Here is a 72,089-nt window from a genome sequence, read left to right on the forward strand (position 1 = left end):
CTTCTTCATTTGGTTTAATCAGGGTTTAATGGCGGGTTGCGAACATGGTTGCGAACCATGTTATCATTTCTGATAGATGCATGCCGCCACCTACTGTTATGAAGTGTGAAGAGAACTGGTTTTCTCACGTAATCCCTATATCCTATTTTTTAATCCACTTTTCCTAATAAACTCACTATTGCATTTATTTGATTCCTGCATTTTAGCCATTTAGTAAATACAATTACATGTGTTCGTTTTAAAATTTGCATTTTTCGATGTATTTATTAAGATGAATTTATTTATTTAATTATTAGTTATGGATTTATAGTATATTTATAGTTATCTTACATGATTAATATAATTAAACCATCATATTTGTAATAAATTATATTGACCAGCTGAATCTAACACTTAATTTCAACAAATGTAAAAGTCAAATGAAAAAAGATATGTGCAATTACTTGTATATACTGAAATATACTTTTCATTTTGCAGCAGCAGGACCAGAGAACAGGTGTGCAGCAGCATGATGATGATGATGATGATGATGATGATGAAACACTCCTACTTTTTGACGACGAATAATACTTTTTTATTCAGTAGAAATTTGTTTTCATTTTTTTAAGATCAAATTAATTAAAATGAATGCCAAATTGTCACTTCTCAATAACTTTGTTAACTTTTAAAATATATATATATGGTAAAAAAGTATATGTTAATTGTTTATTATCTGGAAAATCTCATTAACTAACTGCTGATTAATAAATTATATAAATGTTTTCTAGTTGATTGATTCTTGAGGCACACATGTGTGTGACACATTGATCCATGCGGTCCACACACACAATAGTACAGGTAACACACTGAATAAATGCTGATTAAATGTAGGCCTATGCAGTGTATTTTGGTCGTTGCTACGACGAATACAGGAATCACAAAGTTACGTTGCTGGAACGTTATGTGGCACGTCGCTACGACTAATATGGTCCTTTGATGTTACGTCCTCGCAACATGGCAGTTTGGTCATTGAGACGTCCTCATCACGTTCTTGTGACGTACCACATAACGTCGCCACGACGAATACAGCAATCACAAAGTTACGTTGCTGGAACGTTATGTGGTACGTCGCTACGACGAATATGGTCTGGTCCGGTTACGTCTTCACAACGTAACTGTGTTAGCTGGGTCGCCATCACCTGCTTTCAGATGGAGCGGCATTTACTACAAAGAGCCGTAGTTAACTGACAAGCTGAGCCATATCGCATTAATTATCGCTGGCGATACGTCCGCGATATTAATGCGATATGGCTCAGCTTGTCAGTTAAGTACGGCTCTTTGTAGTAAATGCCGCTCCATCTGAAAGCAGGTGATGGCGATTTACTACTAATCAAGGAACCGGCTTTACTGACGAGATGCGCATAACAATCTCATGCGATTTATCGTGCAGCCCTAGTTAAAATACATTAATGACTCGTTGTAACGTAGTACAAACGTCTTCTATAATAAAGTGATTTTGTATGATTTGTAACCAGGCACTAAAGCGATTACCCATAAAACGTGCTTTGAACCAATCGGATTGCTTGGGTCCTAAGCTCGGACTCATCTCTTCAATAGGACTCATTTGTTCACCACACCGGAAGTATCGCTTCTCTACTTCTGATCTCCACCGCCATTTTGTGAAATAGGCGTATCGTTTCAAGAGACTGCAGATATGACAGACCAGGTCATAATGCTTCGTATGGAACAAACTCACTCATGGACATTAGGTCAAAGTTGGTGGTGGCACAAAAACAATTAGTTTTTCACAATTAATAATAACATATTTCAACATTATTGCCTATTAATTGTTGCATATTGTTTTTTTTGTGTGTGTTTTTAAAGTAGTCTGTGGCCTAATAAGAGTTTGGTTTTATGACAAACTCCTTGCCACTGTTGCCTTTAGCTTGCTCAGTTGGGGATATTCTGGGGATATTTAATTTGATTTTATCAATCAATAAATTCCACTAGAAACAAACCTTGTTGTATTATTTTAATTTAATACTGTGAAGCTGCTTTGATACAATCTGTATTGTGAAAAGCGCTATACAAATATACTTGACTTGACTTGACAAACTTTGTTTTCATTTAAAAGTAAAATAATAGTTTTTGCTGTGGTTCTTATAATAAATGTATCAAACAAAAAGTTCCCAATCCCTAGCTCTGCACTCATACATGACTGTTTTTCTTTTTAGACAGAATGTCACATATTACTCTTTCACTGGTACTTATATCACATAATTGAACTTATACATCGTGTGTGTGTGTGTGTGTGTGTGTGTGTGTGTGTGTGTGTGTGTGCATACATAAATTCATTTCACCACGAGTAAAACTTTCAATACCTCTGACAATTGTTTTTACATATAACTTTCTATGCACTACATTTCTCCGCACTACACAGGACTTTTATTTTGATCTGATGACGTGACGTCATTCGGCTGCGTCGCTCTGTGATTCGGTTAGGGATAAGGTTAGTATTTTTAAGCTTTTAGAGTGTTTAAATGATACTAACCGTTAAGGCAATTTTATAGTTTTTACAAACGATATAAAAGTAATTAATTAATATTGAATGTACAATACTGTAATGCCATTGAAATGCTTTACCTAAAATTATCGAACGTTATTTTTGTCAGTAAAGCGTATTCACACGAGTAAGTTAACAGAAAACGTGCGTCTTTTTCGCTCCACATCGTGAATAAGTTTGTCAGTGACACGAATTCGGTCCCTGGCGAGTAGTGATGGAGAAACTGAGATTTTCGAAATTGAGTCAACTGAACTAATTCCTAAGCAAATGTTTCAAACGTGACCACATTTTCTTTAACAGAATCTCACATATTACTCCTTCACTGCTTGTTCTTTTCAACACATAATTGGACAACATGCTCCATTCATTTGCTCCATAGTGATACTGAATTTTAACAATAACTTATAAACTTTTAAAGACAACCTTTCTGTGATCTATGAGGTTGTTAACAGAATTTGCTTCTGTTGGTCGTCAGCCCGCATTATTTCAACTTAGTTTTAAAATAATTGTGTTCAACTTTCATAAAGTGTACTCTAATCATTAAATACCTAATATTAAAAATAAATATTAAGTAACTGTCTTAATTTTTTCTCTTACTTATTTGTCCTTTATTATTTATTTGTAGTGCTAGTTTTTTTTAGTTTTTTATTCCATGAGCTTTCACTCACAGTGTGCTGAACTACTACTGAACTAGAGCTGATTGAGATGCACCTTGAGATTTAGTTTGGATTTATTTTTCTTTCTGTCAATTATTCTCATCTTTATCATTACAGAGAAAAACAGAAAAACTGCTGGTCTACGTGACACTATTATAAAGATGGCATTTATTAACGCGTTTATGGCGTTTGTTAAAGAGAGAGAAAGTGAATACATGAAGATTGAGGAAACATTCAGAGTGAAACAAGAAGATGCTGAGGAACAAACAAAGATGGCGTTTATTAAAGAGAGAGAGAGGGAAAACATGAGGATTGAAGGAGCATTCAGAGTGAAACAAGAAGATACTGAGGAACAAACAGGTTGGTTTCATTCTCAAAGCTGAACTATTTTGTCCTGTACATGTTCTCAATTCATTTGCTGTTGGCAGGGGTTTCTGTTCCCTGTCTGCTCTCCTGGGTTGGGTTGCGTTCTTTCTTAAATTGGAACAAAGTCCACACTAGAGGCTTAGTAACTACTAGCTAGTTTATAACTAACTCTATTTTATTCAGTTGCACCATTTGTTCAGAACATAACTAGGTCGTAAGCTCTCCGTAAAGTAATGCGTAGTCGTATTAAATGCTTCAAATACGTGAGCAGACGCTGTTGAAATGCTGTGAATTTCCCTTTATCCTTCATTTTATCGTATTTTGCCTCACGTTGCCGACAGTAAAAAATATAAAAAATAATTAAATACGATACTACTTGATCACGAATAATGTATGTTGTGTTTTATGTAAATAACATTCAGAAACTGTATTTGAAACTAATAAGGATCAAATACTGATACGAAAAAAAAAAAAAAAACATTAGAAATGACATTTATTGATTATGACATTTTATTTGACATGCACAACACAGAGCGATGGGATAGATGTTGGAAGAGCCACTAACAAAGTAATCTTTTTACTAAATAATGTTTTCTCTCTTCAGATGTAAGCGAGTGTAAGACACCTGTCACCATTGAGCACTGAATGAAATGTGAAACACGAGAGAAACACAAAACACACCCAAAAACACTATAAACGTCCCTAAGGACGTAACAATGCAGTTCAGTCAGTCTATTTTATTTCGTTCCTCCTGATTGGAGGCTTCCGTAAATATTTAATTTATACTTAGAGTTACGCTTCAACTAAGTTTAATGCAACGCAATAATATTTAGTAGTGCGTAAGTTGTAACTTAGTGCCCATTTACATCAAGGCGAGGGCGACACGTTTGCCCACAGAAATCGCTTTTTAATGTTGCATTATGAGGCAGACGTGCCTGTATGCGCTCGCTCACAGCTTTTTATTGAGGTGGAAACTTTATAAAGGAAAGATATTGTGTGCGTGCACACGAACATTCAGGAGCTTTCAACCTCTGCCCCGTGAGTTTTATAAATAAAACGGTTTTACTACTGAAAGCTACATAATATTCCTCAGCAATGAGGTGATAACTTCACTACAGGAAATTAAACAAACAAGCTTCACTATTAGGCTTCTCTCTCTCTTGTTAATTCATTCGAATTCATTAAAAAAATTTATCTTACAGCCCTACTTTATTTCACTTCAGAATTCTAGATCTAACGAGCTGTAGATAAACCCCCCCCCGAAAATTAGTTATTTTCCTGTATATAGGCCTCTCCGTTTGGTCAGACTTTGTGCTGTAAAACATGTATGACAAGCTGGCATCTTGTCCATGTTGGCAAATAATCATTGCTACCCGATATTAATTTATATAAATAATTGTAATAGCACGGCCATTCAAAACTAGAGGGTCTACCATGTGCGTAGTAAAGCGATCAGTGACATTTATTTTGGGCGGGAATTAATGTAAACACAGATATCGGATTCCAGTCATGTCAAAAGTGAATGCAAACAGGCGGGTCAAAAAATCGGATATGGTCAAAAGATCAGATTTGTGCGTTAAGACTTGCAGTGTAAACGCAACCTTTCTCCAAGGAGGCCAAGGAGAAAATTATGCTTGATCTAAAGCTATTTCAGCTTTATTTAAAGGATCAAGCATAATTTTCTCTTTGAGGGGTTCTTATGCTGCGTTCACACCGAACGCAAATAAAGCGTCTGGAGCGAGTGGTTTCCATGTTAAGTCAATGTAAAGACGCGATTACGTGAGGTCCTGCGGTGCGATAGACGCTATTTCGCCTCATTCGTGCGTCCAGTTCGCGCGAAAGAGGTGAATTGAGCTTCTGCCGCGATTCGCGCGAGTGATTTTATTTAGTGCTTTTTGTGCATTCACGCCTTTGAAGTGAATTTGCGTCTGACCATCGAGTTGAAAAATCTAAACTTTGGCGTTTGTTCGCGCCACGTTAACCAATCAGGAGTCTGCTTGCTGCTGTCACGTGGTGAAGTGACGTGATAAACGGGGGGAGGCCCGCTTTTCAGTTTATAATGTTATTTTTAGGGCCGGGACTCGATTAAAAAAATTAATCTAATTAATTATAGGCTTTGTAATTAATTAATAGAAATTAATCGCGTTTTAATTGCATATAAATTAGGGCTGTCAATCAATTAAAAATAATTGTGTTGAACATGTTATTGAAATAATGTTCAAATGTTCAAAGGGTGAGCATTGAAATAATTGTGCCTAGCAAATAATCAATACAATACAATTGAACATTATTAAATTATTGAACATTATTAAATTATACATTTGATATTAAACATTAAATTATAAACATTATTTACACTTGCTTTACAGGTTTTTAACATTACTTCGAAAATGCTTAAATTTAAAGTTTGAGATGTTTTTCATCTGTTTTAGAAAGTATTTTTAGACTTTTGTTTTTTTTTCAGAATAAAACTTGTTTTACAATCTTGAGCATGTGTTATATTTTTAATTAAGTTTAATTAAGCCATTGCTGCAAGTAATTTGACAGTTAACAATATTTTAGTGTACAGTTAATCACAAATTCAGTCAGCATTGTCATGACTCATTATCCCATGATGAAAGGTAATATGGTGAAACAACGTCACGATATCAACGTTGATTCAGTTTGCAAAACCGAAGCATAATTCATCATTGGTTCAACGTCGACACACAATCTTTATTCACCCATATTGAAATTAGAGACGGTGAAACAACGTCACGAAATCAACAATGAAACAACTTCACAATTTCAACGTTGATTCGTTTTGCACAATCGAAACATAATCCAACATTGATTCGACCTTGGTCCCTTACGTTAACCGGTGAATCAACGTTGAAATGCCGGCTGTTTTTTATAAGTAAATGTTCCAATCAATGATCCAGGCAGCGCCAGCGCGTTCTCGTCTCCCTCCTTCATTTTACAGTCGAATTGTGGCTAGAACGGCTCCAGGTTCAAAGGTCAATACGGAATGGATTAATCTGCGTTATTTTTTTTAACGCGTTATTTTTTCTCAGATTAATTAATCGAAATTAACGCGTTAATGTCACGGCCCTAGTTATTTTATATGTTTGGCCTCAATAACTTATTTTGTAATATGACTAAATTCCTGATGTGGTTCTAATGCACAACAAAGCAAATCTTTTATCACATAAAAACTTGATTTCAATATACGAGGCATATTTATTTTGCTATTTATTCCATATCTAAATTTAGATTATATGAAACATTATTATTCTAATGTAAGACAACCAACATACTTTAGTGTGTAAGAACATAGTTCGTGTCTGAACAGTGTTGTGTGAGAAAAAATAAATCACAGGACAGGTTAATTACTTTTGGAGGCTGGCTCCATTTATCATCAAAACAAAAATAAATGACAGATTAGGTGGGTGAGGGCGAGGGTGATCCTCACTCCGATGCGGGACAACAGGTCATCAAACTGGGCGCGGGACGGGCGGAAGTACTGCTGAAAGCGGCCGTCATCCAGTGGTGAAAACTGGTGAAAGTGGTGAAACTCGCCAAACTGGGGACGCCTCCGGAGGGTCTGGTGGACCCAAGTACGGCAACGATGACCCCTACACCGCTGTTCTGCTCTCCAGAGCAAATACGAGCGGTGACTCTCTCAATGAATGCTCGATCAACATCAGCCATCTTGCAAACAGATAACAGCCTAGCACTTGCCCCTCCCACAAGAAGAATTTCACCTCGAACGCGCGAGTGGATTTAAAATGTTCAAACGTCCAACTACACGCGATAGAAACGAATTTGACGCTTAATTCGCATTCGGTGTGAGCGCAGCATTAGCCTAATATATCTGCTGCCAAATTATGAAATAATATTAAAAAGATATCTATATGCTAGTTTTTCCCAATGGTATCGATGTCAAATTTGTGGCCAGTGAAAAGGGCTGAGTGGCTAGTAACTTTGAAGCTTAGTAACTGAGTGGTAGGTTGTAACACATGCTGGGGTAAGTTGTAACAATAGACAAAAGAAGTAAAAATGGATGTCATACCATATGATATTGTTCAAAAACAGATTTATTGAAATAAAAGAACAATGTCTCTCTTTCTCTCAATAACAGACTTTGTCTGTTTGACTCACACATGTGTTTAAATTTGTCTACTAGAACAAACTTCTAGTAGACAAGGGTCATGAAACCCTAACTAAATTTAATGAGATTTTAACAGAGATATGTGTGTTAAACATAATTGAAAACAATGTTAGCGTCTGTTAGATTTAATTGTAGGGGGAAACAGGTTATTTTTAATTTTTTTCTGCTATTTTCGTCTTCCGGGTTTAAAATCTACGTCGTGTATAGGCAGAGCACTATAGTACTTAGATGACGCATTGGTGTCTCATAATTATTCACGAGACTGAGTTTTCTTATCCTATGAGAAGACACTGTCTCTTAATTATTCATGACACCACGTGGTGATATCCAATGACAGGAAGGCGTTCAAGGGTTGCAAAGTGTTTGTTTCCGTGGAGTAAAAGTACGGGTGTGTTGCATGGCTTTCCCCGTGATGCTCCCAGGGCTAGACTCGGCACCATTCTCAAGGAGGGAATGTGTTTTCGCATTTAAAAACCTTTATAATGATCATGTTAGCTGATCTATAATGCGAGATGGGCGCCACAGTTCAGAGAATGTGATCTGTCGGATTTACAACACGTCATATCATCCACTTCTCCCGAAATACATGAAAGTAAGTGGCCGCTGAAGTTGGCGAAGAATAGAATAAACTTTACAGTTACTCACACAATGTGTATCTGATATGAATAAAACAAGTCATCAATTTAGAATTGAAAGGATTGGTATTGCCGCTTCCATAGACATCAGTGTTTATTTTACTTCGTACATTTTTTTTTTTTTTTTTTACTTTGAATGCATTGTTTTGCTAGTACTTATGTGTATTTAAATATCTGAAACCTAAAAAAAATATTTGTGAGATATGACAGCGCTGAGTAGGGCTGAACGATTAATCGCACTTAAATCGAGATGGCTTTTCGCGATTTTAAAATCGCAAAGGCTGCGATCATTTTTTTTATGCGCAGTTTGTCATTGATGTACGGCTCTGTAAACGCTGCTCCATCTGAAAGCACTGTGAGTTTGAGTCAGTTATAACGTGCATTTGAAAAAACAACACGCGTCAAACATCTTTCCAAAACATGAGGAGCATTTATGAACCTCTTGTCCAACAACAGACAACATTTAATAACATGCATTTACTCCAAACTCACTTCATAACGACAGTTGAGCTCCTCCTCCTGTGAGATGATATGTGCCTTACACAGAATAAGGCCTTCATGTATTTATAAGTCATGTTTAATCAAAGCGTTTCAATCTTCTGTTTATTCAGCTACAGCGATAGGGATTTCCTGGAATGATGCGCATTATTGTACTTCTGCGGTGGGGCATATTTATTGTGTTTGCGTGAGAGCGCCCTCTGGCGTTCAAATGGGGCAGTATTTACTACCAATCAGCCGCACTCCACTGACAAGCTGCGCATAAGATAATCGCAAATCGCGTGCGGTTTTGTTGCGATTAATCGTTCAGCTAAGACCCACCTTCACCTGAAGTGGAGGAGGGTGAATTGTCTGTGGACACAGGGCCAGAGCCATATCAATTCGAGCCGCTGGCTCAAACTGCACAGTCTTAACTCCCACATCGCGATTGGCATCCGACGATGCTAGTGAAGCAGCTGCAAGGGAGAATGGGGCCAGTGTTTGAGTGGTAAAACATTAGCCTTATGGTTAAATTAGAATTTTAGTATGATTTAGTGTTAATAATTAAGCGAAAAACAGATATTTCAAGTCTCCCTCTAAAATTACAAATGATTCTGTCTCAACAGATGCACCTGTGGGCACTGCAGCAGATGCACCTGTGGGCACTGCAGCTCACTGTCCCTGGTACAGAACGTCTGTTGTAGGGAGATACCCAAGGTATAGCTATGAAATATGACAAGACCAGAGTGTTAAGTCCAGTTAATTCATTTAATAAGTACTATACACAAAACCAGGGTTCATACAGATAAATAGGTAAACAAAAATAAACAAATTAAACAAAATAAAATAAAGGTACAAAATAAAGTGCAGCAGATGCAATGACTGTGGAAACTTTGAAAAGCTTCTAAAGCTAATGTTCTGAAAGCTTCAGCCTATCTGATAAAGATATAACTTTGTGTGAAAAGACTGCTTTATCAATAAAATTAAACACTAATTTCACATATATTGTCTTTCAATAATTTAAGTTCCATTTCATAAATCATAAATTTCAAGTCAAATTCAATTACGTCAAGCATTTTAAGCACCTTGTTACGAACCCTGAAAAAACACACAACCTCCACATACCAAACATTAAATAAATCATCCTAACAAAGTAGGGGAGAGTGGGGTAAAGTGAGACATTTTTTACATTTGTTCCCCTCTAAGCGAGCAAAAATGATATATCAGTCAAATTTACACATTTCCCAATAATTCAGGATGTTTCCTAGCAATGGAAATTATTAGAATATATTCAGGATGAAGGGCAGTGAAAATATGATTGTTTTTAAAAAAGTGGTCTTGGGTCTCACTTTACCCCAGCTTAGGGGTAAACTGAGACAGACCAGAGAAATCAAGGGGGTAAAGTGAACCAGCTGGGGGTAAACTGATCCACTTACTTTTTCCACTCTGAAACTTCCATAACAACACATGTTGTAACAGTAAGAATCTTGACAGCTAGCTTGACAACCACACATCCCAGAACTAATGTCGGACTAGTAACAGAATCATGGAGATTGGTCAATTAAGATGACCCACCGGTGCGCATCCAAGTGAAGGTGCAACGCCCTTGGCATGCTAAGGGTGAATGGCACACTGGAGGAAATTCCTCCTAAAAAAATGAACTATGTCCAAATTATTGTGATTCATTTGGAAAACTCAATGCAGTCAGACCTCCCCTGGCCAGCCCAAGGAGGGTGGCCCGTCCTGAGCCAGATTCGGATTTGTCCGCCACCGCTGGATCTCCGTCTGGAGCAAAGTCAGTCCTAAAAAGGACCTTTGGGTCTTTGTGGAGGAGGGACAATGCTCCGCTCGGACAAGGAACATGGACCAGATGGTGGTCAGACCGGGTGGGGAAACAGCCTGACCCAGCCCAGAGAAAGTGCACTTTATGCGGGCAAGACTTCCAGTAAATAGAGTCTGGTTTGGACACCCAGTCCCTCGGTGCCAGGGCGTGCACACCGGTGAACGTGCACCATCCTGGGTGAGCTAGGGGTGAAAGACACACTGGAGGATATTCCTCCTTGTAAAAATGTCCAAAAATATATTGTATTTGAAGAAGAGCTCCATGCTCGCAGACCTCCAGGGCCGGCCCCAGGGAAGGTCGGTCATCTCCGGTCAAAGTCAGATCCGTACACCTGCTGGCGCTCCTGCTGGAGCAACGACGGTCCAAACACGGACGCTTGGGGTGTTGTAGAGGAGGGAGACGACACTCTTATCGGACTAGGTAATGGAAAACAGGTGCCTCCAGGTTGCCTGGGGCCCAGAGGAGCGCGCCCTCTCCTTCGGGTCGTCAAGTCGGGGTGCCCGGTCGATTGGAGCTTCGGACGCGCCTGTGCTTTGACCTCGGGAGACTCAGATGGCCCGTCTGAAACGGCGAGATTCCCATGCTGACTTCACTCCCTAGCAGGCTCTCAGGGAGAGTGCGGACAGTTTTGTCGAGTGGGGACAAACGCTCCATTTGGACAAGGTGAGATGGAGAAGGTGCTCCACCTCTTTGCCTAAGCTACTGCCCCCCAGGCTACTGATATTACTTCCCCCTTTTTTTCTTTTCTTTATGAATCTTAGGAGGCTTGACTTGTCAATATTTCTCTCCCTTACAGCTGCTCTTATAGACTTCTTTCCTTCCTTGACCTCAGCAGCTGCACTCTCCATCTCCTCAAGGGGTGTTTTGCCCCAGGTTTTCTTCTTGGTGTATTGCCTTGGCATGATGGCTTTTCTACTATGTTTTTGACATTAAAAATAAAACATATGTCATGTAATATTACATTAAAATATGTTTAAGACTAAACTTAACTTGTGCCTCATGTCTCACTTTACCCCACAGCATTTGTCTCACTTTACCCCACCGCCACATTTTAGGAAAAAACGATCCCTTGTAGCAATTCAGGCTTATCTTCAGCTAGCATCATCACATGGTTTTATATGTTGGTAGTTCATCAACATGTATGATATAAGTTTTTCTACCTGAATCAATTTGCTTTTGCACAACAGTTTTGATTAAGTTGAAAGCAAGAAAATTTACTTTTACATGCAAAAAAAATATTTTTGTGAAAAAAAACATGCTTACTATAGCACCATGAGGTTCTCTCCTTCATGGCCATGGTGAAATGGAAGGGGCTTGAAAACATAATGGTCATATGACCACAATTGTGTTCCGTTGCCTAGATATAGGGGGTGTCTCACATTACCCGATGTCTCACATTACCCCGTTCTCCCCTAGTAATAAACATTCTCATGTTGTAGGTAGTACCCAGGTGTGACCAGATTGGTGGAGTGGGCTGTATAACAGCACATCCAGGCTTTGAGCCAGTAGCACTAAACCTCTGTGTTACAAGCTGTATATGGCACTTACGTCCAGTTATATGGTGAGATGGAAGAGACAGTTACAAACAGGTTAGTTCCAGGAAGAAAGGTTACATTTTATATAAATAAATATAAAAAATAAATGTATATAATATTATATATATAATTTTATCCTCCACTTCAACATACATGTGCACCTGTCTTTCAGCGCTTATAGACACCTTGCATATCGCAATGTCGTTAGGTGGTGTTGGGGGTACCTTGGCCAACACGTTCGGGTGGTCATACCTTCATGCGTTGTGACACAGATCAGGGAAGAGTTTCCTGAAGAAGGACCATACAGAGGTTTCCATCCCCCACTGCATTTTTGAATATTTTTTGAATATTTTTTTTTTATAAAATAAAAATAAAATAAAAATGAATTATAAAGAAGCATTTTTAACTGGAGTTACACACTACACGATTAAAAAAAAATCAGCTACAAAACTCAAAATGAATATGTACCAACCTATTTCTGCCCTCTTTAGTCTAAATTTGAATCAGCGCTTACACACTGGACTCCCACCAAAAAAAAAAAAAAAAAAAATCTTGAATGTTGTAGATGACAGAGTGGGTATAACCTCATGTGTTTTTAAAGAACCTTGACCTGTGTCTGCTCACTGCCTCCTTGTCGGGCTGAATAAACTGAGCACACAGTTTTTCTGGTACAGCCATTTGTCCAGAGAAGTCCAGGTATGGCTGAGGGTCTTCCACCACGTGGTGGAACAGCAGCTCCATTAATTTGTCAATTTAGCCTTCAGAAAGAGAATTATTATAATATATATTATATTTTTTTCTGAGATAACTCAGACGAGTATAAGTTACCTGTGGTAGCTCTTCAGAGCTCTCACTGTGAATTCTCCATGCTTACATTTTGGGGAAACGATTGAGTATCGCAGATCACCAGCTGCAGTGGATGCCTGTGATCTGCCTGCATTTTCATTATAATGCATCGCAGCAAGCTGTAGTCTGAAAGGAAAAAAATACATTAATCAATATTATAATGAAACAATCTCTAACATGACTTAAGATAGTCCTGTTTTTACAGGTTACAAAATTGTAGTGTATTTAGTAAGCAGCACTAAATGTGTAATCCATTATCTTGTTTGCCTGCACAACATTCCTTTGAAGGAGAACACCACATTTTTGGCTGAGAACTTCAGAATGAGGCTGTGGAAACACTCGATTCCAGAGGTGTGGTATTCTGGACTGATTTTGTGCATGTCTTTAAGAAGACATGGTGACAACAAAATTGCTGTGAATTTTTCACATGCTGCTGTGCCTAAACAAAAGATTTAAAGTTCTTAATACAAGAGTTGATGACAGTGTGGCCGGAAAGCTTTAAATTCTATCACATTAACACAATATATTTCTCAATACTGTTTTATAATTTGGATTAACTTTGACTTGTTGCAATGGAGATAGTTCAATATAAATCTAGAGAGTGACGCTACTACAAAATAAAATACATTAGCATTACAGCTTATCTGTACTTACTTGGTTTGAGCCAGTGTCTTGTCTGATCACCAACCAGAGGCTCGTGGAGACAAGAAGGAAACAGGGCGTTTTCGTGGCTGTGGATGTTCTGAATGTGGTTTGCTACAGAGCTCCACTTGGCCACTACCTCCTCCCCAGATGTTGATGTGGTCGCAGACCAATAAAGCTGATTGACCACACACTTTCCTCACAGCCCCACGTCCTGCAGTCCCTTACCCTTACTAAGGGCATCCATTTTTTTTACCAAGCCCTGAACACAAAGAATAATAAAAACAATTACTGTAAACAATCAGTGTTTCCCGCAGCACTTTATAGACCAAGGTGGTGGACTAACATTCAGTATAGGCTATATGATAAAAATAACTTTATGTGATATATTAACCTTTTTGGGGCATCTTAAAAAGTTCACTTTGTGCAATCTTCCCGTACAATTGTCTACCACTTTAAATGAAAAAAATTCTGTTAGAAATACTGGTACTGTTTTCGTTCTGTTCAAAATACTAACCTTTTCCCATATGCCAAGGGTCGAACAAGTGTCTAATGTCATTTTTTTGCTCCTTCATAAACTTCTGTACCCCTGTGTGACGGTCAGTCACCAAAGACTGGGCCACAACACCTCTTTCCTCAAGAAGAGACAGGCTTCTTTCAAATCCCTCCTTCTCCATCCGTTGGCTGTTTACAACTTCATTGCTCTGCAAACACAAACAAATACTTTAGATCAATGCACAGTATATAGTAATTCACATAACAACATGTTTTCATTGTGTAGTTGTTTACCTGGACTAGTTGGATGTCTATGACCCTATTGGCTCTGAGGTCCATCATGGTGTAGCTGCCATATTTTGCTGAATGTCCTACAATTGTGTTATTTGCACAAAGTATCGATGGGATCTAAGAGCCGGCTCTTGTAGGTGAACGTCAGGAGCTGACTCGCATATCTGAAGAGCCAACTCTATTTTTAAAAATATAGCCTATAGAAATTAAATCATTATGTAGGCTAATAATGAAATAATGAATGATTTTAATTGTATTTAAAATAATTGACTAATTCAAAGACCAACAAAAAATATTATAATTATATAAATTATATATTAAAATTATATAGGCCTAAAGGCGCACACACATTTGTTTTGACTGTCTGATCAGCCTCACATTCTGTTCCTGTCAATCATACATGCGATGTCAAACAATTAAACTGCATGAGGGAGGGCCGAACCAACTCTCTCTCACACACACACACACGCTAGAGATGCGGATAAACCGCGGATGACGTGACGAAAAATAAAATTTTAATTAAATTCGGGCAGGTGGCGGTTGAACCAGTCAAATGAAAAAAAGTTTACCACTAAGCAAACCTGCAAACTATGAGCCCAGCTGTCAGTATTGGAGGAGGCCTAAACGTCCCGTAGGTGAGACTGCCTGGGTTATTTTGTTTCGATATTAGTTATATTTTAAAACAGCCAATCGTAGACTACCACTCATGGAATAGGCATTTAAAAGAGAGACAGATTATGGTCTGATATGACTCAGAAATTACATCGGGCAATTGCAGCGCAAGATGTACAGAAGAACGCAACAGCTAAACTTCTACAAGCTCAATAACATCCACATAAAAAAAAAAAATAATAAAGTACGAAAAATTTGGCCATTAATTAGATGTGCAAGGCAAGCAGACAAGTTTTTGGGTTGTTATGGACAATTAAAAATGTGAATATTCACGTTGCACAGTTGTGCGGTGGACTTTCAGCAAGTTAAAACATATATTTTTAAAGAGCCATTTGTGAGTCAAAAGAGCCGGCTCTTTTCAGTGAGCTGAGTCAAACGAGCCGGCTCACAAAAAAGAGCCGGAATGCCCATCACTAGCACAAAGCCAACGTCAAAAAAGCCTGACAGCAGTCTAATATATATATATGTATATATGTAAGCAATAAGGTACGAGAGGCTGTGCTGTATCGTGAATAAGTTATTATTCAGTAACATGAATTACTTATTCATGATACAGCACTTGCCTCGAGTACCTTATTGCTTTTATAAAACGGTTACCACACAATATTAAAGTAAAAAAAAAAAAAATTTATTAGTGCAATTTCATGAAGTTAAATCAAAAAAAGCATTCCTTCCACTAGAAAAAAATAGTCCCTGACCGTGAACAACAACGTTCCGTAATATGCATGAAAGCTCAAATAAAAACAACAAACCGTTCCCCATACAGAAATGTAATATATGTCAATATATGTAAATTACATATATAATGTTAGTGCCCATGTATGTCTGCTGCATATATGAGAATATATGCAAAATTCATATATGTAAAACACATATACATATATGAAACATATATTTCAAAATATATCAAAAATGGCCGTTTTCATGTAAGTGCCATATATTTTCCCGTATATGCACATAAATGTGAAATATATGTAAGACGCATATATGTATACATGCATATATGACGTATATATGTATATATGCATATATGACACATATGTGTATACATGCATATATGACGCATATATGTATACATGCATATATGACGCATATATGTATACATGCATATATGACGCATATATGTATACATGCATATATGACATGTGTATACATGCATATATGACGCATATATGTATACATGCATATATGACGCATATATTTATACATGCATATATGTACTTATTTCTATAGTACATACTTTAACATATATTAGGGATACAAATCTTATATCTGAATGCCTTGAAATTAAATGCCTATAGTTGGAGATTTTGTCTATTGTGTGAATACCAAATATAGTATTTTATTATAGTAATACCAAATATAGTATTTCTTTGTCATTTTTGACAAATACATCCACAAAGTACCATAACCATATGCCACAGCTTTAAAAATGCATCAGTATCACATGCATGTACACTGTAAAACTTTTCACTGTAAATTTACAGTTAAATACTGGCAGCTGGGTTGCCATCCACATACTGTATTTTTACAACACTACTACAGTAAACAGCATTTGCAGTACTCCACTGTAATTACCAATACCAAATACAGTATATACCACATTTTACATTATTAAACTTGTCGACAGCAATAAATTGTATTTTTACAGGGAATACTGCTTTTATTATTACATAATTAAAATATTATACTTTAAGGTTTCATAAGAGTAGTCACACTAGGAAAAAGAAAACAACATTTTCTGGGTTTTAAAACATTTATTTAGTTAAATTGCCTTCTGTGAACATGTTGGCTGAATTACTTTTTAAACATAAAATGCAATTTTAACACTTAACAACAAACAGGTAACAGTTAGCACTTAATTAAAGGAATAGTTCACCCAAAAATTTAAATTAGCACATGATTTACTCACCCTCAAGTCATCCTAGGTGTATCTGACATTCTTCTTTCAGACGAATACAATCAGAGTTCTATTAAAAAATGTCCTGGCTCTTCCAAGCTTTATAACGACAGTGAAATGCTGTTTCTTTTTTGAAGTCCATAAAAGTGCAAACGAAATCCCATTCAAAGTCTGCAAGGTTTCGCAGAAGTGAGGACACCTGTAGGCTTACAGTGGTGTTCTTGTTTTGCACAACTTGGCCAGTTTTCTTTGAAGTTACTTGTCCTTTCTTTGTTTTTGATCCACGTTCAGGATTGATGTCAAGAAAGCGTCTAAAAGGCAGAAAAAAAAAACAATTAAATATTATTAACTGAAGGTATATATTTTGACGAAGAGAGACAGCACAAAAGCTGTCTAAAACTGAACAACATAAAAAAAAAAAAAAAATGCAATGTAGGATGTTGTGAAAAAAAAAAAAATGCAATGTTGGATGTTGTGATCAATAACTGATATTTGTTCTGCCCTGGTAAAATACATCAACTCAATGTGTCTGTTTACATGTGCACTGTCAACTAACTAAATTTTTGGAAGTGGGGTTGCCAGATTTAAAGTTTTATTCTACAACTTTTGTCTACTCATCACCCAGCTCATTAACAATATCATCCCCTCATCCGGTGCCATCAGAGTATCAGTAGAAAGGCAGTCTTTAGACTCTCCGTTTACATAGAGCACACACTGCCAGAATCCAGCCCAAACCTTTGTGACAGAAATAATTTAACTTAATTGCAAGCCTTGCAATGTTTATTGCATATATGACAACATGATTTACCAGACTAAAATGCATGTTTGCACCCAAAAATTTAAATTCTGTCATTATTTCTAACCCTCAAGACTTTTGTTCATCTTCGGGACACAAATGAAGATATTTTTGATGAAATCTGATAGTTTTGTCCTTCCATTGATATCAATATCATTGCAACTGTCAAAGCCCAGAAAAGTGGTAAAAACATTGGTAAATATATAGTGGTTCAACCTAAATATTATGAAGCAGGGTTTCTGCACATTTTTTAAAGTCAAATTTAAGGCTTTTTAAGACCCGAAGAAATCAAAATTAATACCATGCATTAGGGGTGTGCAATATTGACAAAATATGTCTCGATCGATATTTTCAAAGTTTTCTTGATAATAATTAGATAACATTTTACTGATTGTGTTTCTGTGCTTGGTGCCATGGCTTGTTTAGGCCTGTTGTCAGCTGACTGACAAAGATATTCATATTTTTCATATTCTATGCAGTGGTCAGTTTTCATATTCTATGCAGTGTAGGCAACACCGATTTTTGTCGTTGTTCTCTGTACTGACAGCACTCCAAATTTACAAAAAAATGAGCTCAATGTTAAAATTGACCGGAGTTCTCCTTTAAGGTTGCACTAGTTACATGGATTATTTAAACAATGTTTTTACTAGCTTTCTGGGCCTTAAAAGTTGCAAAGACGTTGCTGTCTATGGGTGGTTCAGAAACCTCTCAGATTTCATCAAAAATATCTCAATTTGTGTTCTGAAGATGAACGAAGGTCTTACAGGTTTGGAACGACATGAGGGTGAGTAATTAATGACAGAATTTTCACTAATCCTTCAACTGAAAACAACTTGCACTGACATATCTTAAAATATATGACTGCCACTGTTTTATCTCAAGATGCACACCAGTAATGTTTTTTTTTTTTTTTATGATACATTATTATAAAATCTGCTTAAATACCCTAATTTTATTAAGGCCTAGACCTGTCTTAAGCTAAGCCCTGTATGGAAACCAGGGCCATATTGTTCATACCAGTAGTCAACATAATAAATACTGTCAAGTCAAGGTTAGTGACACAATTCAGTCTAATATGTATATATATATATATATATATATATATATATATATATATATATATATGAATGGCAAATATGCCAATGACTAACCTCTGAACAAACTCAAGGTGCTGCCTCTTCCTGGTACTGCAAGCTGAAGTTATAGGAGGAGGCAAACAGCGCTGCCAGGCCAGTGATGAAGAGGCTGTGATCCTTCACACACACCTTGACCTTCCAAACTTAATATCCAGCACTGGTTGCTTAGAGATTGACCTGTAATGGAATAAAAAAAAATAAAGAATAAATAAATAATATTAATAATTAAAATAACTACTGTGGATTCCACTGTGGTTCGATGTAGTTGTCTATTCATAGTTCTATGAATTACATTTTTCAACTAAAAATTAAAATTGGTTAGAATGCTAAAATGCACTGGCATATAATTTTGTTTGTTTTAAGCATAAACTCACTTAATTTTGACTTATTCTTTAAGAAAACAAGACAATTTTTACGTGTCTATTAAATGCTTCTTCATGTAAGAATTGTAGATATCTGGACTGGAAACAAAATAAAAACACTAATTAAGAAAAACATATTTTGCAGTGGGGTGAGTAATTGATGGCTTTTCATTTTAGGTTTAAACTACCCCTTTAATGTTTACATACCAGGAAATAAGTCGTGGACTTTCTGGCAAATGTAGATTGCTGGACATCAGCGATGCAAATTCCTGAAACAATTTTTAAAAAGGACAGCACAACCTTGATCAACAGAACCAAAACATAATAAACATATTACAAATTAATGAGATTTGCTGAATAATCTCTACTTATCTGCTTTAAGGATAACACCGTCTAACTTCTTTGAATTAGGGAGTAGTTGTAGGACCATGGGATGGCAATCAGGAATAGGCCTACTACATTTGAAAACAGCATTAGGAACATGGATTTTCATGTGCTAGCGAAATTCTGACAACGATTCAAAAGCACGATCACAGAACTGACAGAATTTGACAGCATTTTTTTTTTTTAACACATAGACTATAACTGTAACACTACTTAAAAGCACTTACATTAACAATGGCCATCAGATTACAAAGCCTAAAACGAAAAAAAATATATATCAAATGCATGTCATGCAAATAGCATGCAGGTTGCCTATTATATGAAATGTTGAAGTTAACGTTACTTGGTAAACAGGTGGAACAACAGAGTCAGTGAATTGCTTGCGCGGCCACGTTAAACCGCGTTCGCAAAATCAAACCAAATACGTGAAAACAATGTAGATACGCAAAAAAAAAAAAAAAAAAAAAAAAAAAAAAATAGATATTGGCTTACCGTATCACTCAGTTGAACAATTCTCCATCTTCTCAAACTCTAAATCCCACTTATCGTCACGCGCAGGTTAGATTATTCAATGACAAATTCTTCCATCCGTCTTCAGGTAGCTGCTACCGTTAACGTCGTCCATTTTCTGCTGCGTCACAGGCAACTAATGTTTGAAACACGAACCGAACCTCAAAAAAGCTTTAAAATTGCTTTCAGATTCGCAGACATTGTTTATCTTGATAACAGGAATGATTATAATGTTCAGTGAATCCCGCTGACAAAACGAGTTTGCCTGTTGTAGCTGCCTGTCTGCTGCTGCTCGCATGACGCGTCACATTTGAACTGAATTGAGCGCGAAAGAAATCAATCCCACAATGCAATGACTTTTCAGTCAGTATGATGGTAACGAATTTATCAGGACGAAAACAGAAATGTGCTGTATATTTACAGCTGTTCTGTAAAAGATACATCTTAATACTGTATTATGGAAATACAGTACAATTCTGTAAGAAATTCGTTGTAAATTTACAGTAAAGGGTTACAGTGTATGTTTACATACATTTATTAAATATGTTGAAAACAAATATGTATGTCACATATTTATAATTAATGTTGACCATATATGCGAGAAACCAATACTATACTGTAATATATGCAGATATATGGTATCATATATGGATGAACTCAAATATTTTCTTCACATGTTTGGACATATAAATGTTCATATATGTTGCAGGCATATATTGTGTTCTCAGATAAGTCAAATATATGTATAGATATATGTTGCAGGCATATATTGTGTTCTCAGATAAGTCAAATATATGTAGATATATGTTGCAGTCATATATTGTGTTCTCAGATAAGTCAAATATATGTATAGATATATGTTGCAGGCATATATTGTGTTCTCAGATAAGTCAAATATATGTATAAATATATGTTGCAGTCATATATTGTGTTCTCAGATAAGTCAAATATATGTAGATATATGTTGCAGTCATATATTGTGTTCTCAGATAAGTCAAATATATGTATAGATATATGTTGCAGTCATATATTGTGTTCTCAGATAAGTCAAATATATGTATAGACATAGGCGTAATTTGCGGGTGGGACGGGTGGGACATATCCCCACCACTTTTTGCTAAGGTCGATATTGTCCCCACCACTTTTGAAACATCTCGCGGCACGAATGTACCAATACAAATAAATAAAAGATCTCCAGTTAACTAGCAGAGCATTCATTTAGTTCGTTTGTAAGAGGCGATCTAGCACTGAAATGTGTTGTTTTTGAAATCAAGTGATCAAAGTGCTCGTTGTCGCTGCGAGCAGATACAGATACAGACACAGGCATGGATACTGTGTTCTCTTGTGGCTCGCGCACAGTCATCACTCGGACGCGTGCTTCAATCCGTTGTGGAGACTCTCTATTCGTTCCGGTGAAATTACAAAACAAAATGCATATAAACGTATGATTGCCTGATATACAACCACTGATAAACATAATGGGTTTTAATGAGAAAAAAAATATATATATACGAGTGCGGATTAAAACCCACAACCTCTTACACGCTTGGCAATAGTTCTACCACTGGACCATTTCAGCAAACACAATTTTTTAAAGGATTTACCAATACCAACATATATCAAACCTCATTAAACGACAAATTAAACCCATGTACTATTTCAATCGATTGATGGACATGTTATTGTACATCGATTTATGATTTAGCATTCATAACCCCCCCCCCCCCCCCGTAAAAAAAAAAAAAAAACGTCCCACCCACTTTTTAAAACAAAGTTACGCCACTGTGTATAGATATATGTTGCAGGCATATATTGTGTTCTCATATAAGTCAAATATATGTATAGATATATGTCATGCTATTTAAAATATAAGTACATATATGGCCATATATTACATTTTTGTATGGGTCTCAAACCTTCTCATTCTTTTTATTTGAAATTTCCTCACACAAATAGGCATAGCTTATCTCTCAGCATTAGAAAACGTAAATTTTTTGGTTTATTCCGTTATTTTCTCTCTGCACTAAACTAAATATTTACATAGCCTAAATAAAAACACAAGGGCACATATTTTGATAGATAACAGTTAGGTCTTTAATCTATTTTATTAATGTTATTAATTTAGTGGCTAAAATGCTGCCTAACAAGAGATACTTTTTTTTATTGTTGTTTATTTAAATTTATTTGAACATCTCCGTTTATTGTGCACGCATTAAATATTTGTCTCATTTCAATCGGCTCCACTGTGGTGATATTTAACGCGGTTCTCTTTAATTGGGGCTCAGCACTGTCAGCAGTGTTTTCTGTTGCAGCAAGAATGTCGCTCCAGTGCTTTCTTTGCTTTATGTTGATACGTGTGGTTGCTAAGGGTGTTGTTAAGGGCGCAGTGATAAATAGAACCGTTGGGTGAAGCGGTCATAGCCGTGTTTTATCGTGAATAAAGCACAGCTATTGACCAATCAGAATCAAGGATTGGAACTAACCGTTTCATAAGAGGACGTAAAGTACATGCTTCTGATGAGTTTTATCGAGTTGATCTCAATAACGCGCGCTCTCTGTAGGCAGATTCATATTTTGCCGCTATGTGAAAAAATCCAGCAAAATGCGCCGGCACGTTGGTCAAACCCAGAGGATTAACTTTAACCTAACCATAAATTGTGATTAAAATATATATGATCACTCACCTCAAGACGCCGCTGCGGTGGTGGAGTCCATGCAGGAGGAGCAGTGTTTGGCACTGCGTCGCTTTTCAGCGCAAGCTGTGTGGAGAAGCACATTTCCACCTTTATTGCGTTGGAGAAGCAATCCCGCGTAAAATGCAGTTTGCACACTCCAGCTCTAGGCGGGAACTCGCGGTCTTCCAGGGCCAGTGCATGCAACCACTGGCGCCTAATTTCCAAGTCTGCTGGAAAGCTATGCAGTCCAGCAGTGCTGTTGCAACCAGCAACCTACGAACCATCCTGACCACTGTACTAAATACAGATAATTCTATGCTAACTTGAAGCTATCCTAACTGATGCAATACTAGGGCTGGGCGATATATCGCATGACATTGTTAGGCGCATCTCGTCAGTAAAGCCGGTTCCTTGATTAGTAGTAAATCGCCATCACCTGCTTTCAGATGGAGCGGCATTTACAACACAGAGCCGTAGTTAACTGACAAGCTGAGCCATATCGCATTAATTATCACGGACGTATCGCCTGCGATAATTAATGCGACTAACTAACTATGCTTTTAACAATACTACATGCTAAAATACTCTATCCTGATCGTTTTCAATACTCGCACTTCCAACTCCTGACTCGCTACAGTGGTTTTGACGAAACAAGATGGTTTTTATACTGCCAAGGGCGCGTGGTAGCTCGTACCAAGGGCGTGGTGAGCTGGAACCTGCTTGCGTCACGTACCACCGCAAACATCCAATAGGAAAATTCAACTGCAGTAGCCACCGTTCAACCTGAAGAGGGCAGCACTCAGATGTTTTTACACCATATATTGTGGAATTAAAACACTTTATACCCAAATGTCAAAAAAGTTACTCGAATCAATGAACAGCACTAATAAAGCCCCATTCTTACAGATCATTAACTAAAAAAAGTTGGTTTAGGGTTTAGTTACCCTTTAAGATCATCTAACTGCGTGACAAAAATTACATTATTCAAGTAATTTTGCGTGCTTTAGTAATTTATTTGCATAAAATTATTTTAACAATCTTTTTTCCACTTCCTTCCATCTTCTGACTCTTCCTAATGTGGCACTGTGTGGTAGAGCGAGGGAGAAGTGAGAGAGAGAGACGGCGATTAGCTTTGGAGCGAGTAGCGACTCTAGAGTCATATTGAGAGAAAAAAAGTGTCTCCCCTGTTCTTTCTGACCACTGTGGGAAATCTGTAGCATCTTTCTGACAGACAGACAACAGCTAGTCAGAATGGGCAAAATCACGTCCGACAGCCGCACCATCAGCACCGGTGCTCCACAGGGATGTGTTCTCTCACCACTGCTCTTCTCCCTGTACACAAATGACTGCACCTCTAAAGACACCTCTGTCAAGCTCCTGAAGTTTGCGGACGACACTACTGTTATCGGACTCATCCGGAACGGTGACGAGTCTGCGTACAGACAGGAGGTGGAGCAGCTGGCTCTTTGGTGCAGTTATAACAACCTGGAGCTGAACACGCTCAAAACAGTGGAGATGATCGTGGACTTCAGGAGAAACCCCCCTGCACTCCCTTCACTCACCATCATGGACAGCACTGTGACTGCAGTAGAGTCATTCAGGTTCCTGGGCACCACCATCTCTCAGGATCTGAAGTGGGACACTCACATAGACTCTATTGTGAAGAAAGCCCAACAGAGACTGTACTTCCTGCGTCAGCTGAGGAAATTCAACCTGCCACAGGAGCTGCTCGTACAGTTCTACTCAGCTGTCATCCAGTCCATCCTCTGCACTTCCATCACCGTCTGGTTCGGCTCTGCTACCAAAACCGACCTCCGTAGACTACAGCGGATAGTTCGGACTGCTGAGCGAATCACTGGCACTACCCTTCCCACACTCAAAGAACTGTACTCATCCAGAGTGAGTAAAAGGGCTCGCAAAATCACTCTGGACCCGTCACACCCAGCACACTTTCTGTTTGAACTGTTACCGTCTGGTCGACGCTACAGAGCACCGAGCACAAAAACAACCAGACACAGGAAAAGTTTCTTTCCCCAGGCCATCTACCTCATGAACACTTAAATGTTCCGCTACTGTGGAACAAACATGTGCAATACTGTAAGACGTGCAGACATTTCATTATAGCACCTTATAACTTTATATATATTTATAATTTATAATCTTTTTATTTTTATTTTTATTTTTTCTATTTTTTATTTATACCTATGTTACTTGTCTTGTCACTTTATATTGTATGTGTACTGGAAGCTACTGTCACCAAGACAAATTCCTCGTATGCGCAAGCATACTTGGCAATAAAGCTCTTTCTGATTCTGATTCTGATTCTGATTCTGAAAAGTTAACCATCTCCAAGCGACGTGTATTTTTCGAGAGGTGCATGTCGGACGGGACGCATCATAAACAAAATATTGCATAATTATCGCGAGACTTTCATTATAATAACGGGCAACGTGATATCGCGATAACGATATTGAGTCGATATATCGTGCCCCCCTAGTTCTGAGATAACATGCTACAGCATTCAATAGCTAGTGTAGACATCTTCAACCCTGCTCCTGGAGACCCACTGCCCTGCAAAGTTTATTTCCAGTCTGCTTCAGCACACTTGTCTTATGTGATTCTGAAGAGCTTGATAAGCTGATTCAGGTGTGTTTGATTACGATCGGAGCTAAACTCTATAGGACAGTGGATCTCCAGGACCTCTGGCTTAATGGGTAGGAACTAGTCTATATGTTGTTGGTTTTAATGCTTTATATGTCTAAATGTATTGATGTCTGTTGCTTTGTGCCATTAAACTGGGGTTAACTTGTATTGGTCTCTTTTCACCTTAGACCTGATGCAGCTGAAAGAGGAGAGTCCAGAACTAAATGAAAAGGAAGACAAAGAGCAGAATGAGAAACATGAATTTATAACTGGAGAAAAATTGTTTATTCTCTCTCATACTGGAAGGAGTTTTGATCAACATAGAAACCTTAAAGCCCACATGACAGTTCACATTGGAGAAAAGCCCTTTACCTGCCAACAATGTGGAAAAAGTTTCAACCAGAAAGGAAGCCTTAAACGCCACATGAGAATTCACTCTAGAGAGAAGCCTTACACATGCTCTCAGTGTGGCAAGAGTTTCTGTCAACAAGAACGCTTTAAAGTCCACATGAGAATTCATGCTGGAGAGAAGCCTTACACCTGCCAACAGTGTGGGAAGAGTTTTTATCAACATAGAAACCTTAAATCTCACATGATAGTTCACAGTGGAGAAAAGCCTTTCACTTGCCAACAGTGTGGAACAAGTATGAGTACAAAACGAAGCCTTAAAAGGCACATGAGAATTCACACTGGAGAAAAGCCATTCACCTGCCAGCAGTGTGGAAAGAGTTTCACTCAAAAACAAAGCCTTAAAAACCACATGCAAGCTCACACTGGAGAGAAGCCTTTCATTTGCCAGAAGTGTGGAAAGAGTTACACTCTAAAAGAAAGTCTTAAGGCACACATAAGAATTCACACTGGAGAGAGTCCTTACATCTGCCATCAGTGTGGAAAGAGTTACACTAGCAAAGGAAACCTTGACGTCCACATGAGACTTCACACTGGAGAAAGGCCTTTTAGCTGCCAACAATGTGGAAAAAGTTATATTCAAAATGGAGCCCTTAAAAGCCACATGAGAATTCACAATGGAGAGAAGCCTTTCACTTGCTCTCAGTGTGGAAAGAGTTTCTGTCAACAAGCAAGCTTAATAGTCCACATGAGAATTCATACTGGAGAGAAGCCTTTTACCTGCCAACAATGTGGAAAAAGTTTCATTAAAAAAGAATCCCTTAAAGTCCACATAAGAATTCACACTGGAGAGAAACCTTACACCTGCCAACAGTGTGGGAAGAGTTTTGATCAACATAGAAACCTTAAAGCTCACATGACAGTTCACAGTGGAGAGAAGCCTTTCACCTGCCAACAGTGTGGAAAGTGTTTCACTAAAAAAGGAAACCTTGAAGTCCATATGAGAGTTCACACTGGAGAAAGGCCATTCATATGCCCTCAGTGTGGAAAGAGTTTCTATCAGCAAGGAAACCTTACAGTCCATATGAGAGTTCACACTGGAGAGAAGCCTTTCATCTGCCAACAATGTGGAAAAATTTTCACTAAAAAACAAAGTCTTGAACTCCACAGGAGTGTTCACACTGGAAAGAAGCCTTACACATGCCTTCAGTGTGGCAAGGGTTTCCTTCAAAAAGGAGGCTTTATAGTCCACATGAGAATTCACACAGGAGAAAAGCCGTTCACATGTAATGAGTGTGGCAATAGTTTTAGACGTAAAATATTCCTTAATAAACACATGAGGATTCACTTATGAGATAACTCTTTTATATGTCATCAGTGTGGAATGAGTTTCACAGACTGGAAACAATCATGAATCCTGTAATTACTCACATTGGAGAGAAGCCTATCGATCAATCACTGAGGAAAGAGTTTTTGATCTAAAGGAAAATTTAACGGTCACATGAGGCTTCACACTGGAGAGAACGCCTATTCTCATTGGTTTGTCTGGTCATGTGATACTCAGATGTTTGTCATTGGCTCATTGTTTAATTGTTCCCAGGTGTAACTTCTTAGTCATTAACCCTCTGGGGTCGACAAACGCGCCCGCGCGCTTTGCTGGATTTTCTTCACATTGTAGCACAATAAACTTAAATTACTCCGTCATTTATGGTCATACAGAAAAAATAAATATGAAAAAAGAATCTGTGATATTTCTACTTTTGTATGTGTCCACTTACAATCAAATCAAAACATTGTGCTTTTGTAAAATAAAGAAAATAAACAGGGTGTGCTTTCTGCCTCTCCGCCTCGCTGAACTTTTTTTTCTTGAGCACGTCTATAAACTGAAACAAAACTCAGCGAATACTTGTCACACATTTATGAGCCATATATCTTTATAATCATTTAAGTGTGTACTTTAAATGATCTGATTCAAACTGAAAACAAATATTCTCTGCTTAAGTAATTTGTATAAAACCAACAAGATGTCCAGCTTCTCAAACGCTTGCTCATTATTTTTAATTTGACCACGCCCACATGCGCAAAAGAGATTGACATGCAAATCGTCCACGCCTCACACGAACGCGCTCGTTACCTCAAAAACAAAGCACCAAACTTCACCAAAGTCTCTGCTTTTCGTCGAGTTCGGAAGACACGCCATGAGCTTACATTGGATTTACCTCAGAAGAAGAAGAACGCGATTTGAAGACAAGAAAGATGTAAGGTAAGAAATTCTTAATTATTAGTTTATGTTATTGTTGCATAAACTTCACATTGCAGTTGAACCGTTACTGTGTTTGTGGATATCTGCTCAAACGTAGATATGTATAATATGGTAACCATAATGTATCATATTTTGGAGCAAGCTCTGCTTTTGAATGTATCATATTTTGGAGCGAGCTCTGCTTTTGAATGTATCATATTTTGGAGCGCACCGTGCGTTTGAAAAGCAAAACGCACCAAACAATAGGCTTCATGTTTTTATATTGTAATCAATATATTTTTCTCTAGCGTAGTTGTTACTGAAATCTTTTGGAAGACTTCATTTATTGTTATTATTTTTTTATGCAGCACTGCACGTAGCCTATGCCTACAAGGCACAACAAACCTGGTGTTCATTATTGTTGGAAACATTTGTGTGTGTGTGTGTGTATTCTGTGAATTTTTTAAATACATTTTAACCAGAAAAATCTCAAATCTATTCCCAATATCGTGCAGCCATAGTTTCTCTTGATATCAGTATGGTCACTTTTTTTTTTCTTTTTTTTTTACAGGGCCCAGATGCAACTGAGTCCTGCTGACTTCAACATTCACATGAGTCTCTGTACATGAACATGGTAAAGTGAAAATCAAACACCTTGGAAATTAAAGGTATGTACAATGTTTTTAGGAATGGCACAAAGGTCTCTGTCTTTGGATCATTGTTTTCAGTAGTGTGCTTTTTGTCATTTGTTGTGTATCTTTGGATTATGTTGTGTTGTAAATAAATCCAAACAATCAAAAAGCCATTCTTTTTTTAATCTCCTCATTCTTTGTGCAAGGTTTCTCAGAATGACAGGGCCTGATAGCTCCTAATAGGGCCATTAGGGGAGTGTCTTTGTCTTTCTCAGGTGTGAAAGCCATGCATATTAATGACGTGATCACACCTCCCGCATAAAGCTTTCTTACACAAAACACGTCTTACAGTTTTTAAATCAATATATTGTCTTATCTGAATGAGCAGTCAGGGTGATTTTCACATAGTTTTGGAGCAAATATTCTAGGCTACGTGATACAATTTTCAAAAGTCTTGTGAAGAAATAATCAGTATGGATTTCATGAGCTTATTTCAGTGACAATTGTTTTTTGTATTTTCACAAACCACGCATAAATGTCATTATCTCATAACTACAAACTTTTACACACATGCTGCTGATATATAATTGTAGCAGAGTTTGTGGTAAAAAAAAGTGTAATCAGACTTTAGCCATGAAAATATCACAAGTAACAGAAATAAACACAAATGTCAGAGCATGTCAGAACACCTCCAGGCCCAGAAAACTCCTCAGACCCCAGAGGGTTAAACCTTGTTTATATTACCCTCATGTTTCATTGTTCCTTTGTCTACCTTTGTTTGTGTAACCTATGTTGGTGAGTTTAGTTCATGTTAATGTTCATGTTTATTTCATATTTCAAGTCATGTTAATGTTAATGTTCATGTTTATTTCATATTTCAAGTCAGGAACTGATGGGAAATCGAGGCTTTCTGAAGTGTTTGAGGCTTTCATCAAATTGTGCCGAAAAACGGTTCATTACTCGAAGCTTTCAATGCGCATTTGTTTTTTTGTTTTTTTCAGGGAATGTGCTTGGGGTGTAGACCAAAAAGGCCTCAGTATTTTTATTCAAAAACAGGATCTGTTTCAGTGTGTTGGGGTTCAGTCGGTTCCTTTTGGGGATTTATTCTCCTAGCCCTGGAGAATACTCTCTCACACATGGTACAGATGATGCAGGTGTACACAAGTAGTGTTTAGCCAGGTCATGGAGGTGTTTATAAGCCGTCTTCTGTCTAAACCAGTATTCAAGTGGATCATCACTACGTGGCAGAATGTACAAGGTACTTCTGTACTTACACTGGTAGCGTGTGCAGTGGCACTGTTGGTTCGCTGTGAATCACTAGAATGGCTGTCCAGGGTTTTCCATAAGTCTACCACCACAATGTTTGATGATGAGCTTGTGGCGCTGCTGAGGTTACTGGTGTTGGTGATTGTCTCTCAGGTCTAGAGGCCTTTGATGATTGCTTCACATTGTGAAATTTGATTTTGGGTACAGGTGTTGTTAAACACAACCATTTTAAAACGTGGGTCTAAAAGTGTTGCCAGAGCATGGCAGCTCTTTTGCTCATGACAAACCTCTCATTCAATTGCTTGAGCAGGTTTGCAGCCAGTCGTGAGGCTATTTCTGATGTCATTTGGGTACTCATCTCTCGTATGACTGTTTTCAACATCCTGATCATTAGGATCACCTTGGAAACTGACACCCTTTCCTCCTCTGACTTTCCACCATGGCTTGGTGGAAAGGCCCAAGATCCATAGGCACTGATTTATATAATTATACTCTTCAGCTGTGAATGGTGATGGTCTGATCTTAGAGTGGGGAGGACTGCTCCTAGAAGCTCTCATTGAGAAGGTGCTGTTCCATCTTGTTTCCACTTCCTGAATCATCTTATGTTGATGCCTACCCATCTGGTCCTAGAACTGTGACAGCCTGTCCTTGGCTGTGGTGCTGGACCTGAAGTGACCCGCGATCTTGCATCCACAGCTACAGAGGTCTTCTAACTCAGGGGTTGAATCGATGGCCTTCTTCACCCCAAGTTGAGACCATGGGCCTTAATCATGGGTTTCAACACCTGCACCATCAGTGACTAAGCAGCTCACATTTTCAGAGATACCCCATTCCCCCATCAGAGTGGCTTTTGCCTCTGTGTTGTGAGCTGCTGTGTGGGTCTTGGGGAACTTGGTCACACCCAGAAGGATGGATGAGAGCTTCCACTCTGTGGTCACAAAGTGGCATGTTACTGCCATGTACGCATCAGTGTTAATTGATGTCCACACACTGGATGTCAGTCTCACTGCTGCATCCTTCCACACCTCAGCCTAGGCCTTCTCCTTCAGATCTATGTGCTTCTTGCCCAACTGTCCAATACTTACAATAAGCTTTGTTACTTGATTGATAAGAATTAGTCTGGATTCTAAAATATTTTCTAATTCCATCATGTTTATCTTAAAATTCAAACAGTAAATATTTTTGTACAATCTTTAATGTGGCGTCACAGATTGCTGTAGCTGCTCACAAACCGATCATCTCTTCCTCAGCATGAAATAAACATGAATGAACATCAGAAGCTATGTTAAAAATAAACAGTACATTGAAATGAGTGGTGCAGGTTTGAAATCACTTTGTAGGCCAAAACACACAAATTATTCTATGACATAAAATACATCAGTTGTACCCCACTCTTTATTTTCTGTTGCGTGTCTCGAACAAGTGGCTAAATGGGACTACAGAGGCTGTCGAGGAGATTAAACGTCATCACGCTGAACAGGTAAACTCACTATAAACATTCTGGGCATCAGATTTTTCAGTTAAAATCAAGCGACATTAGTAATGACTGTTAAAAACTCTGTAAAAACAAGAAGAGCATTTATTCCCAAGTTACCTCCAGAAATCTGCGCAATTGAACCATAAACCTTTTCAGAAGAAATAGGCAAATAAATCCGTCGCTTTCAAGAATTTGAACATAATTTATCAAAGGTGCTAAGATGGCATTAAATCTATACTTTTTAACATCTTGGGAGTGGAAGAGAGAAACTAAGTGTATGTTCAGTACAGCAGAGTTGAATTTCGGTGGAAGATTTCTCAGGATAAAGTAAAGACAGCCAATCTTGTGAATTCCATGTTTTGACCCCAGTGGATTGCTTGTCTCAAAATCGTCATAATACTGTTGGATTTGTAAGGAATTGACCGTTCGCAAAGACCCGCCCCCTTTAGTTACTGTTGCTATGTCCGACAAGCTACGCCGCTCTCATGCCACACGATGTTCTCACGCAGTGAAAAATACATCGCAGAGCAGAGAGGACAGACAAAGCACTGACAACGCGCTGAAAGACAGGACAGACCAGGTTACTTTTGATATGAAACAAAGTCTCAACTTTCAAATTTGATAATTTTTTTAAGAAATTTAAACAATAAATACCATTTTGTGGCTCTTTAATGTGTGGTGACAGATCGCTGTAGAGCCTCAGTTAAAGCTGCTTGTGAACCGATCATCTCTTCCTTCTAGTTAATTTATAGCATCAAATAAACATGAGAGAACATAAGAAGGGAATGTTGTTTTAACTGCGGAAAGACTTCAGTACACTCCGTTTTTCAAGTTCAAATCCTCCAACGTTAATCTACTAACTCTCCTGACTGCTTTGTCGGACAAAAATGGCGGATTATGATTGGTCAGATCGCCTGTCAATCAAACTCCATGCAAAGGGTCAATTGTGTTTTGAAAACAATGGGTGGCCTTTATAGTAACTTCTGTTAGGGGTTAACAGTTTAGGACCCAAGGACCAGATGTTTGAAAGAAGACCCGGAGTCAGAATTATAAAAAATTGAAGAAAAGTTTTACTGAAGATAGTTTTCAGTTTCATCAGCAGAAGTCAGCTTCAAGACTCACACAGGAGTTCGTAGGCCGCCCCGCTTACAGTTACAAAGATCACAGCAGTTATACTATTTCCAAGGTCTAAGCTACGTCATTGCTTACAGGTTGAATGAGTCTGATTGGCTAAGAAATTGATAAACATAGTAATTTTCCACATATATACACAGATAGACTAAAGCATATCTCCATCGATTATGCAGCTGACACTCGGACCCTGAAGTTAGGCACGTCGTGACCTTCCAGTTCTCAGATTTGGGTTGCTGCATGTCCCGAACAACAACTCAATCAATCTCCAACAATGCCAGTGGTTCCTTAACCTGTAAGCAAGAAGACTAACACACACACCGACACACAGCTGTTCCAAGGTTGGATTTGGCCAGGCTCTAACTATAAACAGGAGTCTCGTCTCAAAACATCAAGATAATGCGTTCTTCCTCAAGAAGAGCTACATTTTAGTCTAACTGGAAAGTAAGGCTTTAACTGAAAAATGGTCCCTTAAACTATTGGCTTCAATGACCCGTTGAAGACCTTTCTCAAACACAAAACATGTCCCTATTTCATTTCTGGAAGCCGGGCTAAATAAGCAAGCACTGCTAGTGACAGTACCAAGTTTGCCCGAGCTTGTGTTTATTTATATTAGTTAATGTGCTTATTTTGCTTGCAGTTTTGCAAATAAAAGGTTTGTTGTATTCTTCATACAGCACTAAATAAGTGTTTATACAAATAAAATAATGTATATGGTGGCAAATACACTTGTCCCTTCATTTTATGTCTAAACTCTGGAAACTTGACCAATGTCTTCAATATTGGGATATAACAAAGTTAAATATTTAATTATAATCGTCACACAATTTTATTTGCAAACTTGTTTTATTAAACTGTATTGTAAGTACCCTACATTAAAAATTAATTCAGGCTTTTGTTTGTCATTAAAAATAATGGAGGCCGGGAAAAAAAAAAAAGAAGTTTTACAAGTGATTTCTTATACTTTTGCTCTATCTAATGGGCAAAATGAGTACTATAGACTTCATCTCTTTAGAACGGCTAATAGTTTGTAATTATAATTATTGTAATATTGCTGTTAGCCCTCTGAAATGAATAAAACCAAGCAAGTTTATTAAAATTTACTTGTTCTCCAGTTGTAAAAAGTTGAGATGAATAAAATATATTGAATAAAAAATGAATAAAAGATGATTGACAGCATTTTAAATCTAATCGTTTGGATATATATCAGGTACAGTACATGCATGTTTTTTTTCTCAAAAAAAGACAAAGGAAAAAGGTTTGACATTAATTGTACTAAACTACACAATATTAACAATTATTTTGATCTGTTGACAACTAACCTGTTGTGTCCTACACCCTTTTGAACTCAAACTTAAGACATTTACTAAATTAGAATGCCTACAGTTCACGAAACCTTTGGACTACATGCATGATTGTAGTCTTGTCTAGAAAAGACAGATAAGAGTTTGCTATCATCAATATATTACATTTACACAAAAAAAGTGTTTAAAAAAATAGTTGCCTTCCAATCGCACAAAAAACTGAAAATATTATTATATATTTTTTATATTATATTATGAATGTCTGTCAATATAGCATTGCAGTATAACTTAGAATGATCTAACTTTTTATGTAACTAACTTTATCAAAGTAGGGTCAGTCTTCAAGAGAAAAAAAAATATTACAATTATATGCACAAAATAATATCAAATTTCCAAGGAGAAATAAATACCAAGGAGTTGTTGTCAGGGTGAAACTTCCAAACATTTGGTATCTTTGAAAATCCCTGAATGTGCTCTTTAATGGGATAGTTCACTTTAAAATAAAATGCTGTCATCATTTACTCTCCCTCAAGTTTTTTCAAACCTGTATGAATTTCTTTCTTCTGCTGAACACAAAGGAAGATATTTTGAAGAATGACGGTAACCTGACAGTTAACTGGTCCCATTGACTTCCATAGTATATATTTTTGTTCTTACTGTAGAAGTCAATGGGACCAGTTAACTGTTTGGTTACCGACATTCTTCAAAATATCTTCCTTAATACAGGTTTGAAACAACTTGAGGGTGAGTATATGATGACAGAATTTTCATTTTAAAGTGAACTATCCCTACTTTACAGGACATTCAGATTGTGACATATTGTCAAAGAAATTCACTAAAATATTATGTCCACTACACAGGACACAATTCTATTCCTGGATCCCATGAGGATATATACATTCACATAAAATGTTGTTTACATAAAACGTTTTATGTAAATGATTGTGCTTCAATTCTTATCAGGGATGCAAACAGCGCGCTTTTCGGCGCCTCCCGCTTTTTTCACGTCAGTTTGGGTGACAAAGTCATCTGAAGCCATTCCATAGCTTAATGTGAGGGACAGAAGTCTATTTACATCAATAAAGTTTACGAAAACTCGTTTTCCCTCCTCTGTGGCTGTCAATCATTCTCCATTCAGTATTCAAACAGCGCGCGCCTCGTCCGGTTACAGCAGGATGCACGGTAAAACTCTCTCCAATATGATATATTCACATTATAATGCTTGATCTGTAGATAAAAGGCTGTGGATTTGCATAAAATGACTTTATTTTGTTGGAGTTTGTTGCTGTTTTTAAACGACTCGCTACCGTGTGCATGTTAGATCACACACATCACAAGGACTATGAATCGGCATCAAACGCACAATAACTGGAATTTAAAACTGTGAAGAAACAAGCTACATGATCAATAAACTGTTGGACAGATAGACACTAGGATTTGTGCGCTCGACATTTCTTCGCTTTGTGCCGTGAACTTTTAAATGCGCACTTGTGCAGCGCTGTGACTCCATGTTGCTTTGAGCACATCATTCTGCACCCGCGATGCGTATTATACACATATTTCTGTGTAGTGTAGTGTAGGCTATATAAATATATACACGTCTGAATTCTTGACATTAATATATAAATATAAAATGGTGAAATGTATGATTGCCTGATTGAATTTTATAAGAGTACTAATAGTAATTTGTTTTTATTAACATGTTTAGATTTTATAAAATTACTGTGCTGCTGATTTATACACTCACTAAGTTTAATAAAAATACATATTAATACATTTATGTAATATTTAAAGGTGTTAACTGTAATCTTACACTGCAAAATAATAACTTACAAAGGATTAAATTAATCACAATTATGTAAGTATCTGGAAATTTGCCGCGGGGCGAGGGCTTTGATAACCTCTCTCTTTTTTGACCATACATGTGTTTGCATCCCTGTCTTATAGAAACATGGCTCAATTTGGAGGTGTGAGTTCTGTTACCAAATGGAGGCGTGTCCAGAAAATACTTCAGGAGCTCCATACTCCACAAATAAATGACACTGAAACTCCAGTGGCAAGTCCCGAAGAATCTTTTATGCCAAATGAAGCAACATGTGATGAAGACATGATCTGTGAGAACAACACAGACAACAACATTGACCTTGACAATGACAGTATCATTGATGATGATGATGACCGTTTCACTGACTGTCTCTGCAACTTCAGTGAGGAAGAAGATTTTTTCAGTGACACCCCTGACACTGGCAACTTTGATGACTTGCCAGACGAACTGCGTCAATGGGTTGTACAGTCTGGCGTGACACAAAATGCAGCTGACAGCCTACTTAAAATTTTAAACAAACGCATCCCCTCTCTCCCAAAATGTACAAGAACTTTAATAAAAACATCAAATTCACATAAGGTGCAAACAATTGATGGTGGGGAATATGTCCATTTTGTCATGAATCTGGTATCCTTCTCTGTCTCCCTCTTCTGGTCACACACACACACACACTTAACCTCACGCACCTTCACTCACCCTCAGCTGTTTCTAGTTGCAACTTGTTATCACGCTAATTCTCTCACACCTGTTCTCTCTTCCCTCTAATTATGTTTGCTACTTCTAGCTTCCCCTTTTCCCTGCTTCTTTGCCAGATTATTTCGTATACTACTCATGCAAGAGGTTCTCCCGACCTGCTGGATCTGTCATCCAGCCTGGCACAGGTCTATCCCTATCTGTTCGGTACTAACCTTTTGCTCTGCACTCTGGGCGTTCGTCAGCAGCAGGCGGGCTAGAGCCCGCCGGATCCTGTTCTCAGACTGTTTGCTGCTTTCTACGTTTAAAGAGAGACTTTCTGCTTTATGTTATTGGAGCGTCAGCATTTACGGCTGCTTTTCTGTTATTTATCTGAAGAAGTATATATTTCTGTTGGACTGATTTTTCTCTCATAATTAAAGAGACTGTTATTGCATTTTCACTTCCTATCTTTCCATACAACACAATTTGGAATATTGGAACATTTGCTCCAAAAGAGAGATGGATTGTTGTCACAAACTGACACAATCAAATTGCAGGTGATTGTAGATGGACTGCCATTATTTAAAAGCTCTCTGAAGCAACTTTGGCCAATTTTAGGAAAACTTCCCTTTGAAAGGGATCCTTTTGTTATAGGTCTATTTTGTGGAAACAGCAAACCACACAATCCAAACCTATATCTTAAAGACTTTGCTGAGGAGGTTTCCGTTCTGGAACAAGGGTTCACAATCGATGAGAGGATGTTTCATCTGTCCCTGGACTGCTTTATTTGCGATGCTCCAGCGCGATCATTCTTAAAGCAAACAAAGGGACATGGAGGCTATAGTGGTTGCGATCGCTGCACGCAGGAGGGATCCTATGTGGGACGAAAAATGACGTTTCCCGAAACACATGCCACCCGGAGAACAGATGATTCATTTGCTGAACTTCGTGATGAAAATCATCACAGAGGTCACTCAATCCTCACCACATTACATTTGGGAATGGTTACACAATTTGTGCTGGACTATATGCATGTTGTTTGTCTAGGTGTGACAAGGAAGACGCTTAACTTCTGGACCAAAGGCGACCTAAAATACAGACAGAGCTCCCATAAGATAAAAGCCATCTCAGAAAAACTTGTAGGGATGTCAAAGCACATACCTTCTGAGTTTGCGCGAAAGCCAAGGTCACTCTCGGAATTGGATCGTTGGAAAGCTACAGAGTTTAGGCAGTTACTCCAGTACACTGGTCCAGTAGTACTGAAAGATGTTCTCCCGACGCCACTTTACAACAACTTTCTTTCACTGTCCATCAGCATATATTTGATGTTTTCTCCAACCCTGTGTGCCCATTACTGCAATTATGCAGATAACCTGATTAGGTACTTCCTTGAACAGTTCGGGACCTTGTATGGGGCTGAGGAGATGGTCTACAATGTCCATTCTCTGTGTCATCTGGCAGATGATGTGAGGAGGTTTGGTCCCTTAGACTGTGTGTCCGCATTTTGCTTTGAAAACTTCCTGGGCCAGCTTAAAAGAAAGGTCAGAAAACCACAACACATTCTCCAGCCAATGACACGTGTTGTTGAGAGACAGTCCACACAGAACAAGTCCACATTCCAACCACCAGATAAACCCAAACTCGGTGGAAATCACTCAAATGGACCAACAGTGCAAGACGGTGTATCAAGACTGCAATACAAAAGGGTCACACTTGAAAATGCTACAATAAAATGTAGGACGGGAGACAACTGTGTGATGATTGGTGGACAACTTGGCTTGGTTGAGAACATCTTGCATGACACCACCACAGAAGAAACTTTCATTCTGCTGAGAAGGTTTCTGGATCTGACCCCACTGTACACAGAGCCAATTATCTTTAAAGATATTGGCATCTACACAGCTTGTGAGCTTGCTGCAGAGGTTAAACTGTTCAAGCTTTCTGATATTGAGGCAAAATATGTTTTGCTTCCATTTGGCTTGAAATGGGCAGCAACCCCATTGCTACATTTATATTGAAGCTTCAATTCAATCAGTTCTACCTCATCATGGACCTCAAATGATTCTGTCAACAACAACAAAAAACAAAACAAAAACAATACAAAAAGATTCAACTGAAATAGAAACAGACTATAATGTACATAGTTCTACAAAAAAATGTACATAAATCTCAATTACTTGGCATATGTACTGCATCAACAAAAGATGCCAAACTACACTGGTTTAAAAAGCAAGTTGGTATTTAGGAGAAGTAATTATATTTTTTACACATTTTTCATTTTAACACAATATTAACCATTCTAATTAATTATTTCTTATCTTTTCTTTAATGCATAAGATGAACCCACCATTTGATAAAATATTGTTTCCATTTGGACATGCGGCTAGATGAACTTTAAAATCCAATAAAAAAAATAAAAAACATTGCCAAAAACTATGATGGAACCATGTTTACCGAATAAATTCCTCTTATGTGCAATAAAAAAATAGGACACTTTGACATGGGACAGCATAACTAGACCAAACAGCAGGCGATTGTACAGGATGACGTTTTTAATATTCTGAAATGCCTGACCAAAGTTTGTCATCAAAGTGGTTAAGTCTGCATTGCGACTCTCATTTAAGTAATCAATGACAGAATTAACAATTTTGGGTGAAGTATTCCTTTAAATATGTTTTTTTTTTGTATATATTTTATTTACACATTTTCAGTTACACAAACAGTGTAAATATAGACAGAAAAAATACAAATAAAGACACATAAACTCAAATATAAATGAAATAAGTGGAATACACATTCCTCCCTCAGAAAGAAACAAAATAGTATAGATAATATAAAAGTAAAATCAACTACAGAAAAAAAAAAAAAAAACCTTTAAATATGTTTTACGGCATAAAAATACCTGAATGTGCTTATAAATTTCTCCTTGTATCCCGAAAACACATTTTTAGTCAATTTCCATTGGGCCCCTAAAGATTTTACTGCGCTCCGAAATCACTTCAGCTGCACGGTTGCAAATGTTTAATAAATGCATTTCAATAGGCTACACAATTAGTTCATATTCAGAAAGTGACTTACATGTCAGACACAGTCATTGTCCCGCGAAAATAGTTCCAAAATACAGCGAAACAGTTGCGCGCCTGCGCCTCCAGACAATAGACTAGAGTGGCGCAAACGTTTGAATTTGAATTATTCAGTGAGTCACTCCTAAGACTTTTGAGGTTTTTCGATTCACATGTGTCAACATAAACATTGATCAGCATGCATATAGTGCACACAAATATGTTAACTTGAAACTCAAATGTGGATGTTGAAAAGACATCAAATTAACATCAAACATCTAAATATTATAACAATTGACTGGTAACCCTGTAAACGTAATGTTACAATTATATTATTTCATCAAATGTATAATAATTATAATCCCCTTAGGTAATTATATCACTAAAAAATAAATAGAAATGTGGATAATATACAATACTTTGTTTGTCATTTCTGAAATTGTAATGAATTACAAAGTTAATCAACAAATCAGTGTCATTTTTGGTAAATAACTAAATAAATTATAATCACTCCACTGCTTCCATTTCAGCATGGGTATGTAAATTTCGGTCAGAAATTGTTTTTTTTTTTTTTTGTTAAAGTCTACCCACAGCAATTTTACAGCACATGCACAAATCCAACCTCAGTTAAGAAAAATGCTATTTGAACTAGTCGGGCTGAGAAAGAATTCATATGCAATAAATATCAATCAATACACAAATCATTGATGTCAAAGTGATGTCCATATGATATCAATTTGACGTCTAAACCATGACATTGATTTGATGTAAACTGAATGTCAAACATATTGATCTGCATATAGCCTACATAAAAACTATTTCAGTGTGGGTAATAACTTTCTCTTTTTACATAATTACCATTGGAAGACATTGCCTTCCAAAACTGACCAATTATATGCAGCATTTTGATCAAGTCTTGACTAACCTTTGGTGTAATTGATATCAAGGAAGAGTTAATTATAAGTGTTTATGTCAATAAAAGCTCAATTTGGCAAAAATTATGCTAAATTAAATTCTGTTCTTTATTTAAAGCATTTGTGTATCTTTAGAAGTCAAGGAATTTACAGACAGCTGCTAATTAATCAATAATAGATGTGAACTTTGTGACTATTTGTTGAAAGTCTAAAAAACTTAGTTTAAATGTTTTAATATTTAGTTTCACCTTGTGTATCTAAGGGTACCTTAAAGGGATAGTTCACTTTAAAATGAAAATTCTGTCATCATATACTCACCCTCAAGTTGTTTCAAACCTGTATGAATTTCTTTCTTCTGCTGAACACAAAAGAAGATATTTTGAAGAATGTCGGTAACCAAACAGTTAACTGGTCCCATTGACTTCCATAGTATATATTTTTTCTTACTATGGAAGTCATTTGGACCAGTTAACTGTTTGGTTACCGACATTCCTTTATAGTCCGTTAGCCAGGGCCCCAAATTTGGTCCATCGGTATCAACGGGGGTTTTTTGGCAAGGTATACACCCCTAGTATTAGAAAAATCACGATAGCAGTGCAGCGGTGGTAGCGAAATCACTTTTTTTCAGCTCATGAAGTTACTAACCCCCTAAGATAAATTCCGTTTTTGAAATCTGGTGTATATCTGGTTTAGACTCATGCCAGGGATATTGTCAATATTCTATAATATGGTGCTTGGTATCGTTGGAAAGGGGACCTTTTAGGCTTTCATTTAAGCCCAGTACTGAATCTGTCTGACAAACACAGAGGTCACATGACTTCTTTAAACCAAAAATAACACACATTTTTTCACAATTTCCGCCTAAACTGTATGCTTTATTTTATCCCTGAAATCCATGAAAGAACACCACGGACACAAAACTCAACAACTTCAATACTCAAGGCACTCTGATGACTCAGAAAATGTATAATATACCCATACTATTTATTTGTGAGAGCCTTAAAGGTCCCGTTCTATGTGATCCCATGTTTCAAACTTTAGTTAGTGTGTAATGTTGTTGTTAGAGTATAAATAATACCTGTTAAATTATAAAGCTCAAAGTTCAATGCCAAGCGAGATATTTTATTTAACAGAAGTTGACTACAAAAAACGGCTGGATTGGACTACACCCCTCTACATCCTGCTTTAATGATGTCACTAGAACCGTAACCTCCGCCCACAGGAACACAGGCGTATTGATGGCGAAATGTCAACAGATGGTTGATGTTTATCTATAATAGGATACCGCAAAAGTTTAATTCGAAGTTGTTAGTTTGCTCTGTCCATTTCACCACGGACTGTTTTTCTAACCTGGAATAATATCAAGCAGACTTCTCTCAGCGTTTCATACTGACGAAGGGGACAATTTCAACTATATTCCAGCAAGCGGTAAGTAGTGATTTAATATGGAAGTAGCGATCACTCTTCACATCGTTCGTTTCTCTTAGTAGGATGAAAATAATCTTACTTAAACTGTGATTAATATACAGAAAGCGATCAAAGAACAATCCCTTTCCAATCGCCCAAGCTGTCAATCACACAGCGCGAGTTTATCTGGACACTTGCCAAAACTCGTTATGAAATCAATGACGCTGTTACACTGCACAACGAAGCTCTTACTGTATTTATATGCCTCATGTTTGCATTGGTGAAATCATTAGTGATAGTGCAGAAACTGCGTTGCAATGATAAGATCTTTCACGCGATCAACAGACTGTCATCTGCTCAGTGCTCATCACTGCAACCTTTTATGTGATGGTAATAGATCTAAATACTTAAAAAACTTCTCATGATTCGTTAATCCAGATAGCTGTAATAGTAAAACCGTATAATAGCTGTAATAGTAAAAGTTTTCCAGATAGTTCCACATGTAATGCCAGATATTTCATATGCAAGCATGTCAGCCAATCACAGCAGAGGGCGTTTACACTGAAGTCTCACAGCAGACACGCCCCTTCAAACAGAGTGTTCAAACCAGGGAATGAAATCAGGCTAGGAAATATGCCTTTTATTTCTAAATTATAACAATTTTTGATCTAAAAAACATACTAACATTATAAGGGCACCCCTGGAAACATTATAAAATAATAAAAATAATCCATGGAATGGGACCTTTAAATTAGACTTGTGTAGCCAGCACAAGTCTTCAAAATAGAATAGAGCCAATAGAATGGACAAATAGAATACCCTATTAGTCCAGGGCCAAATGGCCTATTTATTCATGTACAGTTGTAATAAAAAGTAATTGTTTCAATAGTGTAGTCAATGGTGTTGTAAACATAACACTTGTAAGTGGTTTAACAAAATGTTTCTATCATGTATTTTGATATTCACCCACTTTTAGTCAGAATATCAGAAAGTAGCTCATGCACGGAATGTTGATGGATTTTGACAGTTTGACAAGGTTTTGTCAGTTTTGTGAGAAGATTGTTGGTTCAGTTGACTGGTTATAACAACACTACCAACTATGCCATCTTCAATCAACTTCCATTGAGTTCCAGGGGTATTAAATGTAAGTACAAAATACTTTTTCTCTTGTGCTTATGAATTGGTGGGGAATAGTAGCAGTAGCTAATGTAAGCTTGGTGTTTTTAGCAGGCTAGCTATCTTGCAGGTTAAACAGTGTAACAGTAACTGCTACAGTGCAGCTCGGGCCAGCAGCATGTGTCCAAATATCAATGTTAACTGTTCTATTTCATCAGAAACGATCTGAAAACAGGGCTTTAAGGCCCAATCCCAATTCTATTTTATACCCCTTCGCCTACCCCTTAACCCTTCGCCTACCCCTAACCCTTGCCCCTTGAAACAGAGTGTCAAGGCGTAGGGGTGAAAATATTCCCTTAAGAAATGGGACACCACTACTACACCGTTACATGTCATTATACATTGTCGCTAGCGCCTACGTCACAGGAGATGCGCCAATGTTTATCACAAACTTCCAAGATGCCGTCGTCAGCTGTAGTCTTGCGTGAGTTACAGCTATTTTTTGCATTTTTCTTCTGAAGTTCGCAGAAAACAACGGAGATGACGATATCTTCGACGCCTAATGCTGCCGCGTTCACACCAAACGTGAATAGAGCGTCTGGCGCGAGTGATTTCAAATAGAGCGTTTAAGCGCGTCTGGAGGTCTTGCGGCGCGAATGAGACATTTAGCGCGGCGCGGTGGACACGAATTCGCCTCATTCGCTCGTCCACTTCGCTTCAAACTGCTTTTTACACGCGTCATATTGTTAACGAGCTTTAGCGTTTTTTTGCAACCGTTTCTTTGAAGAACATGACCGTAAATATGAACACAAGATTGAATGTGACAAAGAAAATGATTATTGGCAGTCATGTTGCCTCTGTAGCCGGTGTATGCAGGTACATTTTTCATACCCCTTCGTTTGAAGTGTGGTCCCGAAAAATCTTCGTTTCAAGGGCTATCTGGCCCTTCCCCTTACCCCTACCCCTCCAACCAAAAGAGAATTGAGACAACCCTACCCCTTCACGGGAACGCGCAAAACAGAGGGGTAGGGCCAAGGGGTAGGGGCAAGGGGTGAATTGGGATTGAGCCTAAGTGTAAAATACCAAACTTGTCCTTTAATTTACCCAGATAGCAATGAGTTGGCGGAGCGCCGCAGTGGAAGCGTCAGAATGGCGTAATCGCAAACACGTTTGACGGTGCACCGCCAGCGGCAGCCGCCTTCCTACCGCGGCCGTCCCGCGGGCCAACCGCCGTCCCGCCGCCGTTATATCAAAGGCGACCCTTCCACGGCCCGTCGGAGGCAAACGCTATTTTCGAGCGATCGGTCGCCACATATATATCATGCAGTTTATCAAGAATAACGATTGATCAAACCAGACAAATTTCCATTTGACGTTTTAATTCCACATTTCAAAGTACAGTAACTGTCATTGAAACATGATGTCAGATCACTGAAATATAAATAACAAAAAAAGAGAGAAAAAAATATATATATATACACACACAAAAGAACATGCAGGTTTCCAATTAAATTGTAAAAAAAAAAAAAAAAACAGCCTTAGCTTACAAGCAAATTATAACACTTACAATAATTGTTAATAATATAAAGAGGTCAGCTTTGGGATGAAAAGAATTACCAGTAAACATAAGTAATGAGTATATCTGGTACCAAAGAATGTGCAGGACACCAAAAAAAATTCAGGTACAACATCACATTTACAAGCCATTTCTAACAATAAGATAAGTGGTAATAATTTAGAATAAAGCTCTGGAGTAGAATAGACCATTATAATGGCATTGCTGACCTGGGGTACAAGATGTCTCTTGTATCTGTGATAAACATCTTCACATATATATAAAAAATACTGAGGTAAAAACAGTAGTAGAACAGATATAACTGCAATGCTGACCTGTGGCACAAGGATTTACAAGCTATATTTAACAATATAATAAGAGTTAAGCACTATGATAATATCCACAGTGAACAGTGTGGATTGGGTGAGTGCAGTCTGACACTTCTGGCTTCTTTAGGGGTCTTGATGTTACTGACTGCAGGATAAAGAAAGGGTTCCAGTTGTCAGTGATGCTGGGGGGTGTCAGTAGTCTGCCTAGGTTTAAGGGGTCGGCTGTGGGTCCCTCTCAGCTGTGCGGCGCCTTTTTCCGCCTTCACGGTCAGATGCTCCTTTCAGGTAACGCGTAACGTTAACCTGGACGGCTTCATCAGTGGCATCCTGGGTTGCCGGGTTCTTCCGGATGGCTCCTGTAGAAAATACAGATCTGTCATTCCATTTGAAAGGCATAATGCCATTCACATCTACTAAACATTTTTTTTTTTGTTACATCCAACTTACTTTGAACAATGGTCTTCAGGAACATGTCTCTAAAACATGCTTTATCCCCAACTCCAGTCCAGGTTGTATTGATGGAAAGGTGATTAGAGAAGATACTTTGAAGCATCCGCCAGACGGTTGTCTTTAGGTCCCTCCCACATTTGATTGCCAAAAACCGAAGCTGAAAATCCAAAAAAAGTGTTACAAATTACATTTCTCTGAAGCTTATCATACATAAATATAAAATGTGACAGGCTGTGGATTCAGACTGTAGAATATGCAGTGTACAATCTTAATTCTACTTTTTAGATTACCCTATGGAGTTATAAACGAAATCAGCACACTTACAAATCGTTCCTGGAGCTCTTTATCCTGCCTCAAACTGTTGTCAAGCAACGCCAAATCTTCCTGGGTGTCTAGGGGGAGTAACAGATCCCCTGGCAGGGATAACTCTCCAACAGACACATTGGCACTGAAATGTTGCAGCATAGTGTCCATTTTGTTGTCCATGCTACGCACAACATCGCCAAACTCTCCAAGACGTCGCAGCATTAAGGTCTGATCTGCACCTACAGGGGTTAAATAAAATAATAGTCAGTCCTGGTCCCTCAACTACTAAACTATGACATTTATATCTAGGTCTACTACATGTATAGGTGGCCCCAGTGGGAATTAAACCAACAACCACAGGTGTTGTTTGCAAGTTGTACCTGATTGCCCAGTGCGAGCAAACGTCTTCAACATTGTCCCAACTTGCTTCACCTGCTCTTGAAGTGAGCCGCTGTCATCCGAAGCTACAAAATGAAAGGCATATGGTAATTTTGTACATACAGTGCTATGCATAAGTTTAGGCAACCATGCTAAAGTTGACTAAAAAGAGGAATAAAAAATCATATTTTGCAAATTTAACTTAATGCCTTATTTTAAAAAATTAGGAAAAATCCAACCTTTAAGGACACCAATTTTCTTTGTGAATGAATAATGTATCGTAAATAAATAAATGTTCTTCCTTAAAAAACAGGGTGCATAAGTTTGGGCACCACTATGTTAAATTCCCATAGAGGCAGGCAGATTTTTATTTTTAAGTATTTTTTTTTTTTTTTTTTTAGGATACTATGCATCCTGATAAAGTTCCCTTGGCCTTTGGAATTAAAATAGCCCCACATCATCACATAGCCTTCACTATACCTAGAGATTGGCATGATTTTATTTCAGTTAGCCTAATAGCTAGTTTGATTTGCATTGAGAGATGATCTTATGGAAAGTACTCCATGCCAATCTCTAGGTATGGTGAAGGCTATGTGATGATGTGGGGCTATTTTAATTCCAAAGGCCAAGGGAACTTTATCAGGATGCATAGTATCCTAAAAAAAAAAAAAAAAAAATACTTAAAAAAAAAAATCTGCCTGCCTCTATGGGAATTTAACATAGTGGTGCCCAAACTTATGCACCCTGTTTTTTAAGGAAGAACATTTATTTATTTACGATACATTATTCATTCACAAAGAAAATTGGTGTCCTTAAAGGTTGGATTTTTCCTAATTTTTTAAAATAAGGCATTAAGTTAAATTTGCAAAATATGATTTTTTATTCCTCTTTTTAGTCAACTTTAGCATGGTTGCCTAAACTTATGCATAGCACTGTACATCACGTACTCTTTCCTAAGTTTGACTTTTTTGTGCATGTTCTTACCTGCTCGTGCAGTGCTTTCCCTCAGAGCTTGGTTCTCCTCCCTCAGAGCTTGGTTCTCCTCCCTAAGGGCTTGGTTCTCATCCATCACGGCTTGTTTTTCATTCTGGAGTCTCTGGAAATCTACATTAAAAAAAAAAAAAAAAAAAAAAAAAAAACACCTAAAGGCACTATTTTCAATACTTTTAAAACACTGGACACTAAGACAGGCCTAAAATATACCTTCATAGCTGAAAACTTCATGCTGTACACGAGATGCCAGGGGAGTCCAAGGGCCAATTACAGAGCGAAGACTTTCTCCTATTGATAATCATTGACGTAAAAATTTGTTTGAAGTTATTGCATACATTTAATGAATTGGACTTAAAATGGAACACTTAGTTTAGCGCAACATATTACATACCTCCAGCGTTTTCACCCATATGCTGCCAGGGTAAATTTGCTGCTGGGGGTGTAAAGCTTAATACTTGACGAGCTGGAAGAGCAAACATAACAGCTTTAACTTCAGTGCAGAGTATTGCATATTCAGTATATTAATGAAACTATAATTGAACTGTGCAATGCTAATGGAATGTACAACACACCTCGACACCTTTCATCCAGAAACTGCTGCGGCGAGTAACCAGTCAAGTGTCCTAATGAAAAACAGATTATGATTAAAGGATTCCTTATCTTAAATAGAAGCAATAGTTTCCAAGACAAAAAACGTCTCAAATAACATCACTTACTTGTACTCAAACTCTTGGCTCTGTGAAGTGGAGTCTGGATTTCTGGGGAGAAACCTGGTTCTGAGAAAGAGGAAACAGAAATTTGAAAATCTAACAAAGGGTATAGTTTAGTGGCAGGATCACAAATCAAGCATCACAGCAATTTTACATACCACCTCTGAAGTCTACAGATGGCACAACATTTTCCTGGTTTTCTGGAATCGATGCAACTTCTGGAGCATCGGGCAGCACTGAAACCTTGTTACCAGGAACAATGTTTTCAAAGCTCAAAAGAGGTTGTCCAAACACCAGCACTGCTGGTGCATCTGGAAGACTAGACTCCTCTTCATCAGAAGAGACCTGGGGTCTGTACTTGGAATTTGAGATTCTCTTTCTCTTCTTGTCATCGTCCGTCGTTTCAACGCTAGAACCTGTTTGGAAGCGCACCAAATATCTCATCGCCTCTTGCCAAGATTCTAGAGCAGGGAATAATGAATGAAAGTCAGTTATCCACCATAAACAGACAAAGAAAATACACAGATGAAATGCAGGAAAAATCAAATGCACAAGTCAGACCCATTTACCTGCTCCCTTCATAAACTTAAAATGATGTTTCTCCCAGGTGCTGTGTGGAGGCGTGCAGCGGATGGCTAAATTGTTGCCTTTGTCTTTTTTGCGGAGGTTAACAGCAAGTAGAGCATCGTTTGCAGCTGCAATTTCCTGTTTGTCCCTCTCAACTCCTTTCAATATTCGTCTCCTTTTGGCCCAGTAACTAGACATTGTAACTAACAATGCATTTACCTTTAAAGCCAAAACGATTGTCCAACAGTAGGTCTCTTGTGTGAAGTTAACCAGTTATGCTCCGGTCAAGGTATCTGCAAGAAAATGTGAACAAAACCACATTGTTAACGTTAGGAATATACAGTAGTGCTGTAGAAAAAAAGAAAAGAAAAAAGATCAGCCAAACGTGGAACAGTGAAATTGTTAAAAAATAAAATGTACTCATTCAGTGTAGTGTTTCAAGTGAACAGCACTGTCCTCAAACATAAAAAGTACAGCACTTCAGATAAATATAACTCATCATAATCCCCTTAAATCCTAGAAGTACAGTAGCAACACAGCACGTGCTAGCTAACACTTGCTAGTCACTGTAGCTACATTGTGAACTGAACTAGCAGCATACTTTGATCTGACAAACAAAATAATTTAAACAACCTATATCATTCTGCTTTGTTAGAAAACACCAAATTTAAGTTATACTTAAGTCTTTCTAGATGTAAAGCTTTGGATACCTACTGTAGCTAGTTACATTTCTACATGTAACGTAACTAGCAACATTGCTTAACCTCAGTGTGTAAGTTACTGTAACAAAGGCAAAACAGCATGTGTTAGCTAACAATTGCTAGCCACTCTAGCTACTGGACTAGCAGCTACTTGTTCAGACAAACAAAATCATTTAAACAACCTATATACAACGTTAGTTTTGTAAGAAAACACTAGATGTAAAGCTTTGGCTACGTACTGAAGCTAGACACATTTCAACAAGCTTGAACAGTGTAAAAAAGGCGAAACAGCATGTGTTAGCTAACACTCTGAACTAGACTAGCAGCGTGCGTGTCGGAACAAACAAATGAAAACAACCTAACGTTACTGGTATCATCATTCGGTTTAGTTAGAAAACAACACAAGTTATACTGATCAGTCTTGTCGTAGATTTTGCTACCTACTGCTGGAACCACATTACCACATGGGCGGCGGCATAATTGTCCATACAAGTAACTGTTTAGGTAGTTAATTTGACTGACCAAAACTAACTTAAAACACATACGTACTCACACTCGTATAAACATACGTATAAGAAAAACTCAACGCCTGGAAGAAACAAAGTAGCTATTACAGAAAGTTAATTGTAACATGGCGGCAACTTTGTAAACAAGGCTAACTTACTTTAGCCTTACTTTAGCTTGACTAGTAAGGCAAGAACAAAGATGACTACAGATTTTACAAAGATACACTAAAAACAACGTAAACCTAATATTGCGTTAAGGAAACATGTACTTACTTAAACGATGGTAGTCCACAGAAACTCGCGATTGAGCGGCGACCTGATGCGAATGTGTGCTCTAGTTATGTTGTTTGGGGAGGGGCCAGGAGCTCAGTGGCTCCAGTGCGTCATCGAGCCAACGTTTTAGCTCCGCCCCAAAAAATCCTGAACACAGCAATGGTGAAAACCTATACATTTCTAACATTTATAATGTGTTTAGATTTTTTTTAAGACACTCACTGTCTTAAACATTTGTACAGGTCGCAATTGCAAATGAATCCCTTATACATGTAAAAAGTAAAAAAAAAAAAAAAAAAAAAATCGAGGTTGGAAAAAAATGAAAGACATAAAACGACATTTCCTGGAATGGCAGAAAGACAAAATATTTCTAAATATTTCATAAATCTGCCAGTGCAGCTGTGAAACCAGAGGAGATTTTAGATTTTAGTTTATCCTTCTGATCAGGTCAAAACAGAGATTTTCCTGTTTATGATAGGCTATTACCATGGTTGCAAAAAATTATAAAGTATAGACCTACCCAAGATTTTGGCCATGTTGCAGATGTCTTTCACTGTTCACTGATTTAGCCAGGCATTAGTGAAAAGTCTAACTTCATCAATTTATTCAGCTAAATTGTTCATACCATGAATTAAATATCTATTTTAAAACCTAATCAGAATCAGAAAGATATTTATTGCCAAGTAAGTTTTACAAAAGGAATTATTTTTGGTTTATGCATGTCTCAATTGTGCATAAATCAAAGAAATGTAAACAATTTTCACCTAAGTGCATAAAATAATTTTACATATAGCCTATTAGGCTACTCTATCGCTTCAGAGTCTTAAAGTAATTTAAATGTCATTTCCTAAACCTTACCTTATCATGGAATCAAGAGTCAAGAATAAACCCTAATGGCTTTAAAAAAAAAAAAAAAAAATCTCGCAAAAAATGGGAGTGAAGTATTCGGCGGCAAACGTTTCATCCCCGCACCTATAGTCGACAGCTTAGGGCCGGCGGCAAAAAGAAGCCGTGCGGATATTTTTTGCTAGCTGGGTAGCTTAAAAACTTTTACATAGGAGTCTTAGCTTAAGAGCGATTCGGGGCCAATCTGAGAGCAACTCTGAGCAAGGAAAAGACAAAAACTTTCATCTTAGTGAGGAGGCGGGGCTGACCCCGTTGCTATGTATGACACAATCTTTTGAAGACTGTGATTGGTTGGTTGTCCAAGAAGGAAAAAAAGAGTGATTTTAAGTATAGGGTCTATTCTAAGCCTTCACTTCGAAATTACATGCGACTGTGTACATTACACACTGCTGCATTGTTGCATTTTCCCAGTTGCCAAATATCGTAATGTAGTGATTACTTTCATTTCTGGCGCTATGGCATTTCTGCGCTGTGTCGGAGATGTTAGCGCGTCTCTAATAAGATCAGTCACAAACATGATCCCTGCATGATCTAATCTATAGCGTCTTATTAACTCACTGTCATCCATTGTCTGCAACACATTTCTTCTCCTTCGTCTTTCTGCCATGTTCTCTTCTGCTAAAGAAACTCTTCAGCCTCTGAAAAGTTCTCGTCCGTACTCCTAACAATTTTGACCTTAAGACCTCTTTTAAGGGTTAAGATGCTTTCTGAATTACTTTTTTCTTTACTGGGATTTTTTCTTTAATTTTAAGAGTAAACGCCCACATTTCTAAGAATTTTCTTAGAATTTTGTCACTAGGAGCTACTCTTTGCATTAAGATTCTTTATGAATACGGGCCCAGGTATATTTGGCCTGTACTTGAACTCAATCTTTTGATCCAGATATAGTTAAAAGAATAATTAAGAATTCAAAGTATACTTGTCTTGTAGTTGTGTTAACTCTTTTGATTGAGTAGTCAATTAAATATACTTTTTTTTTTACATAGTTTTTCATATACAGTCTTATGAAACTTACATTGTGTGAAAATATTGATTAGAATATTGGTATAAAACAGATATGTTTCTAATTCTGCATATCTGAATTTTTGTGTAGGCTAGTCCACTGGTAGTGTATAGCAATTTACTCTAATTCTACTTTTTTGTTTAAAATGTTGCCTTTCTTTATGAAACTTACTGACATTCAAGTGTTGATTAAAAAAAGATGCATGAAGCTAATAACATGTTTTTAAAATTCAAGTACAGTTAAAGGTATTTTTCAAGTGCAAAAATAATATATAAATAGTAAACTATAAGTATAATGTTATGTTCACTTAAAGAAAACTTGAGAGTATACTTGCAGTATAAACTACGAAACTAGTAGTTTACTGAGAGTACACATCAGTGTGTACTTTCATAAACTAAAAAAATTATTACTTGTATTAAAATAGTAAACTACTAGTATACTTATACGTTCACTTGTAGTACAGATGCATTACAAATGAGAAACCTAGTTGTGTACTTAGTTTACTACTCTTACAAATACTAAAAATACTAAAAGTGGGCCAATTTAGTCCCAAGCAGTATTGAAATAGTACACAAGTTTACTACAAGTACACATTGATATTAGTATACTTACTACATAAAGTATACTTAAAAAATATACTTGAAAATTACTTAAGTATACTTCATTAAATGAACATGAAGACATGCACTTTTATGATGAAGAGATGCACTTTTATGATGGATAGATGCACTTTTATAATGGATAGATGGACTTTTATGATGGATAGATGCACTTTTATGATGGATAGATGGACTTTTATAATGGATAGATGCACTTTTATGATGGATAGATGCACTTTTATGATGGATAGATGCACTTTTATAATGGATAGATGCTCTTTTATAATGATAGATGCACTTTTATAATGGATAGATGGACTTTTATGATGGATAGATGCACTTTTATGATGAATAGATGCTCTTTTATGATGGACAGATGCACTTTTATGATGGAGAGATGCACTTTTATGATGGATAGATGCACTTTTATAATGGATAGATGCACTTTTATGATGGATAGATGCACTTTTATGATGGATAGATGCACTTTTATGATGGACAGATGCACTTTTATGATGGAGAGATGCACTTTTATGATGGATAGATGCACCTTTATAATGGATAGATGCACTTTTATGATGGATAGATGCACTTTTATGATGGACAGATGCACTTTTATGATGGAGAGATGCACTTTTATGATGGATAGATGCACTTTTATAATGGATAGATGCACCTTTATAATGGATAGATGCACTTTTATGATGGATAGATGCACTTTTATGATGGAGAGATGCACTTTTATGATGGATAGATGCACTTTTATGATGGATAGATGCACTTTTATAATGTATAGATGCTCTTTTATGATGGACAGATGCTCTTTTATGATGGATAGATGCACCTTTATAATGGATAGATGCACTTTTATGATGGATAGATGCACTTTTATGATGGACAGATGCACTTTTATGATGGAGAGATGCACTTTTATGATGGATAGATGCACTTTTATAATGGATAGATGCACCTTTATAATGGATAGATGCACTTTTATGATGGATAGATGCACTTTTATGATGGACAGATGCACTTTTATGATGGAGAGATGCACTTTTATGATGGATAGATGCACTTTTATGATGGATAGATGCACTTTTATAATGGATAGATGCTCTTTTATAATGATAGATGCACTTTTATAATGGATAGATGGACTTTTATGATGGATAGATGCACTTTTATGATGTATAGATGGACTTTTATAATGGATAGATGCACTTTTATGATGGATATGGATAGATGCACTTTTATGATGGATAGATGGACTTTTATAATGGATAGATGCACTTTTATGAAGGATAGATGCACTTTTATGATGGATAGATGCACTTTTATGATGGACAGATGCACTTTTATGATGGAGAGATGCACTTTTATGATGGATAGATGCACTTTTATGATGGATAGATGCACTTTTATAATGGATAGATGCACTTTTATAATGGAGAGATGCACTTTTATAATGGATAGATGGACTTTTATAATGGATAGATGGACTTTTATGATGGATAGATGCACTTTTATAATGGATAATGGATAGATGCACTTTTATAATGGATAGACAATAATAGATTTTTACAGCGATTGATTCCTGCCGGTTCCATAATGAGACTGGCGCGGCCAGAGACATTTTAGGCGCTGCGGCATATTAAATATATTAGCAACAGCATCTGTGCAACTATGATAATAGTTTTTCCGCGTGAGAAATACAATGTGTGGCGAGAGGGCGTGACAAAAGACCGAAATGAGTGACTGTCACGTGACACTTGAGAGCCCTGACTGCACTGTAGCAGTTACTGTTACACTGTTTAACCTGCAAGCTAGCTAGCCTGCTAAAAACACCAAGCTTACATTAGCTACTGCTACTTTTCCCCACCAATTCATAAGCACAAGAGAAAAAGTATTTTGTACTTACATTTAATACCCCTGGAACTCAATGGAAGTTGATTGAAGATGGCATAGTTGGTAGTGTTGTTATAACCAGTCAACTGAACCAACAATCTTCTCACAAAACTGACAAAACCTTGTCAAACTGTCAAAATCCATCAACATTCCGTGCATGAGCTACTTTCTGATATTCTGACTAAAAGTGGGTGAATATCAAAATACATGATAGAAACATTTTGTTAAACCACTTACAAGTGTTATGTTTACAACACCATTGACTACACTATTGAAACAATTACTTTTTATTACAACTGTACATGAATAAATAGGCCATTTTGCCCTGGACTAATAGGGTATTCTATTTGTCCATTCTATTGGCTCTATTCTATTTTGAAGACTTGTGCTGGCTACACAAGTCTAATTTAAGGCTCTCACAAATAAATAGTATGGGTATATTATACATTTTCTGAGTCATCAGAGTGCCTTGAGTATTGAAGTTGTTGAGTTTTGTGTCCGTGGTGTTCTTTCATGCCACAGGGATAAAAGAAAGCATACAGTTTAGGCGGAAATTGTGAAAAAATGTGTGTTATTTTTGGTTTAAAGAAGTCATGTGACCTCTGTGTTTGTCAGACAGATTCAGTACTGGGCTTAAATGAAAGCCTAAAAGGTCCCCTTTCCAACGATACCAAGCACCATATTATAGAATATTGACAATATCCCTAGCACAGAGTTTATTGTTCTGTAGCAGATTATGAGAAAGCCAGAAAGAAGGCCAAAAAGGCTGAGACATCCTCCTGTCTAAATTCAGAAACCGACACCATGCTGGGAAAATTTTATCGGAAAAGAAAGTACGTTTCTTGGTTTTTGCTTTGATTATACCCTTTAAATGATTTAAAAATTCAGCCCTGGCACTGTAGCCACACCAGCCCACATTACCTCACAGACATGCACATTCAAATATGAGGTAGTTAGGGGGTTGGGGGGTATGCTCCCCCGAGAAAATTTGGATTTCTCGGACCTACATCTGTGCATTTTAAGGTGTTTGAAGGCCAAAAAAATTGGATAACAATAGCTTTAAAAGCATGTCAGTGGGCAGTAGCATAAATTATTTGACAGGTGAAATATTCAAACACATTCGAGGACCATACAAATATTATAAATTCATCAACTCATCAACTTATAAATATATATTTATACTTATGAATTATCAAGCTGACTAAATCACACGACTGCGCAGCAGTTCACATGCACTCACAATAAAAATACAATATAATTTAAAACAAAGACAAGTTCATTATACAAAGGAAAAAATATTACAGATCTAGACAAATTGAGTTGCTTATAGTTAAAAGAATGTCATGAACGATCATTTAGGCTAGATGTATTGATTGCATTAGTGACAAAACATTCGGGGCTACACTCAAAACATTCGGGGCTGAAGCCCCGGCAAAATCGGCTGGCGCCACCTCTGGTCCCAGCCCTAGTTGTTGACTGACATTGTTGCTTTTTACCTTTGCGAGAACTCCAGGGTTGCTCCTTGGTCTGCTGGGTATGAAATGTTCAAGCAGTTGTATGAGGCAAACATCAACCTGGTGATGTGGCTGTTAACTATGACTTGGTCCACAGATAACAAAAAGTACTCAGGAGCGTAGTTTGACATGCTGTGGACTGACCATCAGCTGCTTTCTTGAAGTGCTCTTCTCCACTTTCGATCTCTTGGGGTTTATCTTGAAAAGGCATCTGTCAAAAAAAAAAAAAAAACTTAAGTAATGAAACAGACTACTAATATCAGAATAGCGGAAATTGGCAGATCATGTTTGTCGAGGGAGTTTGCAAGAAAGACTGTGTATGCAACAGAATGTTATGAGTGAGTGGTAGTGTGTATGCGAGAGGGGCTACGTCTACATTAATCCAGATACTTTTGAAACGTTTTTTTTTAATCTATGTTTTGGCCTTCCTTCCATACACATTTTTTTTTGTCCTGAGAAAACAGCTATTTCTGGTCTCTTGTATCATCACTATCAGCTTTTATTACATTTTACAGCATGCGCAGAAAAATGAATTAAGATTCTTATATATATATATATATATATTTATATGGGGAAACCATTGGCCCACGTGATGTAACATGAATTGTGTGCAGCTTTACAAATTCATACCATTAGTATATCAGTACGTTCATATTAATAAAATAAAATGTAGCCTTATGGGTAACGTGGATTATACTAACATGCTCTTTGTGTATCACAGACTTGGAGAATTGTGGAGAATATGTAAGTATCTAGTCAAATCTAATATTGGAGGAAGAAGGTAAGTACATAGTATGGAGTCAAGGTTAGCAACAAATCTTGTCTACACCAAAGCATGATATATTCAGTATATTTTACTCAAATCGTACATGGTGAAAAAATAAGCTCTTGGACTCATACAGCATAATCTGTAATATTTAATAATATCTACTGTTGTCACTTTTCAAAATGATAATAGTCTAATCAGTTGCAGTTTTGGAGTCAATTTCTCCAGACATACAGTAATGGGCTGGATATGTCACAGTAAGTACAAGTCTAATCATATAACTTGGATCCAAAGTAAGTTTATTAGTAGTATATTCAGATGTCTGCATTTTTAATCTTAAAGATGTATAATTGCTGTACAGTATATTGATCCAATTGCTCCATTGTTGCTTGAAATTAATATCTTTATGGGCCCTATCTTACACACAATATTTTCTTTATATTATATATAAAAAAATTATTATATATGTATATTATATATAAAAAAGTATATTATAAATAAAATGTATATATTTATATAAATATATTATATTATATATATAAATATTTTTTAGACCATGCGCTTAGATTGTTAAAATAGGGCCCTATATCTTTATATATTTATATATCAGAAGTTCTCCCATTGTACAAAGGTGGTGACAAACATTTGTTTTGTAACTATCGACCTATTTCTCTGTTGTCACAATTTTCAAAAATATTAGAGAAATTATTTTTTAAAAGATTAGATAGCTATGTTGAAGTGAACAAGTGTTGAAGTGTTTTTTTAGATTTACAGAAAGCTTTTGATACTATCGATCACAGAATATTATTACATAAACTGGAAAAATATGGATTTAGAGGAAATGTACATTCTTGGTTAGAAAATTATTTAACATATTGTTTTCAATATGTTAATTTAAATGGAGTTGCATCCTGTTTACAGATAATTAATTGTGGGGTTCCGCAAGGATCCGTTTTGGGCCCCAAGTTATTTTTGTTATATATAAACGATATTTGTAAAGTATCGGATGTTTTTAATTTCATTCTCTTCGCGGATGATACAACAATTTATTGTTCTGGCCCAAATCTTATAGAGCTTGTGTTGGTGGTAAAGAGAGAACTATATAAATTAAAGAATTGGTTTGATTTGAATAAATTGTCACTAAATTTAAATAAAACTAAATTTATGGTATTTAGTAATAAAGAGAAAAATAATGAGATCAGGATCACTATTAACGAAAATGAAATAGAAAGAGTAAATCATATAACATTTCTGGGAGTTAATATTGATTGTAAAATGACATGGAAACCGCATATTTTAAACGTTCAAAAGAAAGTATCAAAAATGATTGCAATTTTGTATAAGTTGCAATATATTTTGAACAAAAATGCATTATATTTACTTTATAGTTCACTTGTCACACCATACCTAACGTATGGTATCGAAATATGGGGAAATACATATAAAACTAGAACCAATCCAATTTTCCTATTACAAAAGAAGGTTATCAGATTAATTAATTATGCACCTTACAATTCACCAAGTAATTCACTGTTTATTCAATCAAAAATTGTGAAGTTTTATGACTTAGTCGATTTGTACACGGCAAAGTTTATTTACCAAGTTAAACATAATAAAATTCCTAAAAGCTTGCAAATATTGTTTACCCAGCGAGAAAGTAATTATAATCTCAGAGGACTATGTATATTTAATCAACCACAAGTACATTCTACATTAAGAGAACACTGTTTATCAAATAAAGGAGTTAAATTATGGAATAGTTGCTGTAATGAGTTAAAACAAGCCACGTCTCTTTTTCAGTTTAAAAATATTTATAAGAGAATAACAATGGAAAAATATTCAATAGAATGAAAATTAATTAAATAGGCTTGCTTCTGGTGTGGACAATGGTTCATTAACGTGTTAATTTTATGAACAGGATGTTGTCATTAATGTGCTGCATTTATGATTCTAAAGTTAAGGGCAGGCACAATAAGCTTTAGCTTCTGCCTGCACCTGGTCATTTATTGTGTTTTATGTTTCGAATGATTTGTTTGAATAATCTGTAAATGACCAAATCGAAATAAATGAAATGAAATGAAATATATTTAATATTCTGACTGTAATTGTCTCTGCGTGCAACCAAAAAATTGGTATAGTGTGCACTGATGAGCAATGCTACTGGAATGCTGGAACCCAGATTTGTCCAAATCTTAATATTAATTTCAACATTTACTAATATGTTATTAAAATCAAAGGTTGTATTTGTTAACATTAGTTAATGCACTGTGAACTAACATGAACACACAATGAACAGCTGTATTTTCATTAACTAACATTAACAAAGATGAATAAATACTGTAACAAATGTGTTGCTCATTGTTAGTTCATTTTAGTTAATACATTATCTAATGTTAACTAATGAACCTTATTGTAAAGTGTCACCAACATTTTAATAAAACTTTAATTGAACAATTAAACGCAGAACCACAGCAAACAAATCAAATAAATAAAGGCAAAAGTCTTAACATTAGCATTTAAATCCGGCTCCCCGCCCCTCTCTGTCGCTCTGTGTACATGGCCTGTACCACTACACTCGCTATCTTCGGAGCGTGTGTGTGTCCCAGTTCTTTCACATAATGGTTTGATCCTAGTCTGCATTCCCATGTGATTGGCCACATAGTGTGCCCATCCAAATAAAGTCCCGCCCCAGCCGGCTCGTTCGTGAACGACACATAACTACGACACATAAACTAACACCCGACGTGGCTTCTTCAACAGAGCTTCATAGCCAAACCACTTTTCAGGGTAGGGATGTTCTTCGGTTGGCTTTCCATCCACAAAGTGGAAGGAACAAACAAAAGCACGTTTGGGTGGGGTTTACAGGTTCAAAGCCTTCATCCAGAGTCGCAGCGCTTCTTTCTCCTTCGGATGTGGATGCAGGTTGTACGTGGCTCCACAGGTACAATCACATCGTAGTTGAGGTCGATGTTCAAAACATTCCTGCTTTAAAAACTTCCCTTGTTTCTTCCAATTATTATGGCACCCTCTAACTCAGGGGTGTCCAAACTCAGTCCTGGAGGGCCACTGTCCAGCAGAGTTTAGCTCCAACCCCAATTAAACACACCTGAACCAGATAATCAAACCTTGATTATCTGGTTCAGGTGTGTTTAATTGGGGTTGGAGCTAAACTCTGCAGGACAGTGGCCCTCCAGGACTGAGTTTGGACACCCCTGCTCTAACTGAACACATAACACTTGACATTGCCGAAATGAATAGCAAAATAAATGAATATAACAGAACACTCGCATCTAACTAACTCTTACTTAGCATCTTCCAGTGATTAGCCGTGTAAACCGGAAGTTCGAAGACAATCGGAAGTGCTCCGCTGATACACATTGTAAAATGGAACATAAGGTCTATAGGGCTTTAATTCGCTCTGTGCACGGCAACTGTTGACGTTCGAACTTGAGTGTGTGGGCCAGTACTTCCGGTGAAAACTTCCGGTGATCTGACAGCGAGAGCGAGAGACAACAGCGACCGAGTTCCATTACCACAGAGATATTTTTTCACAATGAGTGGATTTTTAGGATTCAAGAGAGGCGACTTGCCTTTCAGAGGGTGACAGCCTCAGCACTTCATTGTGTGCCGTTATGTACCGTTTCGTCACGTTACAACAGAGAAGTCAGCTTTCATGCATTCCCCGTTGAAGCTGCGGTACGGGCTGAGTGGATGCAGAAGATCCGGAGGGAGGAGTTCAACCCGACCAAATTTTTAAATGCATATCATTTTCAGTGTATTTCACCTGTGCGTTTAAATGCTTTCTATTACTGCATTTATTTTGTGCAAGTGAGATGAGTAAAGATCTGTTTCATAAATCATTATCTGTCTGGTGTTTATAAGCAGCACATACAGTATTGTACTACGTGTAAAATATACACAAACTTACCTATATTCAATTGTTTGTGGTACCTACAGTTAAAAATGTAAATGTAAAATATGTGATGATAATATTGATCGAGCAATTGATGTAAGTAAAAATATATGCGCAGAACTGAGAAAATAGTATTTATGGAGATAAATTGTAGCCTATCACAGGGCAAACATGTGAATGTTCACGGTGCATTTTATGCAAACAACTCTAATCGTAGTTGTAACTCTATTTACAGTAGGCATAATTGTCATTGCGTATGCATATGCAGATGCAGCATGAGTCAAATGCAATCTTCTGTTCGTGAACAGTTGTATTTCATTCATTAATCTGACTATGCATCCGTGCATTTAATTGCCATTGGCTCGTGTGATAGTAATAAGGATCTTAGTAGTATTTTAAGTGATAATTGATTCTATAAACAACTATAAAAGATAGTTTTCGGCTTTCTCCGGCTCCCTGCACCGGGCGTAATGTGAAACCGGAAGTGTCTACCCGCACACTCGCTGATCCGAAATCCAAAATGGCAGCCACGTGCAACTAGCCTATTGACTTACAGTTGATATCATGTGTTGTTTGTTTACATTTAAATGAGCCTCAACATTCTCTGTCAGTCCAGCAGCATGTGTTGATTTTTGAAATGAACACAACTGTCCCTGAAGCCTTGAAGTCTATTCTCACAACTCCACAATTTGCTAAGCCAATTTGGAAAGTTATTCTTGATTCATTATCATGGAGCAGCGTCACCCAAGAAGAACCAGGGCTCTTCCCACACACCTGAGGGGATTCTTAGTGGAGGGGGTCTCTTCCACTCCAGACCCCTGTGAGCTTTCACATCTGGCAGCTGTAATCGGGTTGGATCACACTTACAGCTGTATCTCTGCGAAAGCTCAGAGATCCAACGATTTGGAGGAGCGCTACCTAAAGAACGTTGCTGTCCTTCCCCAAATCTGTCCAGCAGCCTCAGTCTCTTAAGTGGACACGTGTCAGCAGGAAGAGCCTGTCTCCATCCACAGCAGCAGCGTGCAGGGCTACAAGGACATTTACCGTTCTGTGGCGGAGCCCAAGATGAAGACTCGCACTGGTCAACACCGTCCCTACAGTCTTGAGCTGGGCCTGATGATCAAGCAGCAGCTGTGGGAGACACTCAACTGCCCTTCACTGGTGGAGACGGAGCAGCCGATGGACGTGTCCTCATCACTGAGAGCTTCTCCACACCCAGCAGAAGAAGCTTCGCTCCACAAATCCACGTGGACATCAGTGAAGAGCCCCTGCCCGAGGAACCTCGAAGAAAGAAGCCCAGACACTGTGTCATCACAGTGTCACATGGAGGCTGGAGTATTGCACAACGGGGCCTACGTATGTAAATACTGTATATAGTTATAGAGTAAGTTTTATTTTTGAAAAGTAAGTGTATTGCACATTGCTGTGTGGTTGTTAGTACGTTGATATGCAGTTCCTAGGTTGTTCTGAGTGGTTTTTAGCTTTTTGCTTTGTGGTTGTCAGGAAGTTTTGGGTGGTTTCCTGTGCGTTGACATGTGTTTGCCAAGTTTTTCTGCGTTGTTGTTGTCAACCTGTTTTATGAAGTTGTTGGACTTCATCCATTGCTACGTGGTTGTTGTGATGTTTTCAGTAGTTGGTTGATATGCGGTTGCTTTAAGCATTTAGGTTAGGGTAGGTTAGGGTCCCTCACAAGGTTTGCAGCTTTATGTGCTGTGAGGGTTTGTGTGCATCAGTGATGCTGAGAGCTACGCCACTGGTACTTCACAACTACTGCTAGGGTCACCCATAGTGGACAGGTCTCAGCTGAGATGCCAGACGAAGACAAACCACCTGATTCTGGACAGCAGCATATTGATGATGCTCCTGGCAGAAGACTACAGTCTTGTAACGATGACAACAGCAGAATTACCTAAATGAAAGAAAACTCAGATAATGTGTCGAAAGATCGATGGAAGCAACCGTTCGAACAGCACAAGGTAATGGGTCAATGACGTGACGCCTACATTTTCTGTCCGATAGTATTTTGTCAGGCAAAAACGGGTTTAAATGCATAAAAAGATACTATATATTTGTAGTACCTCTCCCACGTATGGGAGAAAAACCTTTACTTATATGTTTAGTTTTTTTGTTATTTAAAGTGTCAAAACATCATGTGGTGCGACCGTCCGGCCATAACTTCTGTTTTGAAAACGGCTTTGAAATTACTCTAAATTTATTCAAATTTATTTTCTGCACTATTTGGCATGATTTCCAAAATGTTTTGTAATCCTTTAAAAAAAATTCAAAGCATTTGTATTTATATTTCCATCATAATATACAAACAAACTTTGTCCGATGATGTCCATTTTATGAAATATCATGTGGTGCGACCATCAAGGAACTACCGTTTTGGGACTTTTATGTTGAAAACTATTCAAACACAAGAAGTTACATCATACACCAATTTACCAAGGACCCATGGAAGCAGCAAGCAGGTTTGTAATTCTCTCAAATTGGAAAAAAAAAATTAAGCATGTTAAGGAAATGAATAAATTTTAAGATAAATCACGGTCGCACCACATGACATCAGGTGTGTGCACAGATACTAATTGCTTTTTCAAACAAACATATTTCATGCTTTAAAAAGAGGGATCAAAGACTCCTTTTTTTTATAATTTATGTTGACAGTAAGCATTTTGCAGAAAGATGGGAGCATGACTGAGATATAAATACACCCACTTTGTTATAACTGCATTGCCCTTTAAATTTATAAAGGCTATATTTAGGAAGTCACGACGCTTCAGTGCTGTGTCACGTCCGTAACGATTTAAAGAATAAGTTTATATTGTATAATAATTATTATTACAATTAATTTGAAACTTAATGTACAAAGCCAAAATATGTCCATTCTAGTTATGATTGACAATTCATCTCACTTATTTGCTCTAAATAACCTAATTATGCGTTACAGACGTGACTGTTACGGACGCTTCATATTAAATCATGCATGATTTGACCAGCGCATATTTGTTGAATGAATGAATTTATTTCTAGCAATATAATGACACATAACAAAAGGCAATCAAGAAGCATTCTGATTAAATCAATACGAAAAGATAAATTCATCAACTTTACAACATAAATCGATCTATTGCTTGAAACGGAGTGGGAAGAAGTCAAACTTTCAACATGTTGTTACTGTTAAAAAAACCTGCACATATATTAAATTGATCTCTATTACTGTACATCAGAACATTTTAGAAATCAATTAATACTAGTACCATAATGTTAGCATTATTAGTCTCTGAGAGAGAGAGAGAGAAAAATATGAGACGCGCCTTTCGTGAAAAAATAAATACAATAACAAATAAAGAAACAACAATAAAATGTATTTATACATCTCATCCTACAGTGCAATGTCAAAAACTAATGCTGAAAGACAATGTACATTCAGAGAGAAAAAGAGGAATAATGAAAATTTCAAGGAAAAGGAAAGGATAAGGAAAAAATCAGAAAGACTAAGAAAGAAACACAATCAAAACAAGAGGCAGAAACAGTTAGGGAGCTTGCGAGACAAAGACAGAGGAAAAGGCGTCTTCTAAAGAAGTCACAGGTTCCTGCTTCGCAGGAGTCCCCACAAAATTCACCTTTTAAAACAAGACAGTCACTAGGCAAGGCTGTAAAACGAGCACTCCAAGCTTTACCTAGCAGCCCTCGAAAAAAATGTATAGTTATAAAAAAAAAAAAATTATTCGCAACATCACTGTGCCTTCTTCAAGAGAAAAAGAAAAATAATAATACCACAACTACCACATATGATCAAGTCAAGGAGTTTTATGAGAGAGATTACATCTCAAGGCAAGCACCGGGGATGAGGGATGTGCTCACAGTCAGAGAGGGAGGAGTAAAAAAGAAAATCCAGAAACGACATTTACCAATGTCTATTCTAGAGGCCTACCGCAGCTTCAAGAGTGAACATCCGGAGTTTATAATTGGGAAATCTAAATTTGCTGAGCTTCGATCATCTCATGTACTCTGGTGTTCAGATACTCCAAGAAATGTTTGTCTGTGCCGTTATCATGAGAATCTTAAATTAGCCCTGGACTGTGTGCAACGTGTCATCCCAAGGCAAGCATTCCAGAGCACACAGGATTTTATTAAAGCTGTGGCCTGCAATCCAGACAGTCCTCACTGCATGTTAGGCCAGTGTGCTGAATGCAGGAGTGGAAAGCTGTTGGAAATCAGTGTTCTTAGTAACATCCCAGACGAAGACAAACAAATTAAGGTGACCTGGTACACATGGGAAGCAACAGGAGGGCTGCCGAATAAGGTCCAGAAGAGTGGCACACTAGGTGATGTCCTAGATCTTCTGAAGACAGCAGCTACACAATTTCTGCATCACTGTTTTGTGAAGAGAAAGCAAAGCACATTTTTCCAGGCCAAAAGAATGCAGTCAAAAACAGACAAGGAAACTGTGGTTCTGCAGGTAGAACTACACGGCCGCTTACCAAGATCAGATCCAGTCAGCATACTGGCATCAGAAACAGGTCACAGTGTTTCCCTCTGTTCTGTGGTCTGATGGAGAACCAGAGTCATATGCCATAGTGAGTGACAGCTTGGACCATGACAAGAGGTCTGTGGCAACGTTCCTCACCAAGATTGTGCTGGACATTCAAGAGAAACATCCTGCAATGAAAGTGATGCACATTTTTAGCGATGGAGCTGCCTCTCAGTTTAAAAACAAATTCATCTGGTGTTTCATGTCAACCACCTTCAAGGAACTGTTTCCAACTTTAAGAGTACAGTGGCACTTCTTTGCCACAAGCCACGGCAAAGGTGCAGTGGATGGTGTGGGAGCAACAGTGAAGCGTGCGGTTAACACTGATGTCCTCAGCAGACAGGCTATCCTTGTGACAGATGCTGCTTCATTTGTAGATTCTGCAAGGAAGAGTTGCCCAAACATTAAAATCAAACTGATTACATCCACCGAAATCTCAGATTTTATTGAGCATCATAGGCTGGCTGATAGATGGGCCATTACCACAGCTCGTTCAGGCACTCAGTCAGTCCATCATTTTGAGCCAGTCACCTGGGGAGAAGTGCGTCACAAAATGTACTCCGAGGCAGAACAGTCAAGTGTCCATAGATTTCTGCTCTCAGAAATTACATCTGCTGAAAGTTCCGCACACCAGTCCTCTGAGCTCCACCCAGCAGCTGCAAGGAACATCAAAACTGGAGACTGTGTCTTGGTCCAATTCAGGGCAAACAAATCTGTCAGACAGTTTGTCGGACTTGTTAACAACCAAGACCAGGTGGCACTGGAAATAAGGTTTTTAAGAAGGAATGACAGAGATGGATTTGTCTTCATCTTACCTGTGATGGAAGATAAGGCTTGGGTGACACCTGACCAAGTGATTGAGACTTTCAACCCAACAATAGACAACAGAGGGAGGTCACTTTGCAGAGGCGGTCTTTGCAGAATAGGAAAAGAAGAAAAGTCATCTTATTAATCACATTTGTCCTCGTTTGGGACATATTTTTCATTGTTTGTTGTTTTCCCTTGATTGATCTTTTAACTGATTTTAAATTCGATCATTTCAACATCTTTACAATATTTAATGAGATAGCAATTAATTTTATTATTTATTTTATTATCTTAAATTTATAATGATTCATGTTCATAAGGGATCAATACTGTATGCTTACCTTTTCTGTTTTTGTTGCAACAGAATGTTCAGTGATATTCAGTTAGATGTTGACCTGTAGTAAAAAAAAAAAAAAAAGGCAATTATTTATGTTCACAGAAAAACAATAAATGAAAATACTGTACATATTCACTTTATGCTCACCTTTTTTGGATGTCTCTTGACATCCAAACCATAATGCAAACACATACATCGGGCCTGCTGAAATGAAGTAATCATTGTGATTTTGACTTAAGACAATAACATTTCAATTATTCTTACAATGCATTGGCTAATATTGCAATAATGTGGCTATTTTGAAGCACGATTGCGCATTCAACAACGCAAAATGGGTATAAACATTGCGATCATTTTGACACAAAACATAATATTGCGATCATTGTGACACGATTGCGTTTTGCATACCGCTCTCCAGACTGTTTGTTCTATATAGCCACAGGCCTACACACTTTTACAATCGGACAGCGTTTCAATTCACCTAACCTTGGAGTGAGGGGAAACCAGCGTTCTCGAGAATATCGATATGATAAAAATACAAAATAGCTGCTGATGTATTTTAGCAATTCCGTATCTTTTGGGGTCGATTGTAAACACCACATTATCAAGCAATTTCATGCCCGAATTGAGTTTTGGGCCCAATCCCAATTCTATTTTATACCCCTTCCCCTTCGCCTACCCCTAACCCAAACCCTAACCCTTCGCCTACCCCTTACCCCTTGAAACAGAGTGGCAAGGCGTAGGGGTGAAAATATTCCCCTAAGAAATGGGACACCACTACTACACCGTTACACGTCATTATACGTCGTTGCTAGCGCCTACGTCACAGGAGATGCGCCAATGTTTATCACAAACTTCCAAGATGCTGTCGTCAGATGTAGTCATCTCAATTGCGTGAGTTACAGCTATTTTTTTGCATTTTTCTTCTGAAGTTCGCAGAAAACAACGGAGATGACGATATCTTCGACGCCTAAGTATTTTTGGACTTCAGGAAACGTTGCTCGTTGTCAGCGCGAAAACGAATGAGCCTCCGGGTTTCCTCAGGTGTCTCTGTTTGATAAAGAACATACAAGACTGGTTAATCATGTTGCAAAAAGCACGAAACTGTGTAAGCACTGTTCGTTTATATTGTGTTCACATGTAACCACAAGCAAACAATGCGTTCATAGCAGACATACGGTAAAAGATAAGCCAATTCCCTGCCGTAATTACATTCACCAGTTATCAGACATGAAAATATGTTGCGGGACTATCGTTAACGAACTTCAGCGATTTTTTATTTTTTATTTTTTTTGCAAACGTTTCTTTGAAGAACATGACCGTAAATATGAACACAAGATTGAATGTGACCGGTGTATGCAGGTACATTTCTCATACCCCTTCGTTTGAGGTGTGGTCCCGAAAAATCTTCGTTTCAAGGGTTATCTGGCCCTTCCCCCTACCCCCTTCACGGGAACGCGCAAAACGGAGGGGTAGGGCCAAGAGGTGAATTGGGATTGAGCCTTGAACATGCCCAAGCTGGTTAAATTTTAGCAGCATGAGAGATATGCGTGAACGGAGGCTAATCTATAACACGGTGATTTCAGTTTAAATTTGAGTAATTGTGCAGCCTTACCTTACTGATGTCTCAGATGTCATCATCTCAGATGTTTGTTGTTTCAAATACCCAACAGAGACACACAAATAGGTCTCTGTTCAAGTTTTTAAAGCATTTTCTCTGATTTTCCAGCGTCAGCCAAGTGTCGATTTCGGAACTGTCACGTCCATAACGGAAATCCGTCACGTCCGTAACGTTTTTTCCTCATAAACGAAAAAATTTAAAATAAAATAAAATAAATAATTTATGTTCTATAGAGAGCCAACACTCATCCCTTCGGTTGGTATTATTTCTTTTGACTTGTGCATTTTAAATGCTCTCACAATTAAATAAATAATTTTCAGCAAACCTTCTAGTAGCCTACTAGAAGGTTTGCTGAAAAAGACATCGGCAGTGTGGCAGCATTTGTTTTAAAGTTAATAGTCTATTCGTGTCTCAGCCGCGAAGCTGCGCTCCACAGAGCGGCTCCACAGAGCGGCTGAAATGACAGTGTCTGTTCAGTTATTATAATACATATGACAAAAACAATTGTCTAAATTATGTTGCATATTCCTCAAAAGTTCTTGTGATGATATCACTAGTTGACAACATAGTACTATTTTCGGAAATCATAGGCTATGATATTGCGCAGGTGCACGTGATGCAACGCTGTCAGAGCTGACAGACTCGTGTGTCAGACTCATTTCAGTGCAAAATAATTAGGTCAAAAACTATTTAATATATTTAATATAGGCTACTGCAAATAGCCTGCTAGTTTTTTATGTTTATTTATAATTCATTTAGGCGGACAACAAGGCTACCAAGTACTGCGCTAATTAATTTAACTTTTTGTTTCCTAACGTAATTTTTTGTCGATTTTTAGTCGAAAATTTCAGGACTTCAGTCGACCAAGATTTTCTTTGGTTGATTACAGCCCTAATTATATTGTATTATAATTTCTTAAATGCTTGCATACCTGTGATAAATAACAAATACATTTATGTATTTGTATATGATCACATAAATACAGGTAAGCAGTGAAAATGATTAAAATACAACAATTACAATTTATAACAGGCAAACACTATCACAGTAATTTGAACTTTGTTAACTGAGGCTTAACAAAATAGACTCTGTAACATGCTTCTTTGTGCATCAATAATCAAAATGTGCATTATAAACATAAAAACTAGCTGTGAGTTGATTAAAATAATGAATCACGATTAATCGCAGATTTTGAAAGTGCTGCCTGAAATCTGAATCTCTGTATGCACATTTGTACCTGTCAAAAAAAGTTTGTTTATTAATAACATTAAGCTTTAATGTGAAAAATACTGAAAAACTAAAACTATGAAACACTGTAAAAAAACTAAACTAAAACAAACACAAAATCACAATATGAAACCTATCTAAACATTACAAGCTGGAAACTATTATAACCCTATGTTCCCAGAGTGTTGTTATTGATTAAATATATTAGTCAAGTTCATGTTATGTTTTAATATATATGTTTGTGTTAAAGTGTTTAATATATATATATATCAGATAATTACAACTTCCCCCAATGTACTAAAGGTGTGACAATTTCATAGACCCCCTATATATATATATATATATATATATATGCATCTAGACAAGGGGTACCCAATCCTGCTCCTGCCGATTGACTGTCCTGCACAGTTCATCTCCAACCCTAATCAAACACACCTGAAGCAACCAATTAAGGTCTTCAGGATCACTTGAAAATTAAAAGCAGGTGTGTTTGATTAGGGTTGGAGATGAACTGTGCAGGAGAGTCGATCTGCAGGACCAGGATTGGGCACCCCTGATCTAGACAAAAGGCAATCATACAGCCACCACAAAATAATATATTTTGAAAATGTTTATTTTTGACTGGACTATCCCTTTAATGTTCTGTGAGGTTGATTTCCTTCAGGCCAGTTTAAAGAGTGGTCACATAATATCGACCTGTAATCCATTTTCAAGGTTGTGATCTACCACTTATGAATAGACTGTCCAATGAATAGGTTGTTAAAGAGATTAGAAGAGCAATCTTGAGTGCAGAAAGAAACTTGTCTATGTGTGTGGAAATCATCAGTGAGGGAAAAATCTAACAGCAGTGTAGAGCATCACTTACCTGTCTTTACTGATGTCAACAGCTGGTACAGATTGACTGAAGAAAACAGCCATCTAGATGGACAGAGAAAGACACTTCAGACTGCATATTGTAGAACTGAAAATAATCCAAGATATTTTAAATGAACCAAGACATTTGCTTTACTGTTTTCCACCCCCTCTTTCTACCACAAGAACCATTTGGAATTCCTAAAGGCTCAGAGGTGCTGATAGGGCTCAAGGCCTGTAGGCCAAACTGGGTGGACAGCGGGGGTCCATGAATTTTCACACCTTTAGTACATTGGGGGAAGTTGTAATTATCTGATTGGTCCGTTTGAACGTCTCACATTTGGGTTTTAGTCACATGGTCAGGAAAGGATCAAAGAAGATTGTAACTGTGGCTCTGTCCCTTTGGTGCTCTGGCTCTCTTATTCTCTGGGTCCCTTTCTTAGAGAGAGAGAGACAGAAGGAGAGTGTGTAGAGAGTAAGAGGAAAGAGGAGGTAAAGAGAGAGAGCCCCCTTTTACAGCCTGACAGACATACAGCTACTATGATTAGAATTTAAATCGACAATATTTAGCCTATAGTGAAATTTTTACTCCTCTTCTAAAACCATTGTCAGTGCAATAATATCTTGCAGTGTATTTCTTCCTCGTCATATTTCCGTCCACATGTTTAAATTAAAAAATGTTAAGGCTACTTATCGTTTCATACATCGATTCATATTTTTAGTCGCTAAATTCAATAAAGCATTCAACAAACATTTTCGTCAGTAGCTACTGAAAGTATTTGCAAATCAGTTAAAATTACAAATGTCTTCCTACGGCTTTAATGATAGAAACAACTACAATCCCATGAAGCATTGCGACAACATATTTTACATGTAGTGCAAAATATCAATCTATATGCAAATTTTTTGTTTGAGATAAATAATGTGGATTGATGGCTTCAATAAAAACATAGGCCATATAGCAAAGCCTTATACAACCTCGTAGATCACAGCAGGTCTGTCTTTAAAGCTAATAAGGTACACTGTTAAATGTCGCTGTAGACTTAGCAGCACAGTACTGTAAAAACCTACAGTACAATACTGTATTTCTATATTACAGGAAAATACCGTAAAATACATTGCATTCTGGGTCATTTTGTTTGAACGGGAACAAAATAATACAGGGTTGCTGTAAACAGAGAGCAGAGATGCTCACAAGTCTCTGAGCTAGAGTCCAAGTCAAGTCTCAAGTCTCTTGTGGTTATAATAAATGTTGCATCACGTACAGCGACCCATCCAGGCTGCTTAGAACACTGCATAGCTATATATAAGGAATTCAAAGCATGTAATATGTTATTATGACTCCTTTATTTATTAGCATACAGTATCAGCTTTGATTTTGGTATATAATCAGTGTAAGCAGGCTATTGCAACGTGACAAAAACACCAAGAATGCTTTACTTTTAAGTTAATATCTGTATTTTGCCTTGCAGCATGAACATACAGTACAGTACAGACCAAAAATTGAGGTTCTGAAGAAAAAGGACTCCCTTGTCTGTCGCTGAATTATAATGAAAGGCCTTGGCTCCTATTGTGCTGGCTCTGTGGGGCCATAAGACCAAATATAGAAAATGGCTTAACAGTAATAAAATTGACATACTCCTATTTAGTGCAAAACTGCAAAACATCACATTGTAGCTAAATGCAAAACACTATTGCAACGAACCAAATTATGTGAAATATACTATTATAAAAATATACTATTAAATTTATAAGCAATAACAATAGTTATTGTCATAAGTGTATTGTGATTGTCAAAACATTTTAGTAACTAAACTGAATTTTATTAGGTTTAGTGACAACATGTTACAATGTTAACATGGTACAATTTCTGGTAAGCTACGTTTTGTTATTATTGCTTGACACAAATTTCACGATTTCAATTAAATTAAATTCGTGTGATTTGATTTAATATTTGGATAAATATTAGGTACACAAGATAGGCGTACATTTTTCTCAAGAAAAAAAAAATCACCTAATGATGTAAACATAGCTACAGAGAGCCCTATCAGCTGGTAGTATTACTTAAAGGACAAGTTCGGTATTTTACACTTAAAGCCCTGTTTACAGATCGTTTCTGATGAAATAGACACATGCTGAATTTTTAAAATTTAAATTTAAATTTAAAATTTTGACACATGCTGCTGTCCCGAGAATTTTAGGTTTATTTCGCTTTCCCCCCCCCACCTACAGAATGGCTGCATAGGTGCACTCGAACATATCCTTCCTAAAACGCATTAAACTTTCGTTTACAAAGAGATGAAACTCACCGAGTGGTCAGGGGTGTTCACTGATATGCTCATACAAAAATCGCTGCAAAATATGCTTTTCAAACGCAAA

At 37.3% G+C, this 72,089-nt stretch overlaps 3 protein-coding genes and 1 long non-coding RNA gene across 6 annotated transcripts in view; 2 read left to right on the forward strand and 2 right to left on the reverse strand.

Annotated features, from left to right (window-relative positions):
• The window catches only part of LOC311289767 (uncharacterized protein), a 3,407-nt gene extending 2,699 nt beyond the window's left edge, over positions 1-708 (forward strand). Inside the window, exon 9 of the mRNA XM_084408017.1 lies at positions 478-708. Coding sequence (XP_084264143.1) covers positions 478-567 — 90 coding nt within the window. The 3' untranslated portion in view covers positions 568-708. The remainder of the gene's footprint in view (positions 1-477) is intronic.
• A 1,723-nt stretch (positions 709-2,431) lies between these two features.
• On the forward strand, positions 2,432-27,847 carry LOC311288701 (uncharacterized protein). 2 transcript variants are annotated; one of them, XM_084406229.1, is made up of 6 exons: positions 2,445-2,488; positions 3,316-3,558; positions 9,477-9,543; positions 12,109-12,258; positions 12,377-12,513; positions 25,745-27,847. In XM_084406229.1, the coding sequence occupies exons 4-6, from the start codon at positions 12,236-12,238 to the stop codon at positions 27,256-27,258; spliced, it is 1,674 nt and encodes a 557-aa protein (XP_084262355.1). In that variant the 5' UTR covers positions 2,445-2,488; positions 3,316-3,558; positions 9,477-9,543; positions 12,109-12,235; the 3' UTR covers positions 27,259-27,847. The 2 variants fall into 2 exon arrangements, with proteins under 2 accessions (XP_084262354.1, XP_084262355.1); XM_084406228.1 differs by lacking the exons at positions 9,477-9,543; positions 12,109-12,258; positions 12,377-12,513 and having other exon boundaries at positions 2,432-2,488.
• LOC311289179 lies at positions 17,158-20,791 on the reverse strand. 2 transcript variants are annotated; one of them, XR_014627071.1, is made up of 6 exons: positions 20,221-20,791; positions 19,956-19,983; positions 19,552-19,799; positions 18,998-19,159; positions 17,914-18,008; positions 17,158-17,361 (listed from the first exon to the last, which is right to left on the reverse strand). It is a non-coding gene; the product is annotated as an uncharacterized lncRNA (long non-coding RNA). The 2 variants fall into 2 exon arrangements; XR_014627072.1 differs by lacking the exon at positions 17,914-18,008 and having other exon boundaries at positions 20,221-20,773.
• A 16,318-nt stretch (positions 27,848-44,165) lies between the features above and the next one.
• On the reverse strand, positions 44,166-48,839 carry LOC311289966 (uncharacterized protein). The gene is made up of 11 exons (XM_084408239.1): positions 48,246-48,839; positions 47,835-48,137; positions 47,683-47,742; positions 47,539-47,589; positions 47,358-47,429; positions 47,177-47,254; positions 46,958-47,077; positions 45,976-46,059; positions 45,614-45,834; positions 45,287-45,446; positions 44,166-45,195 (listed from the first exon to the last, which is right to left on the reverse strand). Exons 1-11 carry the CDS (start codon positions 48,439-48,441, stop codon positions 45,050-45,052), a joined length of 1,491 nt encoding a protein of 496 aa, XP_084264365.1. The 5' UTR covers positions 48,442-48,839; the 3' UTR covers positions 44,166-45,049.
• Positions 48,840-72,089: the final 23,250 nt, after the last annotated feature.

Source organism: Rutilus rutilus, assembly GCF_951802725.1.
Source record: "Rutilus rutilus genome assembly, chromosome: 4".
Classification (NCBI taxonomy): Eukaryota; Metazoa; Chordata; class Actinopteri; order Cypriniformes; family Leuciscidae; genus Rutilus; species Rutilus rutilus.

What these genes read in the sequence shown, in the direction of transcription:
- LOC311289966 (XM_084408239.1), bottom strand. Translation starts at nt 48,441, where the DNA reads ATGTCTAGTTACTGGGCCAAAAGGAGACGAATATTGAAAGGAGTTGAG. An exon ending in ATCTGTAGACTTCAGAGGTG is followed by an intron (nt 47,743 to 47,834) that starts GTATGTAAAATT and finishes CCTCTTTCTCAG; the next exon opens with AACCAGGTTTCTCCCCAGAA. An exon ending in AGCCAAGAGTTTGAGTACAA is followed by an intron (nt 47,590 to 47,682) that starts GTAAGTGATGTT and finishes GTTTTTCATTAG; the next exon opens with GACACTTGACTGGTTACTCG.
- LOC311288701 (XM_084406228.1), top strand. Translation starts at nt 3,360, where the DNA reads ATGGCATTTATTAACGCGTTTATGGCGTTTGTTAAAGAGAGAGAAAGT. An exon ending in AGATACTGAGGAACAAACAG is followed by an intron (nt 3,559 to 25,744) that starts GTTGGTTTCATT and finishes TTTTCACCTTAG; the next exon opens with ACCTGATGCAGCTGAAAGAG.